Source organism: Lontra canadensis, unplaced genomic scaffold (genome assembly GCF_010015895.1).
Source record: "Lontra canadensis isolate GAN:19392208 unplaced genomic scaffold, GSC_riverotter_1.0 scaffold3, whole genome shotgun sequence".
Taxonomy (NCBI): domain Eukaryota; kingdom Metazoa; phylum Chordata; class Mammalia; order Carnivora; family Mustelidae; genus Lontra; species Lontra canadensis.
In genome coordinates, this window is record NW_022630997.1 from 27,846,048 (window position 1) to 27,916,525 (window position 70,478).

A 70,478-nucleotide genomic window follows, 5' to 3' on the forward strand; every position below is an offset into this window, starting at 1 on the left:
TGCCACCTACTTTCTGCATTTTGTCTCTTTCCTCTGTCTCTTCATGGATTCTTTTCCAGGGACTCTGTTCTGTCCCTTCTGCCCTAACCCATGCTCTGGGGCGAGCGTCTGTCCCATCTGTGTTGTCTCGGAAAGTCCAGAGGCAGCTGCTGCGCTCAGATTCCAGGGCTCTGCCCCACGCTGAATGGGGTCGGGTTTCCAGTCACCCCGCAAAGGAGCCACCACTCTCTGTCCTTTTGGCTGGCCCTTGGATTACCAAAAGATGGGAATCCACAAAACCACCTGCTTTCCTGATGAGGCCATGAGAAGGATCAATTGGGTTTTCCCAGGTAAAAGAGCTCTGAGACTTTCGAGGTCTTGCACAGGGGTTAGCTGTAGTTATTATTAGCCGGGAGATGTTCATGACTCACAGGATACAATTAGAGACTAATTCCCTGCTAAATCCCATGGCCCTGGCCACAGCTGTGGTGAAGACAGGCCCCAGGGCAGCCGGCATGACCACGGAATAGAGAGACTGTGCAGGGGGAGGCAAGGGAGGACAGGCAGGGCGCAGGCTGAGGGGAGGCATGAGGGCGGCCATTCGCAGCTGTACCTGACCTGCACCACGTCTCCCGTCTGTGCGAGCTCCTGGCCAGGTGCACCCACGGCTCCTGCAAGGGACGGGCTTAGGTGGCCCGATCCTGGAGGTGTGTGTGTTTTTAAACTCTCTTGGAGGGTTCCTATCCCAGTTTTGGTTTAGAGTGGAACACAGACTTTAAGATCTGCTGTGAGCCGGCTGGAGAGGTGACGTGGGTGTCACTCTGAGTCCGGCATGCCTGGTCTTTGAGGAGGTAATCTAACCTTCCATGTGACTCAGTTTCCTCATTGTAATAAGAGAACTGGCCTGACGAGATAGTAGTCTGTTGAAAACGAATTAATCCATGGAAGCCCCCTTGCCTGGGATCTGGCACAGAAGAAATATTAAGTGTCGTGATTACCATGATGCACACAATTTCAATTTAGAGCCGTCTAAGAAGGTCTTTAACTATAGTCCAAGAGCCTGCAGTTCTCTTGTTCTTGGAACAGTTGCTGTGCCTTCCTGTCACCGATGGGCACAGAGCAGGTAACCAAAAATCAGCCAGGAGACACGAGGGAGATCTTGCAGGCACTGTGCCCAGAGCATGAACAATGAACAGTGGCGCTGGTGACCCCACCCCTTGTGGCCCCCGGGCTAGGAAGGGCTTCATAGGGTGCCCATGGGAAAGCCAGATGCAAGGCAGGAGGAGCCGGTGGGCCAGACGCCACCAGGCTCGGTGCTCAGGGGAGTCCAGCCAGCACGGCAGATTTGCAACCCAAAAAACAACCTCCCTGCTCCGTCCTTGCCCCCTGACTTCTCTGGACCTCACACTCAGGTTCTGAGAGGACTGAAGTGAACCAAGACAAGGGTGAGCTTTGCAGGAAGCATTGCTTTAACCAAGTTGAGCATGTCTCCCTGGGGAGGGGCTGCGCGAGCTTCTTGCTCTCAAGCCTCTGGAGAGGGTGAGACACAGTCTTAGCCAAACCGGTTTTCGGTTTTCTCCCCGCATTACTAAGCCCTAGGTGGAGAACAATGGGTTAGAAAGGCCAGGCACAAAGGATGGAGAAACCTTCCCTGTCAGCTCTGGTGGAAGAATCTGGAATGGTTTTCTGAGTTCTAGCTGGGCTTTTGTTGGGAGTCAGACATAAAAATCTTCAAGTAAAGGGAAGGGGGAAGGGCATTCCAGGAAGAGGCACGAGGAGAGGAAGGATCCAGAACATACTCAGGGAATATTTATTCATTCCTTTGCATATACGAGCACCTAATAAATGCTAGGTGCATGTGGAGATAAGTGAGCAATGGCCTCTCCATTCAAGGAGTTCCTACAAAGCAGGCAGAAACTCAGGAGAACAGGGGACAGAGGGCGCCATGGAATCACACTGTCATAGCAAAGCCTGCAGGGACTTCAGGCCAAGGGACCAACTGTCGGGGTTGGCTCAGTATTGACCCAGCTTTAGCATCCCAAGTCCCACATTGTGGAGAAACCCCTCAGACACCTTCAAACCAGTACAATGACTTTCCCTACTTGGGGCTTGGGGTTATGGGCTGAATTGTGTCCCCCCAAATTCCTACATTGAACTTCTAGCTCCCAGTACCTTAGAATGAGGTTGTGTTAGAGATAAGGTCTTCAAAGAAATGACTAAAGTAAGGTTGTTAGGGTTAGGCCCTAGGCCAAAATGACCAGTGTCCTTATAAGACAAGGAGGTCAGGACACAGTACACATACAGGACACCCCATGTGATGACACTGGGAGAAGGCAGCCATCTCGAAGCCAAGCACAGGGACCTGGGACAGACCCTCTCCTCACAGCTCTCGGAGGGACCCAACCTTGCCCACACCTCGATCTCGGTCTTTCCAGCCTTCAGAACTGGGAGACAATAAATATATCTCCTGTTTAAGCCTCCACCCCAGACCATGGTGTTTTATTATGGCAACCCTTGCAAACTCATGCACTTGGAAAGAGGCAGCCCCAAGACAAGAGAAGGGCCATTTGTCCAAGGGCCCCAGCCTGTAAGAGAGCATGCACGTGGTGTTGTGGTTTAGTGAAATACCAGAGTAGGTGGTTAGGCATTAGATACAGGCAGAACTCCAATAATGAAGGCCATGTGTGCAAAACTGGGGACTTTGGGAATTGTCTTCGGGACAGGGATTCTGGAATGGGATGTGGGGCCCGAGACATCTGAGCTGGTTTGAGTTTCAGCCGATTCCCCTGCTGGGGCAATGGGCCTAGAGAGACCCAACAGAGAGACCCAGCTGCCGCCCACGGAGCGGAGCGGCTCAGAATCCCACAGGAAGGGCTCCGCTTCCAGCTTTGTCTCTTCCTGACTGGCGCTTTAGGCAAGTTCCTCCTAACAGAACCAGGAGGTGTTGCCTTCATGGCCCACAACTCTGGCAGGAGCAGGGTCCCAACACGGGGTTTGCATGTGGAAAGTGAGGACAGAACCGCAGCAGAGAACTCCCCTTTCTTCTAAGGAAGTGCAGGGGGAGGGTGTGATGGTGGTACTTCCGCTCTGGGAACCCCACCTTCTTCTGGGTGGAGGGATGCCCCAACATCAGGGCATGCATGCTCGGGGGCCCACAGCTGAAGCACCACACAGGTGCAAGCCTCTGGGGACGGCTAGCTCAGCCCCAGGTGCACAGCAGAGAAAGGAGGGGAAGGTCAACTGTCCTGCCACTCTGGCCCCCTGAAAGCTGAGCATATGCAGAGGACAACTGCTCATGGGGAAAGTTCTTTGACCTTCATTCTTGGCTTGGAAAAGAAAAATTGTTGAAACGGGTAGGGAAAATGGTAACTTTGAGGAAGGTTAGAGAGAAAAAAATAGAGATGTTACCCAAGACGTTTCCAGGCCAGACCCTTTCAGGTGGCACGGAGTCTCATACCTGGGATTCTGGAAAGCCGCTCTTGTCCCATTCACTTGGTGGCCTGTGTGGGGACCCTAGTAAATGTGCGGGGCTTCCAGTTCAGGTCAGAGGGCGGGCAGCTGTCAGAGACAACTCTGATCACAGTGCATTAAAGACCAAGCTCTGCCACTTGTGCTCCTAAGTAGTTGGGAATCCACTTGGAAGGGTCTGTCTGGGCCTCGATGAGTCCTTAAAGGCCATCTGACTTCATGCTGAGTGGTGCCTAGATCATTTAGTACTAGAACAGCTAAGTTTTCAATGACCAGCTTGCAGATTTACCAAAAGCATTTTAAAAATTATTTACTGAAGCCTTCAGTGATTTATATTGGATGGATGGGCAGGGCCTATGGGGGATGTAGGAGTTGGGGCTCCAGGGACCCAGGATCTCCATAGTTTCCTGCTACCTCCAGTCCCTCACCCTCTGAGTCACTTGGTGCAGGTGGGACCATGTGCTGAGGGTCCCTTCATATTCCTCCGTTGGAGATTTCCTCTGTACCCCAGTGCCCCCCAGGATCCCCACCGCGGCACAAATGGAACATCCCTGGCAATATTGATAATCTGATAAAATCATCACGTGCTGTAAGAACTGCCAAACACTCTATCAAGAGCCCAAAGGAACACGTTGCTGACAAATCTGTGTTTGATATGTTCACTGAATTAGTCATTAGGAAAATTGATTCATTATGTAACTGGCTTTTCCTGCAGTGGAGAAGCTAGGCGCAGCCCAAAGAAAGAGACCAAGAGATCCGCAAGGCTGCAGTGGGGAGCGGGGCCTAGAGATAGGAGACAGCAGCGCCAGGAGAGAGCAGGGTAGGAAGGAGGGAGAGGCATTTGTTTCTTAGTGCCCGAGGATACTAGCCTTTACTAGTCACAAAGAGTCAAGAAAAGTCTTCCCATCCTTTTCCTCATATGATCTTCACACCATCTGGTGAGGCCAGACCAGTCTCTTCATTGCATTTGCAGATGAATAAACAGGCCTAGATATGTGGTTTTCCAAGATGATCAGGTGAATGCTTCCTGAACCTTAGAGCTCAAAGCCAATTCTTTAAATGCTAAGCTCCATGTTCTGGTCTGTCTCAGAGACAAATGAACAGTGGAGGATAGAGAGGAGCCAGAGATCGTCTAACTCACCGCTGTGTTCTCACTGCCCTCTATGTGGTAGGTATACAGTAGATGTATCTTGACTAAATTCAGGATTTAAAATGATTCTGGTGCTAACAAGGACGATAATAATAAAAATAGCTAATATATTTGAGCATGCAGGAATTATCTCATTTAGTGTTCAACCATATGTGATACATCATATTATTAAATCCCTCGGCAGAGGTGGTTTAGAAAAATCAACGGGCTTCAGGCAGAGCCAAGAGACCTTGTAATGAAGCATGGGAAGCCAAGAGAAAATGCTTGACCAAGCAATGCTCTTCCCTAGGCAAACTGTGGAGTGTAGCTTGATTGCGTAACAGGAAACCGCGTCTGTAACTTAACCCCTGGGTCCTCGGTTTGTACTCAGATTCTTGGGCCACGTGGTTCAAATATTTACAGAAATTCTAAGTCGCTAACTGTGCCTGTGAGGTCTATAGGGGAGGCTGCGAGGGAGAGCTCTCCTCCTACCCTAATCCCGTTGTGCATTACCTCCGTTCTGGAGACAAGTGTCTGCTCTCTCATTCCAGCCTGCCCAGGACACCGCAACCGGGGTGATCCATTCTAAAAGCGCCACAGATCATAGCACGCTCCACTCAAACCTGCTGCGAGACTCCCAGATAGCTGGGAGGGTCTCAAACCCAAGCCTGCCCTGGAATCGCCTACTGGGCTTGTTAAAACACAGGTTGCTGGGCCCCACGCCCAGAGTTTCTGATTCAGTAAGGCTGGGGTGGGGAGAAGAATTTGTATTTCTTGTAAGTTCCCAGGTTATGCTGATGCCTCCCATGCTACGGGGCCGGAGACTGCCCTTTGCAAAACATGGCTCTAAGTGAAAGCAAACGGCCTCTACCTGACATTTGAGCACACTCTTAATCAGGGGGCTGTCCATGTCTCCCTCATTTCTTCCAAGCATCTCTTTCTGCACATTCAGCTGCTGTTAATCGGGACTGCCATGCGTGTTCCTGCCTCTGCATATCCACTCGTCCTGTGCCTGCCAGGAATGCCTGTACACCTCCACCTTCCTCCAGGACCCTGAGATCACGATCTGAGCCAAAATCAAGAATCGAACGCTCAGCCGACTGAGCCAGCCAGGTGCCCATCTCTGTCCACTCTCATCATACACAGATCCTCCCCAGTCCACCTGCTCCAGTAAGCCTTCTCAGCGGGACATGTTCATTCCTTCCTTGCTTTTGGAATAGCCTATCAGCCCCTTTCTTCTGGCGCTTTTAAATTTCTGTCCCTACGTATCTTTGTCTCTTGTGCCCTGCTAGAAAGTAGGCTCCCACAGAGGCTGGGCGGCATGCTGGTTGAATTCACAGACTTCAGATGCTGGCTAAGCTGTGTTCAAGTCTCTCTTCTGCTACCCACTATCTGTGTGAACCACTGTGGTCAGCTCAGCCTATGAAGGCCTTGGGTTCCTCATTTGTAGGATGAGAAAAAGAAATACAGTGTGCAGTGGTTTCTAGACCTGCCTGAAAATGCACTGACACTCCTCTTATGTGTACATGGTCTGTCTCAGTACCCCACTTGTAGCAAATTGAATACAGTGGAAATGATGCTACATGGTTCCAAAATGAGGTCATGAGAGGCCATACAGCTTCTGCCGGGTTCTCCTGGGAGGTTTTCTCTTGGAATCCAGCCACTCTTCATGAACAAGCCAATACATATGTTCCAGCTGACAGCTCAGCTGAGGTCCCATCCAGTCCCTCATCAATAGCCGGACAGTGACCCTCAAGGTGACTCCTACCCTCCTAGCTGAGCCTGGGCTCCCAGCACCACAAGAATGAATGATGCAATGACTGGCATTGCTTCACGCCCCTAGGTTTGGGGAGATTTGTGCAGCAACAGCAGATGACTACTTTATGTGCTTATTTTAAAAGTTAAAGGAGGGGCGCCTGTGTGGCTCAGTGGGTTAAAGCCTCTGCCTTCGGCTCAGGTCATGATCTCAGCGTCCTGGGATTGAGCCCCGCATAGGGCTCTCTGCTCAGCAGGGAGCCTGCCTCCACCTCTCTCTCTGCCTAGTTGTGATCTCTGCCTGTCAAATAAATAAATAAAATCATGGGGTGCCTGGGTGGCTCAGTGGGTTAAGCATCTGCCTTCAGCTCAGGTCATGATCCCAGGGTCCTGGGATCGAGCCCTGCATCGGGCTCTCTGCTCAGGGAGCCTGCCTCCACCTCTCTCTCTGCCTGCCTCTCTGCCTACTTGTGATCTCTGTCTGTCAAATAAATAAATAAAATCTTAAAAAAAAAAAAGTTAAAGGAGACAACGAAAGAATTTTGAGTATGACCCAGCATACAGTAAACACACTGAGAGGAGTCATCCTGTGGTTGATGGTCTTGACCATCCCACCAATCATACCCACATTAGAATTTCAGGGTTTGCCCATATGTGCTCTTCCAAATTGCCTAGGTTGACCAGATGTTTAGATCCATGGTCCATGTGCTCCAGGCTTCTTAAACTCTCTTAAACTCAGGGCAAGGCAGCAGTTCACTTGGCAGTTGGTCCTACTGGAGACCTAGGACAAACATGACATTGACTGTGCCCGTCTTGTCTCTAGGAGGGAAAGGTCTGCAGAGGCAGTGCCATGGTATCAGGGCTCTGGGAACAGATGTGCTTCTTCACCCAGCTTCCTGGACAATTGTCCGGAAACTACCCTGTCTGTGATCATACTTCTCAAAGTGCCATCACAAATTTCACAGTGTGCAGTTGCAGGACATGGGCCCATACTTCTTGACACCTCCCACCATGAATCTGGATCTGACCATCGCATGGAAGTGATGCCCTCTGACTTCTGGGGATCAGCCAAAGAAGGTCTGGAAACTTTAGCCTTCCTCTCTTCCAGTAAGCTCCCTTGAGGTTATCCTTCTCTGGTCCCTACATATTAGGATTTTCTAGAGAAAAAGAACTAGATATATAGACATATATGTAAACATATATATAGAGAGAGAGACAGAGAGAGATGTAATGTTAAGGAACTGGCTCACACTATTGTAAAGGCTGGCAAATCCAAAATCAGACTAGCAGGCTGAAGATCCAGGGAAGAATTGATGTTGCACTCTTGAGTTTCAGAGCAGTTTGAAGGCAGAATTCCTTCTTTGGGGGTGTGTGTGTGGGGGGGGTCAGTCTCCCCACCCAGGCCTTCAACTGATGAGATGCGACCCACCCACATTATGGAGGGTACTCTGCTTTATTCAGTTTACTGATTTAAATGTTAATCTCATCTAAAGGAAAAAAAAAAAAACACTGCTCAGTGATATCTAGACTAGCATTTGACAAAATATCTGTGCACGGTGGCTTAGTCGGGTTGACACATAAAATTAACCATCCCAGGATCTCTCTCCTGCGATCCAGCTTCCGTGCTGCAAGCCACCCAAACCACATGGCGAGGAGGAGGCACTGTGGTCAGCGGGCACAGCAGATCCTAGCCTGACAGCCACCCAACTCAGGGGTCAGACGTTGAGTGAAGGCACCTCCAGGTGAGCCCAGTCCAGCCCCCAGCTGCAGGCATCACTCCCGTCCATTTAAGTCTTCTAGGCTGTGGCCCCAGAGATCATGAAGGGGAGAAAAGTGATTCCCTTCTGCCCTGTTCAAACATGACCTATGTAATGTACGAGATAGCAAAATGGGGGTGGTTTCATGTCACTGCATTTTGGGGTTGATTGCTAGAGAGTAACACATAACTGGAATGCTAAAATCTTTAGGAGGAAAATTCTGATGTAACCCTCAAATTAGCTAAGGGAGGATTTTGTTCGTATTGCTGAAAGCCACAGCTCCCCAAACAGTCCTCATTAAACCGAATCATAAGGCTTCTCATCTTTTCCTGTCTCATCTTTCTTTGTTTTTCTTACCCAGAAATCCAGCCTTCTCTGAACCATCCCAAGAGATCTCAATTGTCAAGCATTAACTCCCCAATCCCCCTCATTTCATTTGCTTATGCGCTGTTGAACCCTCCACAAACCAGGTCTGTAGGATGGATCAGTTTAAAACTTAAAGAATCCAATTAGGTAAAGGCTATAGAATCTTTATTTGATAAATAACTTAGCAGAGAACATGCTGTGCATTGCTCTATTAATGAAAAGAAAGAGATGTCATAATTATTGGAGTTAGTGAGGGATTCTTTCCCTCTACTAGGGCTCTCTTGTGAATTTCACAGTCAGCCCTGAGCTGGCCCAGAGCCCACCTGTAATGAGGGACACTGGGAACGTATAAAAATAATAAGATTGCTTTGCAGGGAAATGCATTTCTGTAGGAAGAAAAGAAAATGCAAGAGGCTGTTTGTTTCCCAGTTCCCACTGCCCGGGCTGGTGTAAAGAGCCTTTACGGAAAGAAAGGGAGGGTATGGATAGAAAACCTGGCTCTCCGAATTCTGACACAGAAGGGTTCACCTAGGCTCTTCTCTTTAAGTGTTTCTAGGAAATGCACTTAGAAAACTCTCATTACAATCTTGATGTATCTAACATATGAAAACATCAATGAAATAATTGAAAAAATGCAGTAGGCAAAGTAATGCTCTTTTCTAGTTGGGCATAAACGAGTCACAATCCAGCTGAGAGAAGCAGGGGTGACTGTCAAATGGATTGCAGGAAGGGGAATCCTGACTCCACTTTTTTCTCTGTGGGGATCGCGGAGCCCCGAGTTCTGGTCCAGACTCTGTTCTTGGTGCCATTTACTAAGACGGGCAGAAGGGCAAGCTGTGGAAAGGGCGTAGATACTCTGATCAAGACCTTGAGTGCATAAAGCTGAATTTCAAATGCCTTGGGTGACAGAACCAAGATCCCCAAATTAACTCCGCTGACCCAGAAAAATGGGAAAAATTTAGTGAAATGAAAATGCAAAGAGAAGACTTTGGGATTGAACCCAGCTCCCAGCCCCTTCTGTGGAGGAGATTAAAGAGAACTTGAAAGACTTAGGCATCCATCACCATGCTTCTGAGGGTTGCCTGGAAGGTTCTGAGAACCTGGGGTATGTAAATCCACTGTAGGGTTGTAAATAAATGCATGTGGGTTCTCCTCCACACTGCTCAGGGAACAGCACTTCCACACCCACAGGGACGGTAGGTCCCAGTGGCCGGATACAGGGCAGCCCTGAGCCCCTGGGCGTGCACCCACGCATAAGAGCTGCCCAGACCTAGCTTCCCAGCCAGACCTACCATCTCTCCTGTCTTAGTTACTAGCTCAGTTTTAGAGCATAGCTTGTTTTTGGGTTTTATTTTTTGTTTTTGGGTTTTTGGGGGTTTTTTTTGCGTTTAACTTTCTGACTTTTTTTTTCCTTCGAGAGCGGGCTCAAACACCAAACTAACACAGATTCCTCTGAATTTCCTACACATATTGTTGAGTTGTCTCTGGGGATCTTAGGAGAAAGAATCCTAAGGGTTTTTTCAGAGTGGGGGGGAGCACTCTCAATGATTAAAAAAATATATGTCTTACCCTTTTTTTTTTTTTTGGGTAATGAGTCAATCGTTCTTAGAGTCAGATGCATACCACGTATCTACCTTCTGGGTTGAAAAAGTGGCTTTTTAACACAGGGTCACCTGGAGCCTGACAGAACAGGACATGCTTTCAAATTTCAATAAACCAGGGAAGGAGGGAACTTGGATTTCAGGGACTTAAAGGAAATGGCAGGAACCTGCCTGTGAACTCTTAATTATTGTATTGAATGTTGAAACTCAACGATTATTTTTAATGAGCTAAGGTAATGGATCCAAGGTTTGAAAATACCAAAATTGCTTAACTGGGAATAAAGGCATAGTGCACATTCGAAAGGCAATTATTGATTTCTGCTCTGGGTTTCTTACGAAGAAGGTCTTGGGCGTACGGACCTCGGGACAGGGGCTGGTGAGGTGGGCTCTCCTCCCTAGAGACCCTTCTCTTTTAAGGAAGGTTCACAGTGAGGTCTGAGGAAGACTTGCTTTTTAGACATTGATCTGGATGCCAGGGGGAAGGCAGTGGGAATGGGGGCACGGGGTGAGAGGGGGGAGTTGCCCGAGGTCTCCTGCAATTTGATCACAGGAGGGTGGATATTCCTCTCTGCAACCACGCCCCCCCAAACCCGCCTGGCCGAGGCTCCCTGGTGCAGCCAGAGGGGCATCTCCAGGAATGCTGCTATCTGGGCAAAGGCTAAGTACTGCGCGCAGTGAGGGCACATGATAGTGTTTTCAAAAAGAGGTTCAAGTATTACATGATCTGGGCCCTCAACAATGGGATTTGAACTCGTGAAGAAATCACACCTCAGTTGGGGGAAGAGCAAAGGGGACCCTGTGGGACTGACACTGGGAAGACTCAAACCACAAGACAAGGGGTAGATCCGCCTGGAGAGGGGACTGCGCACCGACTGGGAAAGTCCTAGAATGTCGGATCAAAGGACCTGTCATGTTTTCCGGTTTGGGGAGCAGTTAATAGTGTTTAGGGGAGAGTCCAAGAGAACAGAACAGTGATTGGGCATCTGCTCCCTGCCTGCCCCCTCCCCCAGTCTGCAGCCCGGGTAGGGGAGGGGTTGGGGTGGGGGATGGGGAGGAAAGAGTCCCTGCCTCCCTTGGTGACCTGGAACAGCACGTAAGCTGATGTGTGTGAGGTGCATGTAAGGGTTTTTTGGGAGGCGGTGGGGGCATTCTCACATAAGCATGGAACCAGACACACACAGTAGGACCTGGTGTACCTGTCAAATAATAGAAAACCTTGGCTTGAGAAGGATTTAACAGGCAAAGGGGAACTGAAGGGAAAGACTGAAGGGGGGAAATTGAAGCTACTACAGCAGATGTGGTCCAAGGAAGGAGAGGCTGAGGTAGGGCGGCAAGGAGAGCAGGCAGGATGGTGGGGCTAGGGCTCCCGGTTTCACAGCCACGTGATGGCCAGCAGGTGGGGGGTGGCGTCTGTGGTCAACTCGTTCTGTGGGCATGCTGAGCGCCTCCTGCATGCCAAGAACCAAGTGATGGGTAGGGAGACCGGGGGATGCAGCAGAAACAAAACAGTGCTTCTCCAAAGCAATTTTCTTGTTTCTTACCTTTGATCTATTCCTCTCTATCTCTGTAGATGGCTCAGTAAACAAAGGCCAGATTTTAGTAAGTCTGAGGTGTCACGGGGATGGGGCTCGAGGTGGCAATAGAAAATGTGAGACGGGATACCGGAGGCGAAATGGGGCCAGAGAGCAGATTTAAGAGACTCAGGTGGACCGAATGCAGTAGCTGAGCCCTGCAAGGTGGAAGAGGAGGAAGGAGGGAGAAGAGGGCTGCAGAGACAGTCAAGGTTGGGACTAAACCCTTTATTCTCTTCTCTAGCTTCAAGCGCAGCTCCGTAAAGGGACAGGACAGCGCTCTGCCCTGCGGGCCAGCAGCCGCGCTCAGTTGGCTCAGTGGGCTAAACGGGCCCTCCTGCGAGGATCTCCTCTGCAAACACCCTCAGTCTCAGCAGCTCTAAGCTGTCCATCCCGCCATGGCCCACACACGTTTCCCTGCTTGGCAGCCGCCAAAGTAATTATCTTAATTATTTTAATTAAATAATTTTCTTAATTTTTAAACAAAACACACCTGTGTGTTTAAATGCATGTAATCCCCGGCATATATATTGGTTGACTTAGAGGGTTCTGTTAATATCCATGTTCAAAGTCATTCAGGACTCCAACTAGGAACGTGTATCCTCCATCCCCACCCCTCTCCACCCTGCTCAGGCAACAGGGACATCGACCAAAACTGTTAGTGTTAGATGTATAGCTGGAAAGAGCAATGGAGAATCAGTTCAGGACCAAAAAAAAGCAGAACAAGGAGCAGCATTGGTTCAGCAGCTCCCCGCTTTCTCTTCTAGACACTAGCTGCACCAGAAGGAGCCCTGTCCCATTACATTTTCTGTCCTTGCCTCTCTGCACCTGAAGGTCACATCTCCCATAGGGCATCCCTAGGCCCAGCTTGGGAAGGAAGCCCTCAATTCCTAGACCCCCCCACTCCCCCAATCCTGACCCCAGTAAAGATGCCACAGGTGGGATCAGGGAAGGAGAGAGAAGATCCTGCAAAACAGGGTCTCTGTGCTTTTAGGAAGGGGGAATGATGCCGGGATATCTGAAAACAGCAACATTCACCGAGAATATCCAAGGAGCTCTTCATAGGCACCCAGGACCCTGGGTGGAGCCAAGGACCAAAGGTCCTCACTGGCCTGGCACAGAGGCCTCCAGGAAGACCTGAAGCAGTCTGAACTTTTGGGAAGCAGTATGTGAGCCTTCCAGAGAATCCACGAGGAAAGTCTGTGCTCCTGGGAGGCAGTCATGTTCAAGCAGATCTTTTAAATTCATGGAGGCATGATTTGACAAATGCCATGGCCTCATTCACTCGGTGAATGAATAGAACCCCCAGCCTCTGCCAACCTCTGAGTCATTCTGCCAGACCAAGTCAGTCATGCAAATGCCGTGTAGAGATCAGTGTTGCCCTCCCCCGAAAGCTGGTGGTCCCGGGTGGGCTGCTAGGACCCAGGACATCCCCTGGGCACCCTGGAGCTTCGTGACCTGGGCAGAGGGGAAGAGAGAGTCACAGACCTAGGACACAAGCCCTGCAGCCTCTGACCCCAAGTAGAGGAGGGTTTCTGTGGTCTCCCTAGGGAGCCTGGACCAGTGGCAAATACCCCTCCACCAGACACCTTACCTGAGGGTTCTGTACCACAGCTGAGTGAGGGCCAGCTCTCAGCTTCCCAGAGGAAGAAGCTTCTGGGCTATTTTCCTGACCCATGGCAAATGTAACCAGCTTTCTTCTTAGAGACCGTGGAAAGGGAAGTTTGCTCTGGCAAGCATAATTGGGGCTGGCAAGTCCAAAATATACAAGACAGGCCGGCAGAATAGAAATTCCCATAGGAGTTGGTGTTGCAGTCTTGAGTTCAAAGGCAACCTGGAGACAGACACTTTCCTCTTCAGAGGACCTCAATCTTTTCTCTTAAGTTCTTCAACTGATTAGATAAGACCCACCCACATTATGAAGAATAATGTGTTCTATTTAGTCTACTGATTTAAACATTAACCACACCCAAAAAATACCTTCATAGCAACATCTAGATTAGTATTTGATGAAACAAATGGGGACCATCAGGTTAACAACTAAAATTAACAATCACAATTTCCATTTCCTTGTATGTGAAAGGGACTAATAATCGAACCCTCTTCCTACAGTTGTTGGGACAATGGAAAGGGCTACTCGGTAAAGTGCTGAGACAAGTGCTGACACACGTCTGTACTGGGCAAGCATGAGCAGGCTTCATCCGCTCCCATCATCCTAGTGGAGATGTGGGGGGAGTTGCCAATATACTGGATTACAGCTGTGCATGCACTAATGTAGGGTCATTTGAGGGGTCCCTAAGGTGGGGGATACTTCGGTGCACAAGTTGGCCTGTCTCCCCAGCACAACCTTTTATGAATCCCACTTCTGCCACTTCAAATTCTCTATCTCTCCCGAAAGGAGCCAGGGCTGTCCCTCCCTTGCTCCTTGTACCTCTCTCCCCCAATGGCCAAGCCTCCATGGGGCTTTCCCATGGCATGGGTGGTTGTGCAGGTAGGGCACTGTGCTCTTCTCCTGCTCCCACAGTTTCATTGCACAACATCTTGCTCCTTTTCATGTCTGTTTTCTACCTATTCCCCAAAGTCCTCAAAGTCAAGGACATGGTGGTTATGGGCAAAGGTTGGGGCATCAGCAGATGCTAGTGGGCTCTGCCACCTAATGACTAAATGGCCTTTGGACTTGACTCAACTTCACTGAGCCTCAGGTGCTCCATCTGTAAAATGGGAGTAACATCGACCATGGGGGACTGTGGGAATAATAAAGGAGGCAGATGTATAAAGCAAGTGGTTGATAATCAATGGCTGTTGTTACTCATCTCAGCAGCCCCTGCACGCGGCTCAGCCCCCAGCATGTGCTCGCAAATGCCTCATTTATGTTCAACAAATCTGTCTCAGAAAAGTGGAAGGTACATCTTTGCCCTGTGCTGGGTGCTCGGAACAAGTGGAAAGTCTGTGCGGGGAGCACACAGGTTTCCTTGGACCTACTAGCCTTGACCTTATCCACCTGCCTACTTACCATTGCCAGGTAAGGTACACAGCTGTGTTTTCTGATTTCCCCGTGGGCCTGTGCATTCCGCTCACAGATAACTTGCCTTTGCCTTGTTCCTCCTGAGCTTTGTCAATAACCCTGAGAGGTTGATATTCTTATTCTCCCCATTTCACAGATGGAAAAACTGGGGTTTAAAATACCGAAGGCCCTGCTGGAGGCCACGTGGCTAGCTACTCACAGCGTGGTCTCACTTCTGCTCTTCAACACCGCCTTCCCTCAGAGAACAGGGTTGCCAGGCCCCATGTGAACGACAGCATGACCGGGCCAGCGAGGCGGAAACTCCTAACCTGGTCTCTGTGTTCTGAGGGCCCAGGGTGGGCTGCTGTGGATGCCTGGACGACCATGTGCTGGTTCCTGGGGTACAAGGGACACGACACTCCCTGCCCACCCTCCCAGTGCTCCAAGATCTGGCCACCTTCCTGGGGAGGATAGCACGTGGTAGAAGAGGGAATTTCTGATGAAACCTGTTTCATCAGAAGGACAGTGTTCCTGACTTGGGCATTTTGCAAGCAAGGAGTGCACAGAAGTTCCAAATTATGAAACTTTATTAGTTAGTGCCTTCATAATACCTCTAGCTTTCAAAAGTTCCATTCTTGCATAGTTGGTTGACTTTAGAGAATTTTATAATCACTCGGTTCTTTGTTTTTTCTTCTGCATGTCACCTTCTCCTTCCCTTCCCTTTCCTTCTTTCGTTCCATTTCTTATCTTTTTCTCTTTTATGTTTCTGTTCCTCCCCTTTCTCCTGTATCTCTCTCTGTCTCTTTCTCTCTTCTCCTGCCCCTCTCCTGCCTGGTGATTGAGTCAGGAAGGAGGCAAGTGTGAAATTCATTTTCCTGTATCAGAGCTGAGGCCTCAAACTAGTAGAGAATAATGTTGGGACAAAGAGACCTATAAGGACTTAGGGCTTATCAAAGCCAGTGGACTTCCTGTTTATACAGCTCTCCTTCCCTGGGGAGGCCCGGCAGAGCCCAGCCAGCTGTGGCCTGGGCAAGCCGCCTAGCTCCAAAGCCCAAGGTCCCACCAGTTGGTGTCAAGCCCAGCCTCTTCTCCTTGATCCCAGGCCTGCTGGAATCCCCAGTGCCGGGGCCTTCCCTGTGCTCCCCACACCTGAATGCTTCTGAGCATGCGTGGCTTTCAGAGCCTGGGCCTGCACTTGACAGGAGGCTGTGCAGGCATTTCTGCCTCCATGAGCTGTCCACTGGGTAACATGGTGGCCTGGCCTTCTGGCTCTTCTGTCCCGGAGCTAGGACCCCGCGTCTCTACACTGGGCAATCATTCATCCATCCAGGCCTCACACATTCATGACATACCTACTATGTGCTCTGCACTGGTGTTCTAGGGCCCTTGTGACACTGATGGAAAACGATAAGGCTCTGTCCTTACACACTTATGCCCACAAACAGGCAATGAATAAAAAAAAAAAAAACAAATTATCAAAGAAATGCCTTTGCACCCAAATTGCCTAAACGGTGTGGGGGAAAGGGCTGGACCTGGAGAGGGTGGTCTGCCTGGTGTGATCCGGAAGACCTCTCTGAGGGGTTTCCTGAAGTTGAGGATGAAGAGGGGGCAGCTGTGGGAAGATGAGGGGATAGTGCTCCAGGCAAAAGAAACAGTCAATGCAAACGTCCTAAGGCAGGAGCAAGCTGGGCTTGGTCAAGGAACACAGAAAATGCTGGGGAGACTGGATGGCAGGAAATGGGGAGAGGGTGGTTTGGATGAACACTGGAAGGTAACCAGAGGCAGAGCTCCTTGGGTCTGTGGGCTCTGGACAAACACACACACACACACACACACACACACACACACACACGGAGAATTTTACTTGGGGAAAAAAGGTTTGAAAGAATTTATGTTTTAAACATCAAACTAGCTGGCAGGAGCTCTTGATCACCCAGCGGGGCTGGGTAGAAGGTGTGGTGCCGTCGGGAACCCTATTGTTCATCACACATCATGTAGCTAGAGCCGGGGCGATGTAGTAGATACTGTGGAACTGAGCCCCGAGCTACACAGATGCTGCAAATGTGATCTTCTTGCTTTTCCTGTGGACTTGGGCTGCCTGTGAGCAGAAGAGAGTGTACGGATGCGAGAGGGGGCAAAGTCTGACGTACTCCAGCTGTCCCTCGGGTGTTGTCCTGAAAGCCTCCCCTGCAAGCGTTTGCTCCTGGCCCGTCTGGGATGGACGATGCTTGTCTTCGGTCTTTCAGGCCAGGGCACATATAGCTTCTGGCACTTTCCTACCTTCATATCTGTTGGTGCCCTTCCAGTGGATGTCCACCTCACTGTGGGGACTCACGAAGGCTTTGGTAGAGTCTCTGGTGGTGGGCAGAGTGGTTAGATGGGCAGCAAGAACAAGGTACTATCCTGGGGTAATTGCCCATGTAGGGGCCCAATGGAAGGGGCTGAGTCTCATTCAGGAAAAGATTCTTCCTGAATAGCAAACATTTAGAAGGGTCCCAACACCACCCTGAGCCAGTCACAGAGCCCTCAGGTGACCTACAGCAAGATGCTTGCCCCAAATGGACCCCCTGCCCCAGGCTGGCAACTGATACCCTGGGGACCCAAGAAGGGATCTTTCTTCCTCAGACATCAAGTGGTAATGTCTCTGTACGTGGGGTGAACTTTGATGGCAGATCCCCAGACTCTAGATTTTCTGTGAACAGAGACAAGGACCTGGGTAAGAGGCCTTCACTACCCCAAGGAAGAGCAAGTGGGGCCTCAGGCAGCCTGGGCCACACAGGAGAGGATGGACACAATAAACCCTGAAGACCAGGAGAAGAGCCCAGGCCAGCCCGGGACACAAAGCCCCCCTGGGAACACTTGCCCTGTGAAAAAGAAACTGGAGTGGTCATACCATAACCCCCTTACTGGGCTCAATTATTGGTCTCTCTATAGAGTAGCATTTATAATTATAATGAAAATTATCTCCGAATTTTGAGCACTTCTTAGTTGCTTATTATGCTAAACATTATCTCATTTATTTTTCTCCACAGGCAATACTCTTGTCAATGACAAGGTTGGGACATGGAGAGTTTAGGTGACCTGTCTGGGGTCACACAGGCCAAGTCTGCCTGGAACTCAGGTCAGCCCAGGTCTAACTGTAGAAGTACGCAGACTACAGTTTAAACATCTCACTCGGGAGTGGGGATCAAGTCATGCTCAGCAAATCCTTTTGGTGTCATCCTAATTACTGAGTTAGAATCCACATCTGAGTAGTTTCATGCACAGATGCTGGGGCGGGGTCAACCCTGTGTCCCCGCTGGGGTTGAAACTTGGCCCGGAGGGAGCCACCCCAGGGAGCCCCCTGACCGTGCAGCACCCTGAATGTGGCCTCTCCTTGTTCATTACCTTTGCAGTTGACTTGTACTAAACAGTGACCCGGGCTTGTTAGACAGAATGCAGACATCATGGGAAAATGGAATCTGAAAGGGAAAGTAAGTGTAGCGATTTGGGGTCCCAGCAGAGAACAGATGGCATGCTCACGTGAGGGTCCTTTCAGAAGAGGTTAATAAGGAGACTCCTTACAAAGGCACAGGCAGGACACAGGGTCGCCAACCCCTGAGCAGGGAGAGGGAACAGTCACTAGATGCAACTTCAGGGGGTACCCCTGGACAGAGCTACAACCTTCAGAAACCAGGACTGACCCGGTCTGAAGGTTCCAGGGAATGGACATCCTGAGCCTACCTCTCCCAACATCTTTACTTTCCGCTGGTGATGAGGATAGCAGTGCTGGCCCGGCATCGGACCCTGGGGCAGACATCAGGCCCCAAAAAACTTCTGGAGGGCGACAGAAGATACTCCACACAGTCCCCCAGAATCCCATCCCATGAAGTAACCTCTTTTGGTGGCAGTGTCTCTACACACGGTCTCAGGAACCGAGTCTCCAGGACACGCACTAAACCCTGATTGTTCCTTCAGATCGAAGCCCCTGCAGCTGCCTCTGCCCTCAGTTCCGTGGGGAACGGAGAGGAATGGAGCATGCCGGGTACACTCCGGGCATCCCATGAACTGAATGAGAGCAAGGGAGATCTGACTGAGGGGTGAGAGGAGACAGCAACACGGAGGCTGGGGTCACAGCCTGGAAGTGCCAAATGGGCAGGATGCCTGTGTCATCAGGGCTCCAACACTGCTTCCTGCACTCCACCCTGGAGGCCCCTCCCACCCCTCCAGGTTGGCCCCTCACTGTCCCTGTACACTCCCCGAGACTGCTCTGTGCAGCCAGATGACGAGACAGGCAAGAGCAGGTGTGATAGGGTGTGATACTGAGTGACAGTAATGGGATCAGATTTCACATGCCCTGTGGTGCCCAAGTTCATGTGACCCTTCCTCCCTTTCCCACCCCTCTGTTTGGTTTTGTGGAGGGCCTGTTAGAAGTGATGTGAAGGCTTGCTAGGGGATAAAAACAGAGTTCAAGGAAAAACAGATGAACATAGGGGAAGGGAAGGAAAAATAAAATAAGATTAAAACAGACAGGGAGGACAAACTGAGGGGGTGCGGTAACTGGGTGATGGGCATGTTGGGTCAGCACAAGGTGTTTATGTGATGAGTCATCAGATTCTATTCCTGAAACCAGTACTACACTGTATGTTAACTAACTTGAATTTAAATGAAACAACAACAACAACAACAAATAAACAGAGTGCAAGGAGATGAGGCACCGGAGTGTGAGCAGGCTGAGCTCTGGAAACACTGGAGCAGGCAGATGGGGGCTGGCATGGGCCTGGGAGCCTGGGAAGGGCACTGTACCCCTCCAAGGAGGTGCTGGGGAGATACTTGAATCAGAAATCAAGATGCTAACCCCCCTGGTCTTCATGTCACTTGGATGATGCAGCCTCACTCTCAGGTGTGCTGAGACCAACCAATGGACGATACAGCACAAAAAACTCAGCTCCATTTAAGGGAAAATTTCACAATAATCAAAACTGGAAGAAATGCCCTAGACTACCCTAGGAGACAGGGAGCTCCCTGCACCAGAGGGGCAGGATGCATGCAGAGGGAGAGACCAAGAGGCAGAATAAACACTCCAGAAGAGCAATGTGTCTCTCAATCTTGCAATCTCACAGATCTCTTGCCCTACCACTCCCGGAACAGGACACGGTCACTGTCTGCACATCATCTGAAGCTTTTCAATTTTTAGGCTGAATGTGCCAAGCTCCAGAGCACAGGCTCTCTCTCACCCTGTGGTCCTGGACCTGCGACATCTTATCACTGGGGACCTGTTAGAGATGCACCTGCTTAGGCCTCTCCCAGGCATGGGGAAATGGAAGCTCTGGGGCTACAGCCAGGAAATCTATGTCCTAAGAAGTTTTGGGCAATTCTCTTAATCCCTTAAATTTGAGAACCACTGGTCCAAAGCAATGATTTCCCAGTACCAGATTACTCATGGGGCTGGGGGGTAGAATGCTGTTGGCATGCACCCACTCCCAAGACTGATTTCTCTGCTCACAGCCTGGGATTCCAGGTCCTACCATGCACCTGGGGCTGAGAACCCCTGGCCCAGGCCTTCCCCTTCTACACTTCTCTACTTGCTTTTCATGCCTGCTTTTCTCTATTTCTTTTACTAAATCCTCTTCTTGGATTTGCCTTCTTCTCTTTTCTTTCACATACTCACTGAAAATGTGCTAAGGCAATAATCTCCTTTCCAAACATCTATGGGGAAGAAAATGCCAAACAAGATCGATGCTGTGAGCCAGTCCTTCGGGGGTTGGGCACAAGCATGCTAAAAATCATGGATTCCAGTTTTTCCTAACGCTTCAGTCTATAGTTCTGGGGGGGTTGCAGTGTTCGGTCTTCAAATTGCTAAACTCAATTGTTTTATTTTTTTAATAAAATAAATGCTATGCTTTATGTAATGTATTGACATACAGGAAGGTGTTTAGAGAAATACAAGCTTGCCCCATTACTCAAATGATAATAAGGGCATATGGGCCATGGTAACAAACAAAAATGGGGACTACTTTGTAACTAGTTAACAGGTCACAGCTTTCCTGCCTCTACTGCTTGGGGTAGTGAGTTAGGTTTACACCAGAGAAAAGGTAAACAAACTCAGACCTGGCTATTGGAAGGGAGAGGACTTTCAGAGAGCCAAGACCTTGGAATGATGAGCTGTCCTCAGGTGTCCCAGTGGGGAGGGCTGGGTGTGGTGTGGAGGGAAGGGTCTGCCTCATAGGGGATACAGAGGCCGTCTGGGGTGGGAAGGAAACTGGGTGGGGCAGGAATGGTTAACAGGGAGGCTTCCCAGGGGAGGGGAGGGTCCAGCTGAAGGGTGAGCGGCATGGTGGGACAGAAGGTCTGGGAAGTGGCCTTGGACAAAGGAAAGGTGCCCTTGAGGACCCTGGAGGAGGCAGGAGGGAGCCCCTGTGACTGAGCATGGGGAAGGAAATTGGAGGTGGAGTGGGGTGCCCTGGGAAGCTCTTGGAGGGTTTCAGATAAAGGAGTGGCGAGACCCATGCAGAATGGTTTTATTTGGTCCCTACAAAAAGCTCAGCTCACTCTTTACTGGACACAGTGGGGGAACGCCAAAGCAAGACAACGCGGATGACTGTGCTCCAGAATCTAACACATTGCTCCCGTGAAGGCGCTTTTCTGTCTTCTGATCGACTCCAAAATCCACTGACTCCAAAATTCTAATAGTTGAAGGCAATTTAAAGGCCCTTCTCACATTGTTTAAAATTAAATGTTTGATATTATATTATAAATTCTGTTTTCATTCCTTTTGTTTGTTTGGTTTTTTTCCAGACTCTCATGAAATCTCTGCATATCTTTTCTCACCATGGATGACTTCCACTGGCCATGTCCAGAAAGTCGGTCAGACCCTGTGTTTCTGTTTCTGGGTTCTGGGAAATGCCAGGGTCTATGAACCTGACCTTCACTGCACCAAGCATGGGGGGGACATACCCAGAGTCACAGATCAAGGCTGGCGCTGCTCCCATAGGCTAGCAGCAGCGCCTTTGGCTAATCAACTGTTTGGGTTTGGCTAAGATGAGATTCCTTATAAATGTCTCTACTTCCTGCCACAATGCCACACCCAAACCTGCCGAAGGTGCCCTTTCTGTCTTGTTTTGTTTCACTTTGGAGCTGAAGGGTGTGAACATGTGAACAAAAACCTTGGGAAAGGAGCATTTTAGTGCTGGGAACCTCACAGATTTGTTCCACTTTGATCTGATTTCTGTAAAAGAGCTCCTGATGTGTGGGAGTGGGGAGAGAAGAGGAAACTGAAATGATTTCCAAGCTGCATTGGACATTTCTGTACATCCTTCGAAACTACCTCTGGGTGGGGACTAGGCTCAAGAGTGGGTGTGCGGGAACCCTGGCGAAGGACGCCACCCATCTTATTTTACTTGGAAACCTTATTTATTAATTAATTTGTTTGTGGGCAGGAGGCCATCTGGCTGCTTGGAGAAGGGACCTGTCTTCGCCACATGGATACCGCTGGCGCTGGGGCCCCCTGGCAGGACAGCTGGTGGAATGAATTTGCCGAAACTGGACCAATTGGAATGCAAGGATGATGGGGAGGCTGAACTCCCAAGGACACATATGTTCAAGCCTGGGGAGGTTGGTGGTTTGTGAGCTATCAGCAAAATGAAGAAATAGTGAAATCCAGACATAAGATTTTCAGTTCACAGGTAAAGGAGCAAAAATGGTTTTCAAACCATGTCCTGGGCAGCAGACTTATAATCAGATGTGCTCTGTATGCCAGAACCACACTGGGATGGGCAGCCCTAAGGAGCTCCTGGGTCCAGCCCGGAGATGTGGCTGTCCCAACCTTTCCGAAGCTGCAGGTCTGGGAAAGCTATAGCATGTGGCAATTATATAACCTCAGGCATTTGTTTCAATATTCTGGTCAACAAGGGATTAAAATTTCTTGCATCGAATTAGCTGTGGCTTGAGAATGGAGACTTAGGAGTTAGACATCTCCATGAAATTGGGCGGAGCTGATGACTCTTGCTGATGGAACCAGGGCCAGGGGGAATAGGGTTCAAAGCCCCAGATGAGTGTGGCATCTCGTGGGAGGGCTGAGCTTGGAGCTATGGGGGACCCAGAAGAGGGCAAAAGGATGGGAGGCGGCAGGTTGAGCCTGGGGTGGGTGGACCCTGGGCCTGTGTGCCCAGAGGCCAAGACCAGACCCCTAAGCACAGGAATTTGGAATGATTCCTGAACCCTGACTTCATGACAATGTCCCACCCTTGAGTGCTTCCAGTACCCCAGGAGGAGCACCATGGGAGATGGGCCTGGGGAGAAGCTGGAATGAGGGGCCTGAGATCCTTTATCCCAGCTTGGCTTCCAGCAAAGGCAGGTCAACACATACAGCTGAATGACAAACATTGCTAGGAGCACTTCACTAAGACTGGGTCTGATTATAAATGGAGGAAGTGCCAGGCAGCCCTGAGAGGGGTGGGAAAGAGCCACATGCTGGTGGGCTTTGACAGCAAAGCCCTAACTTAGCACCCAACTTACCTAGCCATGAAGTCCCAGTTGCTAGCCTTCGAACCAAAACCATGCAGAGACGGAGAGGATGGGAGTCCATGTCGGCTATAGATCCTGGGTGGCCCTAAGTGGTCACTCATTTTCTCCTGAGTATGTCAGGTTGAATGAAATCATGGATCTAGAGAAACCAGCTCTGAACTTGGCACCTGGTCAGTTCTTGGGGAACGTTACCTGGCATCATTTTTATGGTTATTATTCCTATTCTTCCTTATCAGCCTCCAGCACCCTCCTTCATGCCCACTGACCAGGCCGGAGTCTAACTCCCTTTTACAACCCAAGAATGTTTTTTTTATACCTACCCTCCTGCACCCATGACAGCTCATGAGGGGGGTTGTCTGCCAACACTGTCAAACCCAGGAGACACTTCTGCTCACCTCATGTGCCAGATTCGGTGACTTATGTCACCACTGAGCCCCAGGACAGCCCCCAGCCCAGCAGCCGGTAGAGGGACTCCCTCCGGTCACCATCGCCCCTCCCTCCCCGGATGCCTCCTGTCTGGCCCTCAGTGGGAAGTCCAAGACACACGGGAAGGAAGGGTAACTAGTGATATGGATGGCTCGATATAAAATGTGGAGGCTCCAGTTTCTGCTGCTTCTGTGTACATGCCTTAGGAAAGTGCTTAACTCGGCTGCTTTCTCATCTGCAAATCGGGAATTCCATCTCCCCTGAAGGAAGCACGGAGTGGCAGTTAGTGTGTTTCATGCCTGGCACGTGGAGAGGAGGGACTCACGGATGCCGAGGGGCTCTCCTTCCCTGCACTCAGGCAACAGCCCTGTCCTGCCCCCAGGGCAGTCCAGAGCTGGCCCTTGTCCCCGTGAAGTGATCCACAGAGGAGGAACTGCAGATGAGCTCCGGGCTCGGGCAGGCTCAGGGACTTCTGCAGGTCTCCCGTATGGCCTGTGATGGGGTGGGCTCTGACAGCAGGCCCCATGATCCTTGTCTTCCCGGGCTGGCCTCCCTGCCTCTTGCCTGGTGTCCAGAGAGGATGAGGACCCCAAGGCCAGGCTGGGAATTCAGATGCCCCAGAGAGCAGCTCCAGTTCGGGTGAAGAGAGGAAGGCCAGGGGAGGAAGGGGGACATGGACCCAAGGCTTGTCTAGGCTTTGCCAGAAGGAGAGGAGGAGGCAGAAGAGGAAGAGGGGCTGGGAGGAACAGGAACTTTTGCCCTTCTGGTACGAGCCTAGCAGATTTCACACACTTTTTCATTATTTGATGAGGTAGCCAAAGGATTTATTTTTTGAAATAGGACATTCTGAGAGAGAAAGGGTGCTGTTAGTCATTTTGCTGGGGCAACAGGTAGCCCTGGGACTGTCCAGGCACATTGGAATGCCTGGTCATTCTTTAACGACTTTGAAAGGGCATCTGAACAGGATCATGGTACCCCTGATTGTCCAAGGAATGACCCTCTCAGATTCCTCTCTTTGAGAATTTTGGGTTCAAGTCCCCCTTTTCTATGACTCCAGGTGCCAGGCCCTGGCTCCCTGTGGCCACGGTGCTGATCCAGGGCACAGGTCCACAATGACCAGTCTGGGGAGGTCAGTAGGGGAGCCTCATGAGCCCTGCCACAAAGGAAATGGACTCTCTCACAAGGCCACTTGAGAACACAGGCCTTGGCAGCTACAGGGACAGTGTCTTGTGGGTGAGATCTCGTTATTCCGGAAAACCACAGAGTGAGAACCATGCCTTTCCTGGGATGGCTCATACTTGGCCATTTCCAAGAAAGTGCATTGATTGAGCCTGGGGGTCCAAGATAGCTGTGCTTGGATTCCAGAACTGTGGTCCAGGCATGCACCTCGGCTTTGGGGGCTCCCCGGAACCTTTCTGAGCCTCCCCTGCCTTATCTGTGCTGGGATCAGCGGCATCTTTACACTGCCTAGCAGTCAGGTGCCTTCCTTGTGAGGAGCTGCCTTCAGCCCCAGTACGGAGGCACGGAGCAGGAGGCTCAGTATGGGGCAGGGATTGTGGCTGTGCTGTTTTGGTTCTGAAGTATCACCATTTCCTTGTAAAGCCTACAGCTGTTTAGGAAAGAAAAAAAGATGCCATTAGATGTCTACTGTGCTTGTAAAATGTACGCTGATTTTAGAAACACTTGTGTGTTTTTTTTAAAACCTCTGATTAAATCAAAGAAATCTGGTGTCCTCTTCCAACTTCCATCCTACTCAGGGAGGCAAGCCACATTCATCATTGGGTTTCATGTGCCTAAGAGCAGTATATTTTATGAGGATAGACCACAATAAAAATTGGATTTGACATTATAAAACACATACATGTACACACACACTTGTGTACAAATTGTTCTAGTAAGTGTGACATATGCCAGTATTTTCTATACCATTCTCTTCTTTCTTTATTTTTGGTGCTATTTCACTTTAAAAAAAAACTGCTGCTTTTGACAGTCTCTACTGATTTCATAGGCTGAGCTTGCTGAGCGTTTCCTCTGGGGGGTACTGCCATTTAACTGTCAAGGGTATCCCTTTGAACCATATGGGGCAGACCCTGCCCTGAGCCCAGCAGCCACCGCCCACCACCTCTGCCCAGGGAGCTCTGCAAACTGCATGAATGGTTTGCCAGGACCACTGGAGCCAAACAGTCCAGAATCAGTCGGGCCTCCCACGTCCCAGCCTTGAGATGTGGACACTTCATGGCTGCTTAGGACGTCTGTCTCTGTGTTCATCACATAGGAGAGGGATGTTATCTCCTGGGACTGTGGGGAACGCCGAAGAAGGAGGCATCTGAAAAACACCTCTGTAGGCTGGCAGGCAGAGACTGATCCCGAAATGTCAGCTGGATGGAAAGCACCTGACCAAGGTGTGTGCTTGTCCTCCCTGGGAACTCTGTCCTGCCTGCTTAAGGAGAAGTACAGTGAATGAATTAGCCTCCAGTTCCCCTTGGCTGCCTGAGCACAGGGGCAGGCCCCCACAGAGGAAGAACTGGAAAAAGCTGTCCCTGGCAGGCCTCATTCCCAGTTGCCAAGGTCTGGACATGGCGCTCCAGGGTTCCCACAGTGGCCGGAAGGAGAGCTGCCTCTCCCCGGAGCTCAGGAATGCCCCCAAATGATTGTTTCCTCACGGCCTACAAGCCCATGTGACCTGCGCTGATGTTCAGGGAAATGCCTGGAAGAGGCCAGGACAAGGTGAGCCTGTGGCTGCCTCTGGGGCCTTTCAGACTGACCAAGACCGGTCACTCCTCCTCCTGAGCAATTTCCCCCGCTGGGCTGCAGCGCCGAGCTGCTGCCTTGGAGAGTGGAACACTGTCTTGCTGCCACCAGCCTTTCCTGAGCTCTCGGCTCTTTCCCTGACCTCCTCCCCAGGGGCTGGCCTGCCATCCGCCGCCCCAGGTCAGGCCTGGGATGAAACACTAGCAGCAGAGGCCCCGTACCCGGACACTGGGCCAGTTGTCCAGCTTTCCCCAGGCCAGCCCTGACAGCCCCACAGTCTTCCCAGGAAGTGTGTGCAGGTCCCCATAGGAGTAAGGAGCACTCCGAAGGAGGTGCCCCAGGGGACAGGAGTGATTCTTCAGTCTCGGTCACAGGAAATGAATCACTATGGTTTTTCATGCTCTGGGGACTCCAGGGGGAAGACTCAGGCATGGGGGATTCTAGACAGGAGGCAAGGTATGTGTGTGTCTGTGTGTGTGTGTGTGTGTGTGTGTGTGACCACTGATACATGCATGCACCGTGGCGTGAGGAGAATTTGGTGCTAAATGATGACTTCACAGTGTGCCCCTAAGTGTGGGAACGAACAGGCGACCTTGTGAGGTGAGTCCTGCTTTTCTTTTCAGAGATGGGCCAAGACTCCCATGTGTTAACCTCCTTCTGGTTTATCAGGCCATCATTCCAAGAATATTTCATTAGCGTCTTCTAGGGGCCAGCCACAAAGTGAGCAAAGTGGACCAAGCCCCTCTCTTCCCGTGTGGTATGAACCTTCTCATGGGAAGCAGGCAGTGCCCAGAAAGTTGGCAGAAGGGGCTGTGCCTGAGGGGAGGCCAAGAAGGATAAGGGGGTCCCGTGTCGCACATTGGGGAAGGGCCGCAGGCTGGGGGAGTCTGCAAAGGCTCTCCTCACAAGATGATGGCCAACAGAGACTGCATGAAGGGAGGGGCTAAGCTGGGTTGTATCTGGGCAGGGGCTACCCGGCACATAAGTCCCCAGCCAGGGTCAGTCCTGGCCTGTTCAAGAGTGAGGGAGTCACTGTGGCTGGAGCAGAGGGAGGGGTGAGGTCAGAGAGGTGACAGGCTCCAGTGGGTGTAAGCCTCCGTTGGTTAAAAACTGGAGGGTGTGAACAGGGGTGGCAGGACCAGGTGGCTCAGCAGGCCACTCTCGCTGCTTCCAGAGGAACTGCGGGGGCAGGGAGAGGGGGGAGGGGGTGGTTGCTGGACCAAGATGGCAGCTGTGAGACGTGATTGGATTCTCAATATATTTTGAAGCTTAACTAATTGGGTTTGTTAACGGTTTATTTCAGGGCTGTAAGGGAATAAAGTAAATCAAAGATGGCAATATGGTTTTGGCCTGAGCACCCAGAAGCAATGGAGCTGTTATTTACAGGAATGGGGATAAGCAGCTTGGGGGAAACGTGGAAAATAAGAGTTTCCTTTTGCAAATGTTCACTTTCAGGGGAGGAGGGGATGTCCAAGCCTGGAACCCAGGAGAGAGATGGGTCTGGGTTCCTCAGTGGCATGGTGTGCAAGGCCAGGAGAGTGAACGAGGTCACCTGGTATAGGCGCACGGAGTGTCTGCAGACTGACCGAGGGGTGTTCTCAGGCTTAGATGTCCAGTGATGAGGAGGACACAGAAAAAAAGAAAATGAAAAGGTATGAAGCTGAAGAAATAGTCAGGAATGGTCTGCTGAGAGCGAGCCAGAGTGTGTTTCAAGGAGGGCGACCCATGCTGTCAAGAGACCATGCTGGGACACCGAGGAAGCTGAGAAGTGATAACTGGCCATTGCATTTCCCAACGGCTCTGTGACAACCTTGACAAAGAGTGGGTCTAATAGAGTGAGTGGTAGGGCCAAAATTCTAGCTGGGAGTGGGTTTTTCAAGAAAGAGAAGAGAGAGAGGAGGGGAGAAACCGGACACGGGAAATATGGAGTCCTCTTGTGAGGACTTGCACGTGATGCGAAGCAGAGTAGTGCAGAAGTGGTAGAGACAAGGGGCGGGAAGAATACCAAGTTGCGGGGGGGCGCCTGGGTGGCTCAGTGTCCTCCTTGGCTTAGGTCATGATCCCAGGGTCCTGGCACTGAGTCCCACATAGGACTCCCTACTCAGCGGGAGTCCGCTTCTCCCTCTCCCTCTGCCTCTAATAATAAAATCTTTAAAAAAAAAAAAAAAAAAAAAAAGAATACCAGGTCAGGGTTGGTTTTATTTTCGCTTTGTTTTGTTTCCAATGGGAGATATTAGAGCACGTTGGTGTGTTGATGTAGAGGGAACGATTGCTGGTGCAGGTGAGAGGGAGAGTCAGGAGAGATGTCCTTGGGCAGATGAGAAGCTGGCTCCAGGGCCAGGTGTAGGACGTCAAGGGAGCAGGGCGCTTCCTGCCGGGTAAGAGCGGTAGCAGTGGACCAGAGGTGGGGCTCATGGATCCTTTTCTTATTGTTGCCTTTCCTTCTGACTTAGAAGCCAGCCCATCAGCAGAGTGAGAAGGGGGTAGGATGAAACTTTAAAGGGAGAGAATCGGTATGGAATGAACACTCTGCTTTGTTTCGGTTTGGTTTCATGGGCCAAGGGGTAGCTGCAACTCATTTGCTCAAAAATGAGTGTTGACTCCTGAAAACTTAGTAGAGCAACCTCCTTGAAATCTGAGAGTAGCTCCAAGCCCAGGTAGGAACGCCGGGGGTTGGTTGTGGCTTGTCCCTGAGGCTGTCAGCCTGGCCACCTGCTCACACATCCAATGTCTGTTCAACACCCACCATGACAAGCCCTCTTTGAGGTATGGGGAACGCGGCTCCCCGCATCCCCACCAGGACCCTATGCAGCCTCTTGAGGGATGCCCGAGGGATGGACTCCCCCTGAGAACTCTGTTTTCCCAGTTTGTCCTCAGGGGAGCTCTCCACAGGCTGAGGATTTGCTCAAGTGATTACTGCAAGTGATGTAGGCAAGCTGGGTTGATGCTGGTGGGTGCCTTCAAGGATGGAAGAGAGCCCAAGACTAAACAGAATCTGTGCACTTTTTGTGTGTGTGTGTGAGGGAGGCTCTTAGGGGATGTCTCTGGGTCCTTTATCAATCCCAATATGGCAGCAAGCACAAGCTTAAATGGTCCTTCCTTGGAGTGACAGGTGAAGCTGTTGTCAGCTGACTCCATAGGGGCTAGCAGCCCTGGGAAGCATTCCTTTTTTTTTTTTAAGCTACATCGTTCTGAAGAGTTAGCATCATTCTGAATAGTTGATATAATCCAGGGGTTGTTGGTTCCTGGTGCCAGAAGAGTGGAATGTGCTGGAACCAGCACTTACAGGTGCTCAGGGAACCTACGAGACCCAACCAAGAGTCTTCTCCCCTCCTGTTCACCTTTCATGATCACTTTTAGCTCCAGGTATCTGAGCACTGCTGAGGCCTAAGGAGAGGCAGATGGACCCCCAGGAAACAGGTGGAAAGAGGGAGCGAAGCATATCCTACCCACGGCTAGTCTGCCCAACTCTTGGGGATGCTAAGCTTCCAGGTTATAGAGGCTGGGACTCAGGGCAAGAGGTGTGTTTCGAGTCACAGAGGAAGCAGAGACAAGACCAGGATCCCAGCACCGCTCTGCTAATCCACACACCCGCCTTCACCCCCGGACACCATGCTGTCTCTTGCCATGGCCTCCTCGAGTACTTCTTTCCTCCTCCAGTCCATCTGCAACTGAGCAATCACATCGAAGCCACCCTAGAAACAGCCAGGAGGTTCTTAGCACAGGGGTAATGTGGTCCTGTTTGGGCCAACGGGCAAGAGGTTCTGGAGGACAGGGCAATCTGGACTCAGACATTTGTGGCTTCTGTACTGGCCCCTCCTTTCTGGTGCAGTTGACTGTGGACCAGAAAGAATGTAGGAGTAAGTGTGACAGGTTGACCTCTATGAGGACAGAACCCTACCGGGCTCACCACCTGGTCAAGTTATCCAGGACAGTGCTGGTGAGCAGCTGTTGAGAGATCCAGTAAGTTTCCAGGAGGTCCCAGCGTAGGACAGAAAAGATGCCCAGGGCACTGGGTCCTTGACGGTGCCTGTGGGAATGGGCTGCTGTTCTCTTCCACCAGGCCTTGAAAGTAGCAAATGGAGGCTTCCTGACCCACAGCTGTCAGGCAACTATGTGGGTCCTTGCGTAAAACCATCCCTTCTGGAGTAGAGGACTGGCTTGCCTTTAACAAGGGATTTCAGCAAAACCAAGGACATTCAGAGAGAAGAGAGTGCCTTTCCCCCACACCCGCTATGGATCAGTTGACTAGAAGAGGCAAGCATGCCCCCAGAATTCTTCCTTACGATTAGCGTGATTGCAATGGCCTGTTTTCCACTAACCAGTGCAGCTAAGATTACAGGACTCCTCTGGGCTGGGATGGAGGAGAAAAAACCAAGTTTGGAAAATTTCGAATGGCAACACTAATTTCAAACTCTTGGCTGCTACATTTGAATACATGTCTTTATTAGGAAAATTGTAAGTGGATATACATCTTTTCATTGATATGACTTCAAAGTAGAAATGGTTGTTTTTCAAAAGGAGTTGTTATTTGTTATTAAAAAAAAAAATAAAAAGCACACTGCATACAGGAAGCTGCCTTCTCCTGGACCATTTTCACATTATCTGGGAGATGTATTTAAACAACACAAAATACAGTATTCATCACATTTAACACTGAACCCATCACTGCCTGGAGACTGAGACGCCAGCGAGGTTACGGACCCACAAGTAGCTTGGGAGGTTTTTTTTTTTTTTTTCAATTTGGCCGTGTCAGTGGTCTGCTTATGGGACTTGAAGTTCTCTAGGGAGCACTTCCCAGGGAAGGGATCCCTTGGAATGGGTCAGGGAGGATGTGTACAGGGACCCCACAATTCTCATCCTGCTGTGGAAGGGTGCACTCCTGGGGCAGGGGCTTGGGGGGCTGATAAACTCCCTGCCCAGAGCCCATGGCTACAGCATCAGGCAGCAGTCAGAAAAGGAAGGTGAAATCGGATCCAATGAAAATTCTTAGGAGTTCTCTGGGCTTCACACAGGGGGGACTGCAACCTTCTGCTATTCAGGCCATCTGCTGCAAGCTGAGCCTCCTTGCTCTGGAGGACAGGCCCACACGCAGAGGGCCCCTCTCCTGAGCCTCCTCGCTGGGGTCTCAGCACCTGAGCAGGGCTGGACGAAGAACAGTACACACGACACATGGCACAGATTCGGATATAAACACACAGCACTTCGACGAGTCCCGTCCCCAGCCCGGCCCCACAGCTGCCCGGATCCTGTTGCAAAGGCTGGCAGGGGGAGGACTGTCCTGGGGGTTACAAGGAGCCCAAGGGAAGGTTAGGTCGAGCAGCACTGGACAGGGAGGAATAGCCGGGGACTCCTAATCCATGAATGCACTTGACTTGTACTTTTAAAGCAAAAGGGGATCAAGAGAGCCTTTTCCTTTGCAAATAGACTATTTAAATGCGTATTTGCTTTCAAGAGGCCGTCTTTGTTCAGAGCAGAGTGCAAGGAGGGCAATTGTTAGGCAGATAACTTTTCCTGCAGTTTCTACTCTTATCTATTTTTCCCTCTATTGGGGAGAAAGGAATGATTCTTTTTTTGACTGTAGTCAAGATTTACAGCCTTGTTTTTCTGGGAGCAAGAGATTTAATGGTTCTGGTTCATGGATTCCAGGGGAGGACGGTTCCAAATTTTCCATGAGAGTTTTAAATTATCTTGGATTACTTAGAAAATGCCCATCCCACTGAAAATTCGATCATTTCACCTATAGTATAGTTCAGGAGACCTGCAGTGATAACTTAATTTCAGAAGAGGGTCCTGAGATCCGTTCTTTATTCCTTATAGAGTCCCCTGTACTCTATTTTATTCAATATAACAGAACTGACTTGAAGATACACATTTTTTGTTTGGCTGGTGGACTGGCTTTCTACCTTGAAGATCCTATAAAGGAATATTTATGGAAATGCTTTAAACGTGTTATTGACAACCCAAAGATGATTATATCTAAAAACATCTATAATTCAAGATTATTTTATTATAATATACTTTCTGTATAGTATTTACAGTGTCCTATCGATGGATACATTTCCTGGTTTTGGCCTTCTATTTTTCTTTCTTAATTTAAAAATTTTCCCTGGGCTATTTAACCAAAGGGGCAAAGTATTTGTGAGACGAAATATAAAACAAAGACAATAAGCAAAAACCCCTCAAATGCCTAGCTGTTCAAAAAGTGGTATTTTAAAACTGCTTAATGCAACTCTACAAACTGGTCTCAGTAAAGGGAAACCCTTTACATGTCAAGATTTTAACCTACTTTCCCAAACGTCCCCTCTTCTAGGAGGAATGCTCTGCTGGACATTCTGGAAGCACAAGGCAATTCTAGCGGCCAAGTCCAGAGACCACTTTACAAGGGAGCAGATGATGGGATTGCCAAGTGGGGAAAAAGATGAGGTTAGATTTTAACTGGGAAAGAATCTTCCTGTCCAGGATTCATTATTCTGTGGATTGGGTTTTCAAAAACCAAAAAAGTGTTGAGGATTCTTTTCATGTGACAGCCAAAAGAATCACGCTCTTGGCACCACGGAGACAAAACTCTCCGTGGTTCTGAGATACTCACACCTGTGGAAGCATGGAGGGAGGGCTGGCGTCCTCACAGTTCAGCCCAGCTGAAAACCGAATTCCCTTGGGCTCCGTGGATCCATCCTGGGTTTGTGATCCGTAGAGAAACCCAGGCTGTCCACCCAAGAGGCTCACGGCCCTTATCAGAAACCTGGTTAAAAGATGTCTCCTGACTCTGAGCCTTTGCATACGAGGAGCTGACAGTGCATGCAGCGAGGACATTGGCTTTGAACAAGAACACAGGGTTGGACAACAGATGGTATTCCGAACAAGACACAGATGTGCACAGTGTTTTCAGAACATGGTAGCAGGAGACATTTTGATTTGCTTCTTGGTGCCCAGTTTAAATGAAAGCTTTGGTCTTGAGAGCGTCTTTTTCCGGGGTGATGGAGACAGTCTTGGATACACATGATGATGGATGAGAGAGACAGTGATGAGAAGAACGTGATGGGATGTAGAGAAGAGTTCAGGATGAGGGGCGTGTCTCCCCCTACCCCAGCCTCACATTCCCGCCTGCCTCGGCTGGGGGAAGCTCTGTGATGCTCACTGAAGGGGAAGACCCCAGGCCTCACTCCAGGGGAGGGTGAGGCTTCTGCCTGGCCCTCTAAACCTAGCCCTCCTCTACCCCCTGCACAAGGGCAGCCTTCACTAGGGTTTGCCCAGGCTGGTGGGCTCTGATACCTCCTGGTGGCTCTCCATCCTAGGACAGGGTGATCGGGAGTCCCAGCCTGCACAGCTCAGGGAGATACAACACTCAGGAACCTCGGGCCAGGCAAGGGGCTCCAAGGGGAAGATACCGTAAGATAGCAAGTAAAGTAATGGCCTTAGTCTAAGTTCCTACTGTCACCAGTGACATTGGATAATCAAACTTAATGAAGAGTAAACACCATATATTTTGCTACATAATCAAATGGTGAAAATAAGGCAAACTGTGCAGAATGAAGCCCTTGGAAATGCACTGGGCCCTGCCTGGGTGCAGGGGAGCCGCTGCGGGCTCTTCCTAACACTGCTTTCAGACCCGGGCTCCTACTGTAAGGTTTCCTCAGGCGTCTGACCCCACCTGCGCCTCTCACATCTTGAACCTCCTGTTAACAAGAACAGAGGGAGACACCATTAAGGCGGGTTCCCACAGCGGCCAGGCTGCATGCCTGAGACGCCGAGCCCCCCGCGGCGGCGGCGGGGCCCCCAACTCCTGACTTCCAAATCGCCGGCTTTCCGAGGCCCTGGGAAGGGGGAGGGTGGGGAGAGAGGCAGCTGGTGGGGGGTGGCTGAAGCGGAGGGAGGGGTGGAAGTTGGGAAGTGAAGACAGAGGGCGCGGCCAGCATGGGGCACAGCAGATGAACAAGGGCGCATGGACAGACAACACGGCACAGTGGTCACAGGACAAGGCAGGCGGGGCACCCCGCCCGAGCCCAGCACACATGGAGGGCTGCCAGCACCCGCCGTCTGAGCGTGGCCCCAACATACACCCAGCCCGGAGGAGGCTGCCTGCTCCTCCGAGGCCTTGGCACCATCAACCACCTCCATCGACACCGCAGCCTGCTGACTGGCCCCGAGGTCTCTGGGCCAGCACCGCAGGGGTGGGCCCGGGACCGAGTGCCATTCGAGAGCACTGCCTAATTTCAACCCACCACGGAATGGAGGCCGGCTCTTCACTCTTCCAGGACACCGGGTTGGCCTGTCAGGTAGCGTGAGGGCCCAAGGCCAGTGGAGTCATAGAAGGACAGCCTGGAGCTGGTTTGCTTTTCTTAATGTGGGGCCAGCTGTCTTAGTCCCCATGGCAACTCCCCCTGCCCTCCATTGCTAGATGGCGAGTAGCTCTCTGCGGTGTCCAGGATGGACCTGCCACCCGTCTCTAGGCACAGAGATGTGCTAATCCTGCTGGATCAAGAATGGAGAGCCTGGGACCTCAGGTGTGACTGGCTCCAAGATGCTTATGTAAGAGGTGGGCTACCCCAGCCAAGGTTCCCCAGACCAGGCCCACTGCTGGCTTCCACAGAAGACTGCAGCCCGGGGCAGACCAGCAAACAGCCCAGTGCCTTCTGAGACAGAGAAGGAGTGGGCTCCCCACATGCCCGGGAGCAGGTCTGCTGACCGCAGGGCTGGCCAGAGGGGTACAGGCTGAGAGTCGGCTGGATAAATGGATGGCGATGGGGACTAAAAGGTCTTTGGCTGCAGCATCCTGGCCGGACACTTCCCTGATGGAAACAAGGAATGCCACATGCTCTGCGCCGCTATCACAAAGGATGGCACTAAAGCAGAAGGGAACACAGTGCTCCAGTTTGAGTGGGACACGCAGGGACCTGAGATTTTCTTCTCATTCCATCTGTTCTGACCTCCAACCACTTCATCTTTCTGTGTCCACATGCTGAATTACGACCAAGGGCATGGGGTGCAGGCTAAGTATTTATGAGGGACAGGAGGATGGGGAGAACAGCCCAGATATTCTAGGTGTCCTTTCTCAAAGTATTACTGAAATCAGGGCCTTGCTCTCCCAAGGGATCCCTCTTCTTCTGGTCCAAATTAAAGAGACTTGGCAAGAAATCTTAGACATTAATCTGTGGGTGGTATGAGGAAAATTCTAGAACTTTCTAGAACACCATGTTCACTTGAAACAGATTTTTCCCATGAGTGAGGGCTGTGGCAGCTGTGTCCTGGAACCTAATTGCACAGGGTCACAAAGCCTCACCCAGCAGGAGGTGGGTGGGAGAAACAGGCCTTTCACACAGTTCCTCCACATTGGGGACCCGTTTAAAGAATCTGTAAAGTGAATTGCCGGGCCTAGAGGCTCCCTGAGAAGTATTTCCACAGCTGCTCCCTGGGAATGTGGAGCTCCCACCCACCTTCCACACCTGGCGTGCAGAAAGCACCCCTGCTCGGAGGTAAAGCCACTCTCACAGCCTTGGGAGGGGCTGCCGGACAAGTCCCACCCCGGGCACCAGAGGGGTGGAGGGCCAGGCAGCAGGCATTGGGAAAAAAGTCAGTGAGCACCTGCAAAAGGCACGGCCACAGCTGCCCCACGAAGCCGGTGACAGGTGGCACTGGCCGTGGTCAAGGGGAGGGCAGGAGGTGCATGTCCCTTGCTGGCCGAGGCTCCCGCTGCTGGGCTAGTCACGGCTCCGTGCAGGGCAGGGCAGGGCAGCCCCACCCTGGCCTCAGCAGGAAGACAGATGGCGAATGTGTGGAGCCATGTGGGCTCTGGAACAGTCACCGGCCCTTCGGAGAGAGGGAGTGGAGGGCGGGGTGGGAGGCTGGGCAGCCCAGGGCAGTGCTGGAGAGACCCTGGGCCACGCTAGACAGAGTCTCGAGCACAGTCTCCTCCTCACCCCAGACAGCCGCCCCAGTCTCTGCACAACTACTTTCTTCATAACTTAGCAGACCAGGAAGGGCCTGAAAATGCGCATAAATACAGGGGCCAGTGAGGCCACAGGAGCACCGCTCCTCCACTGAGGTCTGAGCCCCCCCGCTTGGAAGGCAGGGGGTCTGCCCTAGAGGAGGGTTAGAGCAAATTTACAAAGCGCCGGGGGAGACAAGAGCAGCGTGCACTGCGGTCCATCTCGAAGTGGCAGATAACTAGTTTTTCCTTTTCTGAGCAGCCTTTCTCTTCTTCTGTCGCTTCTTTTTTCCTATCTTTTCTTTTTTCCCCATTTTTTCTTCTCTGCGCCCCCTTAGATAAAATCAGTAGAACCATTAATGATGTTGAAATACACTGGGGTCTGTTTCAGTCTGCACAATCTCTAACACTTCCCTGGGTGTCTGTTTTACTCTGGCTTCAGTCTTAGGCCTGGAGGCCCCTGGGCAAAGCACCGTCCATCAGTACTTCATTAAAATAAATCGGACATTTTCCCCAATTCAAAGAAAAATGTTAGCTGGCCTTCCAGAACACCTGGGAACTGGTTATAGCCTATAGCTGTGGGCCAAGGGGCCAGCCTGGTCCTGCCTGAGGCTTCCAACCCTGAACGGCATTCACATCTGAAAGGGTGCGAAGAACGCAGGCTGGACTTGGCCTTCTAACTCACCTCAATCCCATCTCCTGGGCCTCCTTCCTTTTTCAGTGCAGAGCTGAACTCTGCTGTCCCTACAGAAAATACCTGCATTTCAGACTGAATCACGCTTTGCATTCAGGCAGCCATCCAGGAGAGGAGAAAGAAGGTAGGCCTGATCCCACCTTCTCCTTTCTGGATGCCTGGGGACACCCCCTGGGAATGACTGGGATTGTTCTGGAGAGCAAGGGAGAGAGCTGGTTAGCAGAATTCGATTAGAGCAACTGGCTCATGATTGTCACATTAAAATGATTCAAGCTGAATGGTATTTAATGATTTATGGGGTAAGCCACCTGTTCCTGTGAAAGCTATTAACCATGGCCTAGAATTATGGGATTTTTACATGGGCAAATGTGAAAGCTGGGTATTATGAGAGTTGAGTCTCTGGAGATTACATGGGGGGATGTTAGGAGAACCAAGGAAGAGGAGGAAAGGGAAGAGGAATTAGTGAGTCAAATATTATTCTTCAGAAAACTGGCACTGCTGTTTCCATTGGGTTAAAAAAAAAAAAAAAAGAAGGCACAAAAACTTGAGTTGCAGTTCTCATGTGCTCCTGAGCGAGGCCCACACTCACAAGTGAAGTGGGCAGGAGGGACCTAAGGCACCCACCCAGCAGGCCACCTTAACCTCCATCAACTTCCATCAACTGTACAAATGTATCTGAGCCCCGTGTCTAACAGCTGATGGATTTTACTTCCGGTAAATAAATTCCCACGTCCAGTAGGATGTCGGTAACATGAAACAATTAGCATTTTATTGCTAGTGCATATAATGTCACATTTGATACAATTTTAGTACAAGTGAAAAAATACACTGTGGCTAACATTAAAAAGCTGTAATCACATTTATAGATCATATATATTTCTTTACAAATTGCCAGTGGGTCAAGAGAATAGAGAAATGTAACCTACTGACCGTCATATGGCTCCACTTCAAATATATGAATTGTTCGACTATAAATATATTCTGAAATACATTTGTTTTCTAAAGAAACATTAAAAAAATGTGCACAAAAAATATATAAAAAATGCCTTGCAAAAAGTTACAAATACCACCAGGCCCATCTGTGGATCGCATTGATGCAGGGAAATGTTACCTTGCCAACGTTTCTGCCTGGAAACTGAAACCCTACCGTGGTTTCAGGAGGAGGGGTTCGTGGCAAGAGGCTCATTTCTTCATTTATTTTGTTTGCTTCTGATTGCAGAGCCCTCACAGTGTGCAGAGCCTCTCCGTGGCTTATAAAAGCCTCAGAGGCAATCACAGAAACCGAATTCCTCAAAACAAGTTTCTCAGATTGAAAACTGCATTTGATTCTGCAAAGACTGGCCTTTTGAGGGAAGGTGGAGACATGATCTCCCGCACCCCACCCCAGGAGAGGGGCCAGCCGCATTGCATTGCATTGCGGAGAAGGCCAGAGAAGATTCTCACAGAGGGCCTGAGGGGTGGTGCGGGGGAGGGCCAAGGGAGAAGGGGGCTACAGGGCGGCGCCCTGGCAATCACCCTCCTCCCCACTGAGCTTGTACAGAAATGAGAAGCCGAAGCAAGAGGAAGCATGTTACTGGAGGCAGGGAGAGGCCTGGGAATGGCCAGGAGTGGGTCTCTGAGCACAGTCCCCGGTGACAGGAGCTTCTACATGGAGCCTACAGAGCCAATCACGGAGCCCGAAAGAGTAGGTGGATGTGGTGGCCGCTGCCTAGCACTAGCCAGTATCTGAGTCACCTGCTGGGGGGTGAGGGGGTAGGGAGGGGGATGTCATTCCCAGAGGGGCACCCCCTGCGGAGGCTGCCCTCCGCCTTCCTCCAAGCCTGTGAGTCTGGAGGAAGGACACTTTTCTGAGCTCCATGCTTGGCCATCACCTGACTGTGCCCAGAGGCCCCGGGGGCAAGGAAGAAACACTCCAAAGAAAACCAAATACAGATTTTTGAAGCAATCACTGATTTAAAAAAAAAAAAAAAAAGATAATGGGAATGATGAGGGTTGTGATGATCGGGAGAGAGCGGTCAGTGGGAAATGCTGTTGGGACAACATGATTTCTTAGAAAAACCCCAGTTATAAAACAGCCAATGCACGAGGGTCTGGGGCACGGGTGAACAGAAGCTGCAGGATCGTACCAGACGCTATAAATGCGGTTCTACATGCTGGGCAGACCTCAAGCCCATCCCTAGGTCCGCGCTCTGCCCCCCAGGCACACCTGGTCCTCCCCATCCAGGCCCTCCGCCCCCACACCTCGCCCTCATCTGCCGTACGGTGTTAGCTTTCCTCAAGTGGATCTAGCGGAAAGTCCTTTCTGGCTGATGTGCTTACTTGTTTAAAGCTTTCTCCAGGTACTCCTGAATCCACTTCAGTTTCGGGTCAATGCACACTTGTCTGTTGTTGTTCTTCAGCCTCGCCCTGCCAGAACGGAAGAGGTGACAGTATGAGGCTGAGAGCGAGGGGGCTCGTCGTGACCTGGGCACTGGGCTCATCGCCCGCGTCAGCACCGGGACCCCCTTGGCAGGCTCGGGTTCAGGAGGAACTCAAGGTGGGGAATCCAGTCCCTAGCAGCGGATCGAGTCCCCTGGCAGATATGGGAAGGTGGAACTTGTCTTCACAGGGGAGTCCGGGGAGAGTGCAGGCCGGGGAACGTGTGAGTTGGCCTTGGGAGAACACAGAGGGCAGGTGGAATACAGAGGGAGGGAAGCAAGAGCAAAGGCATCAAAGGGGGTACGTGCACTGAGAGCATGGAGGAGGGTGGGCTGCCCGAGAAGCAGGTGGCCGGATGTCAGGGCAAAAGAGTGGGGTTTTCTCTGCAAGATTACGGGGACTGAGGCTGGAGACGGACAAAGGCAGACTTTTATTTGGATGGATCATCTTGAAAGTTCATGGGAGACCCACTTAAGAGTAAGCCCGGAATTAGGAGATTTGAAAAGAGGGACTGCAATAGTTTGGGGAAGAGATGTGGCAGAGCATGAGGGAGGGACAGTGCAGGTGGGGGGGATGACAGGACAGTGAGGGGGGATTGTATGGATGGGGGTGACGGGACAGTGGGGGTGGGGCATGATAGGACATGAGGGAGGGATTGTGTGAATGGCGGGTGACAGGACAGTGGGAGAGGACAGCTCAGGTGGGGGAGGGACTGTGCGTGTAGGGGGTGACAGGGCAGTGAAGGAGGGACAGTGAGGATGGGGGGGTGAGAGGACAGTGAGGGAGGTACAGTGCAGGTAGAGGGTGACAGGACAGTGGGGGAGGGACTATGCAGGTGAAGGGAGGGACAGTGGAGGGAATTTGCCAGAAAGTGGTTTCCAGAAAGATTTTACAAGTTTACTGAACGCTCCTTGGTTGCATTTGCTTTTTAAAAATTCATAGGGCACCTTCCTCCCACTTCTCGGCTCCAGTCACACCTCCCCACCAGACACCTCCTGGGGGCAGACTGGACTTACCTCTCCAGGTCCCCCTCCATAAAGCCTTGGATACCAGTAACCTCAAGCAGCCTGAGGACACTCCTGCCCAGCCACTCATGGGTGTGTGAGGACAACTCGGGCTGGCACAGTGGCTTGGGGATACCCACGGGAATCCTGCAGCCTGCCTGTGAAGTGACTGACATCAGGAGAGGAAGGGGGTGATTCTGTGTCTGCCCAGGGCTGCCTCGTTCACTTTGAGGTGCATTCCTAGCAAGTGTCCCGGCGTAATGCAAACTGCAAAGCAGGTCTATGGGGCTCAATTCCACATCTGACAAAACACCTCTCAAAGGAGAGAGTATTTGACTGTAAGCAAAGTCAGTGAAGAAACATTCATCTTCCAGTGGCCTAACACATTCTGTAAGTGACAAACACATTCAAGGCAGCCAAGGCTGGCAAAAAAAAAAAAAAAAAAAAGACAAAATCAAACTTCAAAACAGCTGGTATTAGGGAGCAAAGGCTTCATTTTCACCTTCAAATTGCAGGTTTCATTCCCACTGCTGTGGCCCCAGCCCATTCTCAGCGGTGGGAATTTTCAGGAGGTAAGGTCCCCACCAGAGACCCTGAGCCCCAGCACCCCTGCGTCCAGACCTCTGACCACACTCGCTAGAGGCAAGCGGGGGTGCACTTGAGCATTCGAGGGCCAAGCAGCTGAGCGGCCCTGCAAGCTCCCTCGCTGAACCCTACCCAGCCTCCTGCACCTGGCGAGAGGTTTTCATGTGTTCTCTGGGGGTGATTTTCATTTGTCTCGTTTCCCACACGAATGACAGCAAACACAAGCAGTTACCATCAACACCAGCAAAAACAAAAACTCGTGTGTTGTGTTCGAGACAAAGCAGTTAAGTGAGCCGAAAAGTTTGAGTTTTACCCAATGGTTAAAGACCACTTAACCTGAACTGGGGTCTTGTGAGATTCTGCATGTGAGAAAGGAAGGATCTAGAACATCAAAGTCTGGGAACTGCAGGACAGACACCTATGACCTGCAGAGGGCTGGTTCATTTACTGGACTTCAGCAGAAACTCCTCGTTTCTAGTCTGAAGGCATCCCACGGTCCTTCCCTCTCCTGTGCTAAAGGAGGAAATTTGGGAAAAAAAGAGGCAAGAACAAGTTGGAGCACAGCAGGGCACCAAGGGTAAGAGTGGCTTTTTAAACTCTGGCACGGTGACGTACCCAAAGGCCTCCTGGTCATCGCAGCTGCCTCTAATTATGCCAAGTTCAAGGCCAGCTGCTCAGCATGTGTCGATTCTCTAGCTTTGACAAGTTTGGAGTTAGGGGCTACGATGCCCACTAGATGCAACCCTCCTGAAGCTGATGTTCACACTTACACGATCTGAAGGGCACAGTTCGGAGTGTTGAGGATTTTGAGATGCTTGACGTTGGCTCTGGCAACGTGGCTTTCAAAGAATCGGCAAGGACATCTGTAGCTCAGGCTGACCGGTTTTCCTGGAAGAGGTAGTGAAAACAGGGCAGTTTGTTACGATCCTGCTGGACTGTGGGGATATATGCACGCGTGGGTCCGCGGCTGAGGGGTAAGGTGGAGGAATGGATGCTTAGGATCAAAAGCCATGGACTAGTTATGGGGGCATTCTTGCTAAGAGCTCTTGGGTGGTACAATGAGCCCCTGGGGCAGGAGGGAAGGGAGACAGGGCAAGCCCAGCTTCCATAGGACCAGAAGGCAAATGGACCTGCAGAGTGCTGGACTCTAGGAACCTGGGAAATTAAAAGCAGCTCCTTGCTCAGACATCTTAAGATCAAATATATTAATCCCAGGACAGGATTGTTTCAGTCTAAGGTAACTGGGGTTCCCAGGTAATCTCTGCAAAGTAAACTCTTCCAGGGCCAACTAAGAAAGCCCTCCATACTCAGGGAAGGAGGAGGGGGAAGCAGGAGGCTCTGGGCTCCCTCTTGTCCCAGGAGCCATTGCAGTTCCCCAGGGGAATGCTGCCCTCCCCCTCCTGCAATCTTCTCCCCTCTCATTCACCTTAAACCCAGGCAACCACAAAAGAATCCTGGCAGGCTTTCTACCTGGGAGTCCCCGGAGGGCAGGCCAAGCCCCCCACCTCCCCAACCCAGCACTCCCCTGAAGGCAGGACGATTACCAGGGCTGGAGTCAGAGGTGGCTTTCATTGTGCAGAGATGCTAGAGCTTCCTGGGTTATGTTACCTCTTTGTTTGCCAATTCACCAATTTGCAAAATGCCATAATTGACACTCATTAGTTTAAATAAGCAAAGGGCTCCTGCAGAACTCACCACTCACCCTCTAAGTCTTAGGATTGCAAGCCTTAGCGGGGGCTGGGATCATTGTGATTTTTTTTTTTCCCCCTGCAGATTTTATCCAAGCCCTACTTAATACCCCAAATTATTTGAATTTGTGGATCCTTTCATCAGGGATTAAATGTATGTCTGAGAATATTTAGTCCAGAGATTAAAAAAAAAAAAAAAAGGATTGCTCTTTAGAGAGCTCCCGGAGGCCTTCTGCTGGCCCTGAAATTCTGCACTTTGGGGCAAGAGAGCTGGGGAAGCTGCGAGAAACCTTGTGAGTAAGGGACTTCTTCATTTTTCTCAAGGCTGCATTCAGCTGAGAGATGGCAGAGCCTTCAAATAGCAGCCTATTTGGCCAACAAGTCAGGAAAAATAGACCACCCAGCCCTCTAGGATCAAACGTGGTTCCCTAAAAGGAAACCACGTAAGGAAAGAGCCTAGCTTCATGGCGCTCAGACTCCGGGTACTGGAGAGCACCTGGGGCAGCCTTTGCTGTATACCTAAGTGACTCCAGAAAGTCTCTGCTGGGGTCTGGCCTTCAGCCAGGGCACTCAGTCCCTGCAGGGGAAGCTCCTCCTATCCTGCCCATACCGCCCTGGAACTAGATCGCCTGGGAAAGGGACCCCAGGGCTAGGGGCTGGGTGGACTGCGTAAAGGAAAAGTCGGAAGTCTCTCCTCTGAGTGTCCCACCTCCAGTCTCCCTGGAATTCTCCTGGGTCCTCCTGAGCTGAGAAGGGACTGAAGCCCTGGGCTTGGGCAGTGACACAGGAGGGATCCCAAGCCCAGAGCAGCAGCAAGCTGAAAGGTACACAGTATGAGTGCTGCAGCTGGTGGGGGCTGCTGCTCTCCCAGAGGTGGGTAGGGAAGCTAGTCTGGGTTAGAAATCAGAGCTGATTCTGGGCTCAAAACACAGGCTTTCTCTTCTCTTCTTTTCCCCCCTCGACCCCCTGGGATTATCCATTTCCTTCAAAGGCAATTTGTATTCCTGCTCCCAGGACCTAGTTAGTTGCCTATCAAGTGGGGACTTTCAACAGGTTTTTTTTTAAAGTGACAGAGCACCAACGGCTCTTACTAAAGGCAGTGCTATGTCCACCTGTGTCCTCTCCAGCTTTGTGTCAATATTACTAACTTTCCCAACTGATTTGGAGGTGACTCAGTGTGTAGGTGATTCGCCCAGATGTTACCAGACCGTAAGTCATGAACTTGGCTCTGTTCAAGAGCAGTTCCAAGCGAACCTTCCACGCTAACACAGAAAGGAGCCCTGGCCAGCTTCTCCAATGAGGTCTCAGAGTGGAGTCCACCCTGGATTTAACTCCTGAAAGCCCAGGGCAACCAGGGCCCCAGCTGCTTGGCTGAGGTCAGCCACTGGAGGGAGGGCAGGAACCGGAGCCTGACCCTGAAAACAAGGGTGTCTCCAAGGTCAGTTCTGGAACTCAGTATGGGCACACAGGCTCCAGAAGGTCAAAAAGTACATTCTAGCCTATGAATGCAAGGAGAAGCTGACCAGCCTCCAGCCTGAGACCCTGTCCTGGCCACTTGGCTGCCAAGAGGGCAGCTCAGAGAGGCAAGCAACCAACCCTTCCCAGGGTCAGGATGACTCTGTTAATGAGACTCCCACTCCCTCTGTGCTCCTTCCAGGTCAGCTGTGCCTAGGACTCAATGACCTGAGTGGGTCCTGGCATTCCCAACCTTTCTGCAGCTCCCCAGGGAAGGGGGGGGGGGCAGCACCATCTCTCTACAGAGGTGCCCAATGACAGCTCCACTCTCACCAGACACTCAAATTAACATTTGAGTTAACATGCATTAACATGCTCAAACCAGTGTCCCCCATGACCTTGGGGGTCAGTGTGGAGAGTCAGCCTCACATACTTTTTCAGCTGGGCGGTAAAATCCAGATTGCCTTCCATCCAGTCCCTCTGCAGCTCTGCCCGGCTACTCGCTACATTTCCCGCCCCCCACCCAGACTCCAGGCTTGAACTCACCACCCTGAGATCAAGACCTGAGCTGAGATCAGGAGTCTGACACTTAACCAATGGAGCCACCCAGGTGCCGCTTAACTTGCTACACTTAAAAAAAAAACCACTCCCCAGGCAGTCAGTTGTGAACCCCTGGGAGTTCCGGCCCTGCTTCCACATTCGCTCACCTTACCCTCACCTCACCCACCTGGCTTCCAGTCCACTGCCAGGATGCAGAAGAGGGTCTGCAGCTGGAACCCAGCCTAGAGCTGTGGGGGCTCAGTCCCTGTCTGGACCGTGGCTGCCCCAAGAGCACTCCCTGCGTCCTTCAGCCCTTTGCAGGGTTTGTTGGCAACTTCGCAGCCAAGAAAGGACAGCGTGGCCTGGCTAACGTGGCTTGTTTTGTGTGTTTAAAGACAACACTTTATTTTGGTTTGCAGCAGTGGTGTCCTGTGACAGGACAGCCAGAATTCTCTTAAGCTTCAGAAGGAAAAAAAAAAAAGGGCTCCCTCTCTCCCAGTGAAACAGGACACCACCTTTCCCAGTGGCCTAAGGCCTTGGCGATTGAACTCGGCTGCCGCGCTCCTTCCGAGGTAAGAGCGATGGCTTGGACGGTGACAAAGGCACCAGGCTGCAGGTGTGTTTGGGGGGCAGGGGAGGGGATGAGCGACCCCGGCGGCCCCTGAGTTTCTCTTCGGTGACCCCGGCAAGAGGCCAGGAAGCAGGCTGGACGCGCGCCCGGGTTCGTTCGCGTCGCTGAGGACCGCGGGGCTGTGCAGAAGCGCGGCGGGCGGGTGGTGCAAACCCGACAGCTGCTCCGTTTGGCTCGCCCGCGAAACCTCGCTCGGGTGGGTGCGGAGAGGGGACCAGCCTCGCATGGAGGGGACGTGGCGCAGCAGCCCCTGACCGCGCCGCCACCGCCCGCGCGTCGCGATGAGAGGCAGACTTGGCGAAGCGCTCTCTAGCACACGCATCTCCCGCGCCCGGCGCCGCGGGGCCTCCGAGTCCCTTCCCCTTGAGAAACCGAGCCGCGCGCTGGAGATCACCGGCTGGGCAAGGGTGGGCGCGCCATCCCCGGGGCCCGCGGCTGCCGACTCCGCTCTGCTTCCCCGCGCTCCCGGAGCTCTCCCGGCCAGGGAACCCCGCCCGACCCTGTGCTGCCGCTGCCCCCCGTCCCGGACCCGAGTCCCGAGGCGGAGTGCGAAGCTTCAGCGCGGGTGGTGCTGGTGCGCTTTGAGCGCCGCACCCCGAGGGAGCGCGCCCCAAGGAGGCGGCTGCCTCGACCTCCCCGGTGCAAAGCGGCGCGAACTGGGTCTGTTCGGGACAGCGCGGGCGCAGGCAGAGGAGCCGCGGTCCCGCACGGAGCCTGGCGCCCACGCCTCCGCCGCGGAGCTCACTCACCGTCGCTGAGGCACAGCGCAACCAGCACGATGGCCAGCACGACGACGACCTTGGCATTCATGGCACCGGCGCGCGGGAGGCAGACTCAGGCGGGACGCGGAGCGAACGCTGCGGCGGAGAGTGAAAGTGCGGCGGCGGGAGGCGCGCTCCAAGCACTTTAGAGGGGAGAGCGGGGCGGGGCGGGGTGGGGCGGGGCGCGTGGCGAGGGGCGGGCCTGGAGCGGCAGCGGGGCGGCGGCGGTGGGCTGGGGCGCGCGTCCCCCTCCCACGCGGCCGCCGCTCCTGTCCCCTCCCCGCCCCCTCCGCGCCCGGGGTGCAGCGGGCGCTGCGGTGCGCTCTGGCCTCTGACCTCCTCCGGTTCCGCGGGGCCCTGCTCTGTCAGGCTCGACCTGCAAGGAGGGAACCCAGCCGCGCGCTGAGATGGGCTCAAGGCTAGTTATTGTGCCCACTTAGCAGGTGGACAGACGGAGTCCCAGAGGCGGGAAGCGAATGAGGAGCAATGGTAAGCAAGAGGACGTGTGCCGGTTAGGCCTGAGGTAGCCAAGGGCGACAGTCCCGTTTTTAGATTCTAGAACCTGGAGGTCACCACCGGCCCGGGATTGCTGCGCTGCGGCCCCGCGAGCTTGACCCAAGGGAAGGAGACCAGTCTGCAAAACGAGCGAATCCCATCCCAAGCCGACGCCATCACTTAGTAGCCAAGGCTCAGTTTTCTCACCTGTAAAACTGCGACTCTAAAATAGAAGGCCATGTTGCCCAGAGGAAACAAAAGCGGTCCACTCTGGGCCTCCGTGAATTTAACCTGAATTCTAAGTAGGCGTGAAAGTACTTGGCTCGCCGTGCCTCTGTTCTCTCAACTGTGAAATGGGCTGACCACAGTCCCCATCCTGCCGAGAGTAAGTGGGGGAAATGATTGGGACTCCTCTCTCCGCCGTGAAGTGCTCACCCTTGAGTCCCGCACATAGTACTTAATAAATGGAAGCTAGAATAACTTTTTAAACTTCATCATTTTCTCCGTCTCCCAATGAATGTCCTGCGCGACCCAAAGTGTTGAGAGAACTCCCCCTCTTCCCCTCGACACTACTCCTGGCATCGGCCCTCCTGGTCCACAAAAAGAGTCGTGCCCGGGCGGTGTCTGAACTCTTGGCAGGCGGTGCCCCAACCTGGACACCTGGAGACAGCCTCAGCTAGCAGGGATGGGTGCAGGCAGGCGGCCCAGGAGGCGCAGGGTTGAGAGGAGCACGCGTTGGGGCCTCACTGGTGACCACAGGACGCTCCAGCTACCTCCTCTTGCCCTTACTCCCTATTGGTGTGGTTTCTGTACCTGGCCCCATCCAAGGAGCGCATATCAGGGAAGGACAGCTCTCTCTACCTGGGAAGTCCCGCAGTCTGGACCCTAGGGGGAATGGGCGGGGCCCGCGGGGCCTGGGCTCAGCAGTTCCAGCCAGGGGCGATAGGAGGGGGCGGTCAGCAGAAAGCTGTAAGAGCTCTGGGACTCAGGTCCTGAGGATAGGTGTCTTTTCTGTCTTTTTTCCAAAACTACTTTCACGCCCAATTAGACACACTGGGAACTTGCATTTATTCATTCATTTACTCCAGGCCGAGCTCACTTCTGGGCACTGGGCGTAAAGCCGGGAAACGCACTGGCTTGGTCCCTGGCATTAAAGAACTAACAATCCAGTGGGGAATACAGTCTTCAGGCATTCCTCGGCCCCCACTCTTTTCGGTGGGTTTTTGCGGACTAGTGAGCCTGGGTTGGTCTCAGAGGAGAAAGAGCTTGCCGACTGAGCTCGGGCGCCCTCTGGTGGCAAAGTCTCCAGCACAAGCTCGCACCCCCGAACCCGGGCCTGTCCCCACGTCCCTCATCCCAACCCCGCTTTCCCACCGCCCCCCAGGTCTGGGTGGACCAAGGCTCATGCCCTCCCCCCGAACCCAGAGCAGCCTAGTAAAGCTGCGATGCTGGGCGGTAAATCAAGAAGCCTGGAGCTGGCGAGACTCGGAACCTGGAATCCAGACCCTGGCGGGAGCTGCACAAAAGCTTCCCTGCAAATCCTGCTAAAGCAAATGCCAGTCTCTCACTGGCTTCTTTGTCTCAAATCTGGGTTTTGTCCCTGCAGCTGAGAGAGTCACTGGAGAGGGGCCTGCGTGGGCTAGGGCCGAGGCTTCCTGCCTGGCTGGGCCCTGCCACCCCAGGATAGACATTATGTGGGACTCATCAGAGCCTGCTGCTTCCTCCATTCATTTATTAAAATCCTTATTGAGCACCTACTACATGCCAGACACTGGCGAAGTGTTTGAAGTACTTTAGTAAAGGAAGAAAAGAAAGAAAGAAAGAAAGAGAAAAAAGAAAAGAAAGAAGAAAACCCCACACCTCCTGTCCTGGAGTTTACGTGGGGAGAGGGTGGGAAGAAGGAGGGAGAGGAAAATGGCAGAAAACATAAGTAATTAGACACACAATCTATAGAATGTTCTTAGGTGGTATGGGAAAATGGAGCAGAGGGAAGGGGAATGAGTTAGGATTTTACCTAGGGACACCAGGAATCTGCATTTTAGATAAAATCTCCAGTTTTTCAGTCGGCAAACTATCTGAATTTAAAACATTACTGGCCAATGCTCTTGGGGGCTATGGGCTACCAGACTGTGCCTTTTAGCTTGAGCTCTATTCTCAGCCATACGGGTGCCTCCCAAATTCTGGACAGCAGAGCCCACCACCCCTGCTCCTCTGTCCTCTGCTGGTGCCACAGTCTCCACTTCCAAGGTTCCACCTTTCTTTCTCTGCCAGGAAACTCAGTTCCTCAATCAAGGCCCAAAGCAAGCTCCCCCTCCCAGTGAGATCTCCCAGGGCTCTCTTGGCTCAGCACCCTGATTTGCTGCTCTTTAGAAACATGACAGTCATGCTGGGTCTGAGGTGGGAGGCAGGCAGGGGTCTGGCTGTCAAGGTAGACCTCTAGACCCCTAGTGCCCAGTTCATGTGCCTGCCCATGCTCCTCTGCCCCTCGGCCTGGCTTGCTCATTGCTTCAGAGTTCAGTGGTTGGCCTTTCAGGGAAGGACTTCAGTACAAGGTTAAAGGTTTGCTCTGACTCATCGTTTTCCGGTGTGTAACTGACAAGATGACTTCAGTTGGTATTTTAAAAACATTATTTGTAAGAAATTCAGATTTATATACTTTATTTTAAAAGTAATAAGAAAAAAAGTATACCTTGTACATTAAAGCAGACATTTCAGATATGGCTCAGGATTGATTTCATTTTTTAAAAATATATGATTTAAAAAGCAAGTATATTTAAACTAATAGCAGCCAGTACTGTAGTTGGTTGGAGATACAGCAAAAATCCACAGTCGTACACAAAGATCTGAAGCTTAAAAATGTTGTCTAAATAAAGAACATTTTTTTTTTTTTTGTATTATTTGATACTACCCACCTCCCTTACAAACAAACCATTTGGCCCCAGAGTGGTAAGACAAAATCACACAAGAGAGGTATGGCCTCTTTCTCACCCTTGCCATCAGGAGAGGCTAGAGAATGCTTACCTATGAGTGCTCAGGTCCCCCTGTGGGGACCTTTGAGATCCCACCCCACCCCCTTACCCATAGCTCTCTTATCCCAGCCACGAGTCTTCTTTCTCCAACTTTCGGTGCAGGCCTGGAGGGGCACAGCCAGGAGACCGCTGTCTGCCTGTGCCCGCCCTCCCAACTCCTCTCTCTCACCTTTGACACCCCACACTGGGATTCACAAGTAGGTACTCTACCCTGGGAACTGGGAGTCCCGGGGAGAAAAACAAATCCTCAGAGCTGGGTGCTGTCACCGGTGGAACAGTTACACTAACTCTCCAGGTTGGTGTTGGGATTTACTAAGTGTGAAGCCGCCTGGCCCAGAGAAGGCTCTCAGGATGATAGGACTTCGGCTTACTTGCTCTGAATGGGTTACATTTTGTTTTCCCAGAGACAGAATTTACGGAATAGGCCCTCATATCTCAGCTTTGAAGACTAGAAGCCCGAAGCTCAGAGTGGTTGAAGGCCTTGACCAACATGGAAGAGCTGGCCAGGGGCAAAGGCACAACTCTCTAGACCAGCTTTTCCAGATTCTGGAACAACATGGGAGTGTGCAGAGGGTTGTAAGTCACTTTCATGGGAGCCTCTTGGAGGCCTGTACCCAGGACTGGGGCTCAGCATCTGTCAGGCTAGCCATGGTTTCCTCAACTAGATCCCAAATTGGCCTTGGGAGCCAGTTCCAAAAGCCTCATTTCCTTCTGGAGGGAAGAACCCTAGGGAAGCTGAGTCAGGGCTCCTGGATGCAGGGCTCTGTTGCCGGGTCCTGGCCAGCTGTGGGGCACATACAGAGGCAAGCCTTACCATAGCTAATGTCCAAATCCAGCCAGCCAGATCTTCTGTCCAAAGACTCTCCCTTGTGGACACTCCTAAAATAAGGGTGGTATTTTCTGGGACATCCTGCAGGAGCATTGGATGAGCAGAGCTAATGTTTTAGGAAAAGTCAGACCCAAGAACTCTGAGGGGTCAGGTCTGTGCTCTCACATACCATCTCACTTCTGCACCCCATCACCAAAATCACTGCAGTCAGGTCCAGATTTATTCTGCTGTTCTTAACCCCACCCCACTCTCTCCTGTTACCCTTGCATGTGGATAGACTGATCTCAGCATAGGAGCTGCAGAAGTTTCTAGAATTGGGAGCATGCACCCGCTTCTACCACAAACCCCTGGGTCATGGGAAGTGTGAACCCTTTAAGGATAAATAACATTCACACGTGTTACTCAGTGCTGTGCACCCCTCACTTCTTTCATCCTCCCACCTACCTTTGAGGTGGGTTCAGTGTTCACACCATGCCCCAGATTTGGGAGCTAAGGTCACGCAGTTGCTCTTTGGCAAAGCCAGGATTTAGATCATCTTAGCCTGGCTCTGGAGTAGGATTGTTCCCGGTGAAGGATGGAAGAGCAGGTTTGCCATATAAAATGCAGAAAACCCAGTTAAATTTAAATTTCAGATAGGCAACAAGTCTTTTTTTTTTTTTTTTTTTTTGGTATATGTGTTCCAACTATTGCATAGGACATACTTAAACTAAAAGAAATCATTCGTTGTTCATCTGAAATTCAAGTTTAACTAGGTGTCCAGGATTTTTACTTGCTGAGCCTGGTAACCCTACTCCGTAGTGTACACTCTTCACAACACAAAGGAGCCCCTTTCTGTGGGTTTTCTCCCTGGGCCTCCAGGACATGTGGGCAGAGGGAGAGAAGGGTATTGGGAAGGCAAGTTCTAGAATCACACACTTTCACAGTGAGGGGATTTCTTGAGTTTTATTACTACAGAGTACTACTGTGGTGTGAAATGGTGCAATAAAGCGGTATGGGAATGATGATCTCCACCCCCCCCCCCTTTCTCTCTCTCCTTTCTGCCACGAGCGTTTTAATGCTACCTTTGCTCCAACCCTGAGCTTCCAGAAAAAGTCTGGTCATGCCTAAGGTGAGAAGAGACAATCTTTCTCCCCACTATTCCCAGTCCTCTTCTTCTTCCTGCCCAGGCAGAAGCCCAGCGCCTGCACCCTTCCTCCTGTTTTAGGTGGAATGGGCTGGGGGTGGGGGGAGACAAGGAGCTGAGGAGACTTCGTCCCAGGAGGGAGCCTCACATGAGGGGGGGCGCAGGATCTGGGGCCTCTGCAGATGAGGAAAGAGGTTAAACACTGCTGTGGGTCATGGAGGGGGCTCTGGGCCTGCTGCCTGCGCAGCTGGTCCCCTGGTCAGAGAAGCCAGGCTTCCAGGCTTGCTGGCCCTCCTCGTTCAGATGAGGGACTCGTACTTTTTCCTCCACCTTACCTCCCTGGGCTGGGAGTCTTATAGTTCCTGTGGCACAGATGCTCTGGATAAGACCGCACACGGAGGCTGCCCAGAGAGCCTTTCAAGGCCAAGTCCAAAGGCAGGCCCCACTGGCGGCAGGGCCCAGGGGAAAAAAGTGGGGAATGGACTCAGCTGTGGGGAAGGGCCCAGCACTTCTAAGGTGCCCATCCTCCCACCCCACAGCTCAGAAGTGGACTGGGAAGGTTGAAAGGCAGTTTTGTTTGGGGGATAATTTATCAAACAAAGAATTTGTAAATTAGGCGTTGTTGTTGTTGTTACTGTTTTTTAACAATGCAAAGGCAGGACACCTGCAAGAGTTTGGGCTTCATCCGTGAAGTCTCATTGGCTCCCAGCTTCCTGAGGTCTTTCTCTTCCTAGGTTCCCAGAATGAAGTTTCTGTGTTTGCAGTCTGGTTAACTGATCATTGATGCTTTCTTTTTCTCTGTAGAGTGCACAAATTTTGCCTCAACGCCCTAGGCTGGGCCACCGAGAGGTGCTGCACTTCCTTCATAAATCTGCAGTCCAACCTTCCATCCATTCATCTATCCTTCCCTCACTGACCCATCTATCCTTCCTCTACCGACATCCCCCACTCATCTATCCACCCATCTATCCACCCATCCACTCACGAATTCATCCATCCATCTAGCAGCTGGCCACCCAGCCAGCCAATCATCCGCCCACCTACCCACCTGGCTCTCCCCTTCAATCACTCCCCATCCATCCTCTCCAGGTGCTCTAGCCCTGAGATATCCTTTCCGCCAGAAGCAGATGTGCCTCCTGTTTCCTGGGCCACAGGGGAAGAATAATCAAGCATCAAGGGCCCCAAATCTAGAGATCACAGAGCAAGCCCTCACCTTGAAACAGAATGAAACCTTTGCCTTCCCCTTGTTGAAGGAATGACCTCTCTGAAAGGCAGGGAGGGCGTCCTGGGGAATGCCCACCCAGAAAGGGGCCGAGAGCAGCATTCAAACACTCCTGGCTTCCCCCCCTCTCATCGTTCCTTTCATAACTTTCTCCCTTAAGTTATTTAAAAAAAAAAAAAAGAAAGAAAAAGAAAGAAAAAATAGCAAAGAAACAAACCTTTATTTCTGTTTACTCCTCTGTATTTAATGACCAGTTGTTAACATGACTAAAACCATCTGAAGATTTTTGCCAAATGGAAAAATCTCCCTACAGGGGCAATAAAACAAATATTCAGGGTAGAGAGGGCCGGTCATAAAAGGCATTACCCGGTTGTAAACAGAAACGGGCGGCAGTGATGTATGGCCCCTGCCTCCCCAGCTTTCAACAAAGCAGCCGAGATTCCAGGAGTGGCTCTGACCCGAGGCGATATTTACTTCTGTGGCTTCTTCAGCAGGTCAGCGTGGGTATAATTCTGTCTACCAGTTGACTGGAGTTGAGGTTTTGAGCAGGAAGCCCAAACCCTGAACGCTCATAACTCAGGAGGAGTCAGGCACCTCTGCCCAGAGCGCGCCAAGAAAAGCACATTGCGCTGTCTTGGCCGGATGGGGTGAGGGTCTCTACACACCCAGGCCATTGTCAACAGAGACTGATGGCCTCAGTTTGTACCTGGTCCAACAACGCCACTGGTTTGTGCAGTTGTTGGCTGGATTTTGTTCCAGAGCTTTTCAGAACACCCATCCTTTCTGGCATATCACTGGCCGAGGATGGTAGGCTTCACTGGATGACTGTCTCATGCAGCCTCGGTAGACAGAGTCCGCTAGACCCTACAAAGATCTTGCAGTTGGAAGGGAAATGAAAGACTCCACTTAAGAGGACAGGCATCCTTTCTCAGGAACCAAGCACCAAGGCGCCTCTTGAGATGGCCACAGTTAGCCTGGAGGTCCTGTGTGTGGTGGCAAGGACTGTGCGGCTGAATGGCCAACAGAAGCAGACAAGTCCCTTGATGGGTCTCCCTGCCAGCTCATTTGAGTGCCCCCCCCCCCCACAGTATTATAGGCTCGTGTGCTTATCCTGATCTTCGGGTGTAGACAACCAGGCTTGGAGAGCGAAGGGCCTTCCCAACACAATGGGAATTGGGGATGTGGCCAGTATGCTCCCCCTCGTGCCCCAGATCGTGGTGAGGAAAGGCTCGGCATTTGGTTGTTTTGGACGCAGAAGGGCATGCTCCCTCCTGACCCACTGGTCGCAGTGGGGTGCATCTGCTCGTGGGCAGTAGGGCCTGTTACGTCCCTGGGGGGCTTCGAGAAAGCCAACAGGAGGCAGTTTAATAAATGCACGGAACAGCTGACTGCAAAGACCAGAAGGAGGCTGGGTCCCTTTGGTCTATGTGCATGGACCGCCATGGGGTTTGCAGAGCCTCAGAGGCTCAGGCTGGCTGGGAGCTTCAGTGGGGGCCATAGGCCTGGCACCCCAGAATGCCGTGTCATGGGCTTCCACTGTTCCGTGCTTACTGGTGCTTGCCAGGGGGTTCCAGGCATGGCTCTGTGGGCTCTGGAAGAAGCGCAGCCTTGACTGTGCCCTAGCAGACCTGGAGTCCTCATGACTGAGATCAGACCCAAATGCTCTGTTCTGAGCACGGAGCGATTCAAAGGCACCGAAGCTGATTAGTCGAGCTGGAAGAGGGGCCAAAGTCTGCTTTGCCCTTTCGATGGATCTGGAAGCTCTGAGGGAGACACTCTGTTCTGTGGAGGGGCAGGGACTACCTGTGGTATTTATGTGATTTTACAGCTCTCCTTGGTTTAGGAAGCTGCCCTCAGATGTATTTCTCTCTCCCACTGAATTGCAGCCAGGAAGCAGTTTGCCTCCTCATTCTGCTGAGGAAGAATCCAGGGCTCAAAGACTTGAGAGGTAGAGAGGTGCTCAAGGTGGTGGGTGAGGAGGCAGGGTCCTGGGGGTAGCCATGCCCTTGGCTGCATGACTTCTAAAGGCTGGTGAAGCAGCCTGAGAGAGGGTTGGGAAGGCTGTCGGGAGGAGGCAATCATTTGGGGGTGGGAGTGCGTCTGCTGGGTCCCCCAGGGATTTGTCCCTCACAGGACACTGGAAACCAGTTCACCCCCAACAGCCAGTGCCTGCCACCTTGCTCTTATCGCAGGGGGCTTTTTAAGTTGTGAACACCCAGTCCCCAGTTCAGATCTGAAGTGAGGGAGAGCAGGTTTTGAGCCCACAGGGCACACTTCCTCTCCTTGCTCTTCTCAGCTTGGCCCCATAACAGGCGTTTAAATGGGAGCTTATGTTCTGTAAGCGTCAACACTGGGGTTTGGGTCATGGTGGTTTTAGTGAGAACCAGCCTGTCTGCAGACCTAGGAAGTGATGGGAGATAGAAGTGAGAAGATAAATTGGCCTCTACCCAGGGACCTGTTCTCCACAGCACTGGGGAAGGGGGAGGAGGAGGTAGAGGAGACAGAAGAAAGGTCTGAGACCACTGAGGGAGAGGGAGGGGGAGCATTTCCTAGGAGCCTCATCATTGTAGGAGGAAGAGGGGGCCTGTGTGTGTCCATGTCAGTCAGCCTCACAGGAAGGGGCCTCTAATTCCAAGACCTCCTCTCCCAACCCTCCCCTTCCCCCCACCAAGAGCAGTCAGGGCCAGGGTGGATCCAGGTGGGGGTTGAGGGGAGGGCTGCTACCTGCTAGGCTCTCCCTTCCTCCCTCCTTTTCTCCCTCCCTCCCACCTTCTCACTCTCCCTCCCTCCCTGAACAAGTGCAGGCATCTCCCTCCCTGGCCATCTCCTCCACCGCCCCTCCCCAGCCAGCCCAGGTGTGCTCCTGTCCTTGTCCCAGAGTACATCTGGGGCCCAGAGGTAGCCCAGGCTGAGAACGGCTGGACTGACTCTGGGAATGACAGGGGACCAAGAAAAAAAGTGGGGGTGGGGGGTGGAGGGGGACTTGTTTATTCAGGCTGAAGTGCCCTGTGTGTGCAAACTTTGACCTCCATCTCTCCAGGTGGCCAGATGGTAGCCATGTTTCATTTGCAGGTAAGGAAAAGGAAGGAACTGGAGTGGATGGCTGTCCACCAGTCAGGCTTGCTGTGTCTGCTCTCCGCTCCAGGCTCAGAAGGACACAGTGCGCACCCAGAAGGGAAGGGCCCTAGTGGGTGGCAACACCCAGTGTGCCCCAGGAAAGAGCCTTAACCTCCCATGCTGGTGCGCTTCACCTCTCCAGCCCGGCCTGGGACTCCGATGACAGCGACAGGATCAAGTGAACTGCAGATGTGAAGTTTAGCTCGATCTCCGCCAAGGAGGGAGAAGATGCCCTCAGGGTTGCAGCCAGCCAGTCCACCCAAAGCTGCCAGGTACCATGGACAGAACCCATCTGGCTGAGGTGGCTGCAGATTTGGGAGGCTTCGGGGCAAGATGGGTGTGACCCTCCGCGCTTTCTGCCCCCTGGCAGGTCGGCTCAGGAAGGGTGGGGTGATGGTGGGAAAGCCAGAAGGTTTGTGCTTTTACCCAGTAAGTCCCCTGCCTCCCTATTTGGCGAAAGGATCTGGAGAGGCATCTCTACCGTCCTTGGGCACTGAACCGCCTCCCTGTCCCCTCTCTCCACAGCCCCGTGTTTGCTTTCCACAAGTGACCACACAAAGTGAGCTATCTCAGCGATGCCATGTCTCCAGCCCCAGCAGCGACACCCGAGCACTGGACAGGCCCTTCCTGGCACCCAACACCATTCCCAAAGGTTCCTTGCCTCCACTGTGCCATGCTGTGATGAGAGCACACTCCCTTCTCTGTGGCCACTTGGGCTCTTCCTCATTCCTTTTCAAGTGGCGGTTGGAAGACCCAGTAGGGTACCTGACCCCCAAGGGTGTGACGTTCATGCAGAAATGAGTGCACAACTCAGACTCCCAAGAGCTCTTCCACTTCCCGGAGAACTCTAGAGCCCTAGTGACAATGGGGACAGGAGAAGGGACCTGCTATGGCATTCAGGGCCTGCATACTGTTACACATTTCTGTGTGTCACACGAGGAGGCTGGGGCTCAGTGAATTTGTCACCTGTAAATGGAAAGGGTGGGATTTGCACTCACACTTAACCACCAGTCCTGGGCCTCCCTTCCTTCATACTGCACAAAGCCCCTCAGGGCAGGTGGACGAGGCCTCTCAGAAGGATGGGTGGGGTCTTGAGTTATCATGAGAATACCCGTGAATCCCAGGAGCCTTTCTCTGTGCACTGTGGAGAGGGGCCGCCTTTCTCGCCTGTGCCACACTCTGCCACCAGGATGAGCTGCCCTGCACAGCTCCCCTCTGCTGCAGCACCCTTCCAGCTGACTCAGACTCCCCAGAGGGGCCTGTCCAGGAATCAGAAGGCCTCCTGCTCCCCTCCCTACACCTGCAGTCAGTGTCACTTTGCTCTTCTCAGCCCAGGCAGGACAGGCACAGGATGACCTAACCCCCACTCCCCAACCCCACCCTGCGGCTGACCCCTTTGGCACTGCTGGGAGTGCTACTGAGTTCTAGAGGCAAAAGGGAGCCCCTGACAATGTCTGAGCCCAGGACTGTTGGGGTCAGAGACTAAATCTTACCTGTGTGTTCTGCGTCTTGCTCCCAGGATGGACACCTGTGGAAGAGGAGGGAAGGAAGCAGGATTGGCCAGAGGGAGTTAGCCTGTGGGGCAGCCTGAAAAAAGTCCCAGCCAATCTCATGGGAACGCTGTCCGCTGTCCCGGAGGGAACAGAACCCCCCATGTTTCTACCTCCTGGGGCTTGGCCCTGGGAAGAGGCTTAGCCCTGGACGAAGCTGCTTTCTCCAGCAGAGGGCAGCTTCTGATGGGGTGGCTGGCAGGTGGCCCTCAGCCACTGGTATTCCCAGGGCTTGGGAGAAACAAGTCCCTCAGGCCCAAAGGGGGACTCGCTTGCCCACCGCAACATGTAACTATAGTCTACCACTTTGCCTCGCCAAACCACGTCCAGGAAGAGTTTTGTGTTAGAAGAGGAAGCTGGCCAGTTAAATCACCGGACGGGGACCGGGAGAGGTATCCACGCACAGGGGAGGGTCCTGGGTGTGGGCGGACAGCTAGGACAAGCCGGGGGGACAGGACCTCTGTGAAACCTCAGGGTGCTAGTGGAATTTCACGGAGCACCTTTCAGACTATTGGTTTGGCCTAGTTTAAGATGAATGTAAATTTAAGAAACTTTTATAATGAAAACAGCAGGGATGTAAAAATTCCGACAGCTTGTTAGAGCAGAATGTCTACAAACTTTATGCAAGGGTTTTTGTATTAATCATTTTTTACAGTCACAAATGACTAAAACCCAATTGAATTAACTTGGGCCAAGGTGGGGGAATTTACTGGTTTTGTAAATAGACCAGGGAAAGGAAGGACAGACTGGCCTCAGGGAAAATGAGATGTCCCTCTCTCCTTTTCTCTGCCCTTCCACATATTTGAGGTGGGGGAGGAGCCGTTGCTCCATAGAAGGGGACGCGCCCCCCCTCCCATATTTTGCCCAGGGTCTGGTCTTGGGGCACATTCTGAGCTGGGAGAGGGGACTAGCAGCATGGAGGATAACTGGGAGCACTCGCTGGGTTCCATGGCCCTTGGAGGGCTACTGCAGTTCCTCCCCAGCTGCCCCAGGCGGGTCCATGCCCCAGTGACCCCGGGAACAGCAGTTCAGCCAGAGATGCCCTAGATCTGGGTTGTGTGGCTGCTGGAGGGTCCTTGCATGTCAGCACCCCTGTCACCCCCTTCCTGCCCCAGCTGCTGCAGTGCAGATGAGGCCCAGGCTCAGAGAGGGGAGAACAAGCAAAAGCGGGAGCAGGTTGCTGGCCAGGTTCAGAACCTGACTTAGGCTTTTCTCGATGGCTTTTTCCCCTCCCTATTCCTTACTGCCCAATTTCTTCAAAACCTAAGGGGATACTCAGGATGTCTGGTCAGAGACAGTAATGCCCTTCCCCCGGGCCAAATGGCCTGGCAAAGCCCAGAGTGGGGGACGAGTGGTGTTGGGGAGCAGCTCACATGTTTGCTTTGTGGATTTTGCAAACTCCAGATCCCCAAGGGCCTCTCAATCCAGAGCACAGAGAAGACAGTGCCAGACAAGGAAGGCGTGGATGACACCCCCCCCCCCCGGTGCCCCAAGAGCCAGGGCTGAGGATTGCCAGTACTCACCCAGACAGGCTAGCAAGCCTACGGACTAACCATGCTCTTCTGCTCTCCGCTTCCTTTCAGTAAGAAAGAGTAGTGGAAAGAAGCAGAGAGGTAAACGTAGCTTCATTGAGCATCTGCACGTGGGCACCCTCCCGGGGAGTAGATACCATTATCTACTTTAATTGCCACGAGCCCTCTAAAGCAGGCAAATTTTATTACCACTTGTTAAACCTAAGAAAAGAAACGGGCTTAGGAGACACCAGTGACTTGCCCAACCCCTGAGCTGGTGAGTGGCCAGGATTAAAATCTGGGCTGTCTGATTGAAGCCTGGGAAGGCCACACTGCCTGTCTCTGTGAGGCAGCAGATCCTTCCGTGTTCTGGGGAAAGTCATTTGCCTGCGCCAAGCCTCGTACAAACAGAGCTAAGCAAAGCCGTTTGCCGCAAGAACAGGTCTATGGGAAAGTTAGGAAACTGTTGAGGGAAGTGCCCATCGCACCCTGAGCGGCCATGATTCCCATCCCCTCCATGGGTCCCTGCACGGCCACATCAAGGTTACAAGGGCAAGTCTTGTTGGCTGGTTTTCTACGTATTTACAAATGCCCCCTGGCTGGAGAGGATAATGTGAGCCATGGACCCCTCATCCCTCTAACGAAGCAGAGCCCATTTTCATCAGCATGTGGGCAATCTTGCAGAGGGATGTGAAGGTCAGAAGGTACTCGTTGACCTTGCCGTCCCTGGGGTCCAGCCTCTGCTTTCCCGATTTTGATACCCCAATGCCTAGTGCATACACAGCACAGAAGACCCTTCTGTAAGGCCACTCCAAGTAGGGCTTGTTAAATGGACATAGGGATGGATTTGGGGAAAGAGATCGGGTGACAGGTTTGCCAGGGGACGTCTCTTGATGTCTGTTGTGGTCAGATTTGACCAGGAGAACTATAAAGTAGAGGAAGCTGGTCTTCAAAACCTATGGCATTTTTTTTTCTTTCTCTCTCACTTTTTATTTTTTTTAGGTTTTTTTTTTTTTCAGTATTCCAAGATTCATTGTTTATGCACCACACACAGTACTCCATGCAATACGTGCCCTCCTTAATACCCACCACCAGGCTCACCCAAACCCCCACGCCCCTCCCCTCCAAAACCCTCAGTTTGTTTCTCAGTGATCACAGTCTCTCATGGTTTGTCTCCCCCTCCAATTTCTCCCAACTCACTTCTCCTCTCCTTCAAGCAGAGAGAGTTAATCATATGGTTTCTCGCTTTTTAAAAAAATCAACCCCGGTGGGTCCAGCTAAGGAAGGATCTGAGTTTCTTGTCATAGAAACCTCAGAAATCGTGTCCCTTCTTCCAATCTGCAAACATCAGGAGCTCCGAGACTTTTCAGGTGCCAGAAGCTTCTCTACCTCCATGGGGCCTAGGAAACCCAAGCTGATTTACTTCTCTTCCAAGGAAGGCAGAACCCAGAAGCGCTTCAAGGTAGATATTTCTGTTTGTTTCCTCCCCAAGAAAAGCATGACTAAAGACGCCCACACATTCCACACCCTCTTTTCAAGGCCCATTAATAAGGGGCCTGGGGCCAGATCATAAACATGGCAAACTCTGTAACCACCAAGGCCAGCAGAGCGAGGGCCGCATTAAGGGGGAATTTCAGCGAAATTCTGCACGGTTCCTAAATTCATACCAGATGAGTTCCAGAAGATTAAAGTTATTACAATAAAGCCCCAGGGAATCAATCACGCTCTGCATATAACCTCCTTGGTTACCTTGTCATTCGCACAAATCACTTTCTCCAGCACCTTGAGGAGGATGCGGGATCTATGGAGTTAAATGTGGCAAAAAGCAGAGGGACAGACAGGAAGGGCAATAGCCTAGCTCTGACAGGTTCCGAGGACCCTGGGCCGTTCCAGAGCTGGATGCGTGTGCAAGCTGGTTGGAGTTGGGGTAGGAAAGCCCCAACAGCAGGGACAGCCTGGCCTGGAGGGGAGGCTGGGGTCTGGCATGTGGGGCGCATGGCAGAGGGAGGCAAGGAGGTACAGAAGGTGAGGCATGTGTTCCCTAACTCCCCAGCCTGCCTGAGGCGTGTCCCTGGGGGTGGTCACTGTCCAAGCCTTGATAAGAAACAGACTAAAAAGCTGCAAAGGGCCTTGGGTAGTTGTGAAACATGGCACGGTTCTTTTTGTCCTTTGATGCTACTTTGATGTTTTCACTTTTTGTATTTTTTTTTCCTCCCAAGTGCCTTCCAGCTGTCTAAGATAAATCTCCAGGGGCTCAGGAACCGTGAGCCAACCCCCTGGCTTTCAGCTCCAGGCTCCTGCCTTGCCGGATGACCCTGTTCCTGCGTGGAGGGGGCACCCGAGGCCACTCTGGTCCCGCCACTCTCCTGTACCTCTGTCTCTCCTTCCCCACTGCACCCCTTACCTCCACTTTACTGCAGCGTCCCCGAACAATTCCTACAGGGGTCTCAGACCCACACCTGCTGAGAGACCCTGACCAGGCACCCGTGTCTTGCTTCCAGCCCATCCTTGGCAGGCACGCCAAGCTTGGCCACACTTGTTTGTTTTGTCCCTGAAGGTCCTCAGTCCTGGCCTTCTCTTGAGTTATCATTCCTGCCTCACCATATTGAGTGGGACCTTCTGGGGCATTGAGAGAAGACCAGGCTCTCAGCGTCAGAAACAGAGTTGGACCCAAAGACCAAGCAAGATACTCATAAAATCGGGGGCCGTCAGTGCGCTGCCCCATTTCCCATTGACACATTCCTCTTTCAACTAACATTTAATTTAATATTGCAAGGATTTTCTGTAGTCTTCTTTCTCTGTGCTGTCTTAGGTTTTGATGTCAGAATTGTTAGCTTTCCAAAAAACAATTGAAAGAGTTTCTTTTTTCTTTCTTTCTTTCTTTCTTTCTTTCTTTCTTTCTTTCTTTCTTTCTTTCTTTCTTTCGTTCTTTTTTCCTTTTTCTTTTTTGCCTCTATCTGGTCTCAGGATCAGTTTCAGTTTAGGGCATCCAGAAAAGCATTGGGACCAGGTGCCTTACGGAGTATAGTTCTTCAGTAGTTGTTCTGGTTTGCTTTTTTGGCTTTCTTATCTCTTCTTGAGTCTGTTTTGTTCATCTGTGTTTTTCTAAAAAAGAGAACGTTTTGTTCTGGTGTTCAAAGTCATTAATATGTTTGTATAATTCTGTCCCTTCCTTTTTATACCCAAATTTGGATATTCTTTGTCTTACTCTATTTCTTTCCCCTTTTCCTTCCTCACCTCCTTGGTCCTTTTTCTTTTCTTTTATTAGTTTATTTTTGTTTTCCTTAACAGGGTTAGTTAATATTCTATTCTATTCTATTCTATTCTACTCTCCCAAAGATTCACTTTCTCTACCAGGATCAATTGTATGCTGCATTTCTGTTTTAACTTCTTACTTTGCTTATGATCTTATGTTTAATATTCTTTTTGTGACTGCAGTTTTTAAAAATTTATTGAATAGAATTCCTAGTTCACCTGTTCTTATTATCACGTTTGTTACTAAAAATATTCATGGCTACACATTTTTCTACAATTACAGCTCTAACAGTATCCCAGAGGTTTTAACCAGGAGTGTTGTTTTGAGGAAGTTCCTTGATCTATCTTAAGTTTTATTTTGACCAACGTATTGTTTAGGAAAGAGTATTTCAAATTCCAAAATTGTTCCTTGTAATTGGTAATAACTAGACTTCTGGTGGGTGTTTCTAGTTTGGCTCTATGCAGGTGCTTCTGGTATTGTTCTTTTTTTTAATTCGAGATTTTCTTTGTGACATACAGTAAGAAAAGTAGACTGTAGAAAAGGATGTAAACTTTCTGTTTAGAAAGCATGGAGACATATTCATATATAAATTAAGTACATGTGTTTATGTAAATATATGTATATTATATATAATCAATTAACTATATTATTTGGATTCTCTGTATTTTACTCATCCTTAATTTCTTTCCTTCCATCCTTAATTTCTTGACATACAGGATTAAATAAGAGCTACGGTAAAGTCTTCTAATGATTTTGTGTTTTGCCAGCTTTATTCTTTTACTTACTCTGGCTTTTTCTTTATTTATTAGTGCTATACTACTTAGTAAACAAAAGTTTTTGACAGTTTTATATTTACTATAAATTAAATTAACAGAAAAGTATTGTAAAGTATTTTATATTTTTATGTTAAATACTTATTATATTCAGTACAGTATTTTCATATTGAATACAATTCAATATTTTTGTGACATAATCCTCATTTTTGGCCCTGAATGTAACCATGTATGATGTTAATGTTCAGATTTCTATTTATGTACACTGAAATAGAATATTTTTGCTTTTCTTTTTTGCTTTCAACTTTCCTAAGTTCTTTTCTTTTCATTGTATGTTTTTGCAGAATGCATTTGATTTGGTTTTGAATTATTTTGCTTTGGCCCTGACTGATAGCTTTTCTATTATGAGTTAAGTTTATAGCTAACTCATAAAAAGACAGCTTTGGTGTTCTATTTTAATGCTTCCTGGGTGTTTTTAATTTTTCTCTGTCTTTTGAACCATGGTCTGTATTCTTTCACCTAAAAAACAATGCCAGGGATGAGGAAAGGGATATAGTTGATTTTTGGTCTTACTTTATAACTTAAAATGATAATGTAGATATATAACCATGTTATAAGATTCAAAACAATGAGAAGCCAAATTAGAAAAATGCCTTGTGGCTCAAGAACTTTCTATGAATTGACTTCAGCATATTGTTTTTCTCCATAGAGTCACCTGTGATCTATAGTTATAAAATTAGTTGTCTCATGACCTCGTCCCCCACCCCATCTGTGAAATCTGATGACAGAAAATTTAAAGAAAGACCCTACTTGGTAACAAGTTCGTCCTTAACCCCTCTGCCCATGCTGATTGGCATTTAGGAGAAGCTAAAATGGGGTTTACCCTCCGGTCTCAAAGAAGCACCAGCCGCTGGCCCTCCAGGCTGGAGAGCACTGGAAAATTCAGAGTGCCTTTCCCTCCACCAGACAGCACTGCCCTGAGGTTGCTTGTTTTGTGACGGCCTCTGTCCTTGGGCTCTGTCCCCACCATGGTGTGTCTCACGGTGGTTTGCAGAGATTGTGGAATGAGATGAGACTTTCTTAGTTCTGTGTGGATGATTATTTCCGCTTTTTTCTAGATTGAGTTCTTTGGTTCATTTGAAAAATTACTGGGCAGGGGGCTTGGCAACATTGACCTGCAATGTCATCTTTAATGACCTCTGAGTCTGTCTTCTTCTCTCGGAAGCAGGCGGAGTATCTTGTTCATGTTTGGGATTCTAGCAGCGAGTCTAGAGCCGGGCAGGTAGGAATGGGCTCAGGAGTGTTTGTGGAGTGCCAACCTCCGCGGTGTGCAGGACGGACTCGTGAATGGGGGCCCCTGGTCGGCAACACGGACGACTAATGGCCAGATTCTGAATCCTTGTCACAGCTGCTACCTGCCAGGCCAGACGGAGTGTGGACACCATGACCTTTTCTTTAACTTTCATCTTTATTGTAGCTAATAGTACTGCTTTGAGAAAAGAACCTAGGAGACACGAGGTTAAGTGAAATAACCCAGACACAGACAAATAAGTGATCTCATTTATATGTGGAATCTTTTTAAAAAAGCTGAATTCATAGAAGTGAAAAACACAATGGTGGTTGCCAGGAACTGGGGACATTGGGGCAATGGAAAGCTGTAGGTCAAAGAGTAGAGTTGAAGACTTCTAGAGATATAATGCACAGCATGGTGACTGTAGTTAATAACACAGTTTTGTATACCTGAAATTTAGGAAAAGAATAGATCTCAGGGGTTCTCAGGACACATGTCCAGAAAATGGTAGTCGTGAGGAAGTTGGATGTGTTAATTATCGTGACTGTATCATTTCATTATGTATATTATATTAAAGCATATTGTATACATTAATTATCTACAATTTTTATTTAAAATAATAAAGAATTAAAAACACCTCACTATAAAAAAAAGGCTTTATTAAAAAAAAAAAAGAAAGGGCCCCTGGTGGCTCAGGTGGTTAAGCGTCTGCCTTTGGTTCTGGTCATGATCCCAGAGTCCTGGGATCAAGTACTGCATCAGGCTCCCTGCTCAGTGGGGAGTCTGCTTCTCCGCCCCTCCCCTGGCTTGTGTGATTTCTCTCCCTCTCACTCACTCTCTCTCTAAGTAAATAAATAAAATCTTAAAAAAAAAAAAAAAAAGAAAGATTTTCTTCTTTAAAACAATCATTAAAAACATTTAGGGTGCATCTCTTGTGATCTTGATTTTTATTATGAAAAAGTCCGGAAATTCCTTGGGAGAAGTAATTAATGGTCAATGTTCAGAATGGAACATTCTGAAAAGTTTGACTTTCACTGAAGAAGAACCATTTTCAAGTTCATATAGAAAGTAAATTAGCCTCTGGAGCAATAATGCTGTCCTCAAGAGCCTCCACCATCTGGAGAAGTGGTTTCCATGTGAAAATTTACAGTTGCATGGTTGTATTTTAGTGTTTCTAGCTCGATTTCTCACAAGAACTTTCCTTCTCTTGGTGAACTTATTTAAATTTCACTATGGCTTACCTGGCAACCAAAATTCCAAATTCTCACTGTAAAAGAATCAGTGTCAGGGTGCCTGGGTGGCTCAGTGGGTTAAAGCCTCTGCCTTTGGCTCAGGTCATGATCCCAGGGTCGTGGGATCAAGCCCCACATCGGGCTCTCTGCTCAGCAGGGAGTCTGCTTCCTCCTCTCTCTCTCTCTGCTGCCTCTCTGCTTACTTGTGATCTCTGTCTGGCAAATTAAAAAAAAAAAAAGAGAGAGAGAGAGTCATTGTCTTGGGTGTATGAAAGTGGCCCTTCCTTTTGATGGTATTTAATCTCTCCAAAATGGATATCCACATTTTATAAAACAAATTACTGTTTTCAATTTGAAAGACTACTTTTAGATTCTATTTCAAGAATCCTGATAAACACTGCTGTAGAAATAGCTCTCTCTCTTTTTTTCTTCTCTCTCTTTTTGTAGTCATGAATGATCAATGGATTCATGAACCTAAAAGGATTTAATGTTGTTGTATCAGTAAGAAGATAATTTTGTATACACCTATTTCCTTGTTTTATCATTTTTCATTCTTAAGAAGTAAAAGATGGATTAAAAGGTAAATGCCACCAATCTAATATATAATAATAAGAATAATGTGGCTTATTATTAATAAACCTCACACATCATGTAGGTTTTATTTTGGTCAACAAAGTTTTTCTCAAATACATCTGGCTTTTTTATTATAACCACTTGGTCATTATTGACTTAAAGTACTAGATACAGAACAGAAAGATCCAGGAAACTGTTCAGAAAAATTACTCTGTGAGTGGACAACTTCTCTAGTAACCAAGGGAGGACTGATTTTGGGGTAAATTAAGGGAAAAAAGACAGTTGTGAACATCGATCTGAAGCAACACACTTATATTTAACCAAATGGTTTTCCCTCCTTCCAGCTCCCATTCTCTCCATGCCTGCTTAGACTGAGTTGAAAGAAATCTTCACCTTGTCTATTTTTCTATTTTATCTCTTCTATTGAAATATCTCTGTGTGCATGTGTGCTTTAAAAATATTTTAATGATTACATTAGGGTTCACAATGTATGTCTTAAAATAATCCAAGTTCACCTTCAAATATTATTTTGCCACCTCATATGTGGGATAAGAATCTTTATTTCCAATTTTCTTCTTTTATCTTTTGTTCTACTAATGTCACATATTTTACTTTTACATAAGCCACAAACATATGATACATTGTTATTATTATTGCTTTAAATATTCTGTTATCTTTTAGAATAATTAAAAATAAGAAAGAAAAAAATTTTTTTTAAAGATTTTATTTATTTATTAGACAGAGATCACAAGTAGGCAGAGAGGCAGGCAGAGAGAGAGGAGGAAGCAGGCTCCTTGCTGAGCAGAGAGCCCAGTGCGGGGCTAGATCCCAGGACCCTGAGCTGAAGACAAAGGTTTTAACCCACTGAGCCACCCAGCCGCCCCCCAAAAATTTTATTTTACCTTAATTTATTCCATTTCCATCATTCTTCATTTCTTTGTGTAGATCTATTTTTCTAAACTAGGTCATATTCCTTTTTCCTGAAGAAATTCCTTTAACATTTCTTATGGAGAAAGTCTGCTAGAGTGAATTATCTCAGTTTTTGTCTACGAAAGTCTTTGTTTTTCCTTCCCTTTTCAAGGATTATTTTCACTGGCTATAGAATTTTGTACCAATAACTTTATTTTTCTTTTAATATTTAGAAAATATCCCTCTGTTGTAATAGTTTCTGATATGAAGTCTGTTGTAATTCTTATCCATGTTGTTAGATGATGTGCCTTTTTTCTCTGACTGCCTTAAAGATTTTCTCCTTGTTTTTGGTTTTTCAATGATTTAAACATATGTGTGTCTTTGTGTGTGTGTGGTTTGTGTGGGGTGTGTGTGTGTGAGGACGCATATGCTGTTTATCCTGCTTGGTGTTTTGTGAGCTTCTTGGATCTGTGGTTTAGTGTCTGTCATTAATTTGGGAAAATTCTTGTTCTTTTATGCTATCTCCTCAAATACTTCTTTTACTCCATCATCTGTCTCTCTTCTCTTAAAATCCCAAGTATGTGAGTCTTACAATATTTGTTGTTGTCCCATAGCTCTTGGATGTACTTTTTGTTTTTTTTTAGTTGGAACGTCCCTTCTATATATTTTTATTTCTTTTTTAACTCTAATTTTTTTAAAATTGAAGTATGGTTGACATAGTATGTTATATTAGTACAACAGAGTGATTTGATAATTCTATACGTTATGCTATACTCAGCACTGTTTCCTTTTGCATTTCAGTTTAGCTAGCTTCTACCAATCCATCTTCAGATTCATTGATTCTTTCTTCATCTGCATCATACCATTGATCTCATACCCATATGGAAGACATTCTTTGCCTATGTTCCTGTGTTTTTCATTTCTATCATTTCTACTGGATTCTTTCTTAGAACTTTAATCTCTTTGCTGAAATTACTCATCTATTCTTACATGTTGTGCTTTTCCCATTAGAACCTTTAAAATATTAATCATAATAATTTTATATTTCTTGTCTGACTGTTCCAGGTTCCCTGTTGTATCTGACTCTGGTTCTGATGCTTGCTTTATTTCCTATAGTGTATTTTTCTTGCACTTTCATATGTCTTCTATTTTTGTCATTGTTGAAAGTTGGATATGTTATGTAGGGTGGTAGATATTGAGATAAATATTATTTTGTGCATGTTGACTTAACTAATGGGCATGCTTTTCCTTCTGCTAAGTTTGTAGTGTGGGGGTTTATGTTACTATAGTTAAGAGTTGGGTTTTGTTGAAGTTTGTTGTTGCCCTGTCTACGTCAATATACCAGAGGCTTCATATTCTCCTGGTAATGCCTTGTGTTTAGGGTGTGGGCTAATGTTCCCAAGGGTTTTTCCCACAGTCTTCACTGTGCTTGGTTGGGGACCTAACTGGTTGGTGCAAGGTCTTTGCTCTGTGCTGTTCTCCAGAGAGAATCCATTTGTTGTAACTCTCCCACCTATGGCCTACTGTTACTTTCACTTGATGTTCATCACCATGGTGTTGGGGAAATGGGAAAGACTCAGTCTCAGGCAGACACAGTGAAAATGGTGTTGGGGGATGGCATTAGCAAGTGCTCTTTTAATTACTTTAGCTGTCATGCTGGGTCCATCGCATTTTCCTGGCCTTCACCAGGGAGAGAGATTCAATTTTTCCCTTTCCTTCTCCCAGCTGCAGTGAGTTTCCACTAATGCTCTTAGGCCACAGTATTTATTATTTTTGTTCTGAAGAATGAGTCTGTTCTTGCCTTTTCCTCTCCAGCACAGTGAGTGTAACTATCTCAACTTTACTTGAATGCCTTGTGGGATTGATGGGAGAAAAATACTTTAAGAGGCTGACAACATCCTTATATCACCACTCAGTTCCTTCTGCTGTAGGGTTTCACCTTGTCCTGCTAGCCCACATGTAGCATTTACAATTCACCAAAAAGTTTTAGTTGAATCTTCTTACTAGTTGCCATGGCACCTGGTGGTGTCCACCCCAGATAAGCTGATATTCAAACACCGTTTCTCCCTGCATGCCTCTGTCTCTCCCCAGATGTTGGGCTAGTCGGTTGACCTGTAATCTCCATTCTTTAATGGTCTGAGTCCAAGAAATATCATTATTTTGCAATTTATCTGTTCAAAAAATGCCATTAATTTGCAATTTGTCTATCTTTTATCTTGTTGTAAGGATGATAATTTTTAGCTCTCTATGTCTCTTGAGCTGGAACTGGAGGCCCTTTACTCAGATCGAAACATGTAGAAAGCAACACTCTCTCAGATACGTGTGCCAGAACTACCGATTCCCTCTTTTTCCTGGAGAGGAGACCCATCCGAACTGGTGTGTGAGGCCCTGCTCTTGTTTTGAAAAACACATCTGCACAGATTTGTGTTTGCCAGAAACCTCAAGTTGTTCAGCTTGTCTCCTGAGTCCTATAGCTTTCCCATTTTGGAAGAAGCTTTGGAAAATAAGAATGAAGATTGAGCTGTGCTTTAACCAGGACTTATGTATTCCGATGCGATGGATGCCGGCTGGAAGAATCGTTATGGATGGAATGTGGTCAAGACAGAAACCGAGCTAGACTTTTGGGGCTGTCACAGTAAGCCCTAGAGGGGCTTGTTAGTGCCCTGGTGCTGGAGCTAGGGCCCACAGCTCCCTGGAGAAGGTCTCGTAATAGTGGTTTGAGATAGGAAGTAAAAGCTTTCTCTTTTAAGCCATGTCATAAACTCCCTTAGCAAAGTTGTTTGTAGGAAGTGGTGGAACAAATATTTATAAGGAACAGTGTGGGGATGTTAGGATGCTGTCCAGCCAAGGAGTTTAGTATCACCTGAGTGAAGTGAAAATGGCCAGTTGCTGAAGAATGTTGAATAAGGCAGCTCAGGAAGGGACCTGAGACTGTTTGTCACCTACCCTCCCCAAGGGTGTGAGGGAAAGTGCCCTTCTCATAGGGTTGGAGGAAACAAGAAGAGTTGGGGGTCTGAGGAGAGCAATTTGGCTATCATCTTATACATCCTTGTATTAGTTTGCTAAAGCTGCAGTAACACAGTACTATAGTCTGGGGGTTTAAACAGCAGGAACTTATTACCTCAGAGTTCTGGAGACTTGAAGTTTGAAATTGAGATGTCATCTTTCTCAGGGCTGTGAAGGAAGGTTCTGTTCCAAGACTCTCTCTTTGGCTTCAAAATGACCATCTTCTCACTGTGTTCTCATATCATTTCCCTCTATGCATATTTGTCTCTGTGTCCAAACTTCTCCTTTTTCTAAGGACACTAGTCATCCTGGATTAGGGTCCATCCTACTCCTCATGTTGACTTAACTAATTACATCCGCAAAGACCCTATTTCTAAATAAATTCACAAACTGAGGTATTGGGAATTAGGACATCAACTTGGGATTTTCAAAAAGTACAGTTCAACCCATACCATTCCTCATTTTAGAGATGGGTGCTGAGAGTTGGAAGGTTGGGGAGAGCACCTGGCAATAGATAGCTCTTGAGGGCCAACCATGTGGCACTGT

The 70,478-nt window shown here is 50.0% G+C and overlaps 1 protein-coding gene across 3 annotated transcripts; it reads right to left on the bottom strand.

The window, feature by feature from the left end:
- Positions 1-16,464: 16,464 nt before the first annotated feature.
- On the bottom strand, positions 16,465-46,142 carry CXCL12 (C-X-C motif chemokine ligand 12). Of its 3 annotated transcripts, none has more exons than XM_032837341.1 (4): positions 46,005-46,142; positions 41,712-41,829; positions 39,254-39,340; positions 16,465-16,728 (listed from the first exon to the last, which is right to left on the bottom strand). In XM_032837341.1, the coding sequence occupies exons 1-4, from the start codon at positions 46,063-46,065 to the stop codon at positions 16,629-16,631; spliced, it is 366 nt and encodes a 121-aa protein (XP_032693232.1). In that variant the 5' UTR covers positions 46,066-46,142; the 3' UTR covers positions 16,465-16,628. The 3 variants fall into 3 exon arrangements, with proteins under 3 accessions (XP_032693232.1, XP_032693252.1, XP_032693242.1); XM_032837361.1 differs by lacking the exon at positions 16,465-16,728 and adding an exon at positions 30,738-33,991; XM_032837351.1 differs by lacking the exon at positions 16,465-16,728 and adding an exon at positions 34,971-36,573.
- Between the last annotated feature and the right edge of the window lie 24,336 nt (positions 46,143-70,478).

What these genes read in the sequence shown, in the direction of transcription:
- CXCL12 (XM_032837341.1), bottom strand. Translation starts at nt 46,065, where the DNA reads ATGAATGCCAAGGTCGTCGTCGTGCTGGCCATCGTGCTGGTTGCGCTG. An exon ending in TGCGCTGTGCCTCAGCGACG is followed by an intron (nt 41,830 to 46,004) that starts GTGAGTGAGCTC and finishes TACCTCTTCCAG; the next exon opens with GAAAACCGGTCAGCCTGAGC. An exon ending in CTGGAGAAAGCTTTAAACAA is followed by an intron (nt 16,729 to 39,253) that starts GTAAGCACATCA and finishes TTCTGCTCACAG; the next exon opens with GCAGCCCAAGTCCACAGGAA.